The 72,089-nt window shown below is 38.9% G+C and overlaps 3 protein-coding genes across 7 annotated transcripts in view; 1 reads left to right on the forward strand and 2 right to left on the reverse strand.

The window, feature by feature from the left end:
* Positions 1–1,837: 1,837 nt before the first annotated feature.
* Positions 1,838–35,696, forward strand: LOC133999020 (NACHT, LRR and PYD domains-containing protein 14-like). Its single transcript, XM_062438130.1, has 12 exons — positions 1,838–1,994; positions 4,415–4,573; positions 7,746–8,022; positions 9,162–9,239; positions 10,562–12,434; positions 18,562–18,732; positions 19,248–19,421; positions 20,765–20,938; positions 24,320–24,493; positions 30,571–30,744; positions 32,240–32,413; positions 34,552–35,696. Exons 3-12 carry the CDS (start codon positions 7,755–7,757, stop codon positions 34,556–34,558), a joined length of 3,267 nt encoding a protein of 1,088 aa, XP_062294114.1. The 5' UTR covers positions 1,838–1,994; positions 4,415–4,573; positions 7,746–7,754; the 3' UTR covers positions 34,559–35,696.
* Positions 35,697–39,747: 4,051 nt separating this feature from the next.
* casc3 (casc3 exon junction complex subunit) lies at positions 39,748–62,735 on the reverse strand. The gene is given in 16 exon segments (XM_062438134.1): positions 39,748–40,224; positions 40,414–40,617; positions 41,503–41,669; positions 42,583–42,681; positions 43,845–44,018; positions 44,984–45,140; positions 45,185–45,358; positions 45,360–45,503; positions 45,505–45,624; positions 45,627–45,987; positions 47,409–47,588; positions 48,753–48,901; positions 57,751–58,050; positions 58,283–58,338; positions 58,428–58,452; positions 62,550–62,735. Coding segments are annotated over 15 exon segments (2,439 nt in total). The 3' UTR covers positions 39,748–40,224; positions 40,414–40,470.
* Positions 62,736–66,418: 3,683 nt separating this feature from the next.
* Positions 66,419–72,089, reverse strand: part of LOC133999019 (NACHT, LRR and PYD domains-containing protein 3-like) — a 30,841-nt gene continuing 25,170 nt past the window's right edge. For 2 of the 5 annotated variants that reach the window (XM_062438125.1, XM_062438126.1), the window contains 3 exons: positions 70,854–71,027; positions 69,281–69,454; positions 66,419–67,424 (listed from right to left, as the gene is read on the reverse strand). In XM_062438125.1, coding sequence (XP_062294109.1) covers positions 67,418–67,424; positions 69,281–69,454; positions 70,854–71,027 — 355 coding nt within the window. In that variant the 3' untranslated portion in view covers positions 66,419–67,417. The remainder of the gene's footprint in view (positions 67,425–69,280; positions 69,455–70,853; positions 71,028–72,089) is intronic. The other 3 variants (XM_062438128.1, XM_062438127.1, XM_062438129.1) reach the window with 2 other exon arrangements.

The following is a 72,089-nucleotide window of genomic DNA, read 5'->3' on the forward strand; positions in this document are numbered from 1 at the left end:
TGACTTTACTTGACTTATTCACGCTGAGAAGAGATAGATCCCACCGCACATACATTAATATACTATATACAGTGAGACCTACCAGCCAATCAGAGAGTAGTATTTCTTGTTGCTGGGTAAATTAGGAAAATAAATCCGTCAGTTGATGGTTGAGAGTCACCATCACGTCTTAACAGTTAAAGCCAGTTAACTTAATCTTTATTATGTCTATATGGTACACACGGTCCAGCGTGTTGTTTCCCCTGGTTGCTATGGAGACGTGTTGGCTAAATGTCCGTCAGTTTAGCCTGGTTAAAGTCTCCTGCTACCACGAGAAAAGCCTCTAGGTGCTACAATACACACACACACACACACACACACACACACACACACACACACACACACACACACACACACACACACACACACACACACACACACACACACACACACACACACACACACACGTGACTTCCAGTAAAGAAGAAAGGAGGAAGTTAAAATCGAAAGTATTCAGTCAGACACCATTTCACAGTCATCAGAGCAGAAGGAGGAAAACAAGTCTGAGGCAGGTGAGTGTTAATATCAGGACTGTAAATAATGATTACTGTCATTATTGATCAATCCGATGATTATTTTTAAGTTTCATTGTTTAGTTGATTAAACTGTCAGAAAAATATGAAATCACACAGTTTGACGTCTTCAAAAGTAGTTTCCTGTTTTTTCTTTTCCTGGTTTCTGCGTCCTCACAGTGATGTAAAAACTCAGCAAACTCTCATAAAAACTCTTCACCAAATATATCCAGTTTACAGCTGTAGATAACTCAATATTACACCAAACTCCCTTTAAGAAATATGATAAATTAAATTTTCCTTACGTGTTCTCAAACACACAAAACTCTAGAAACACAAGATAAAAGGCTTCATATGTCCAAAGTCTTCTTATCAATTCAGCTTCAATATAATCAATAAATATAAACTGTATCTGCCTCATTATGACCAGACTTTGTTCCCTATGAGGACAACTGGTCCCAACAAGGTTAATTATTATACAAGAAACGGTCCCCATAAAATAATAAATACACATGTGACTTCCAGTAAGGGAGAAAGGAGGAAGTTAAAGTTGAAAGTATTCAGTCAGACGCCATTTCACAGTCAGCAGAGCAGAAGGAAGAAAACAAGTCTGAGGCAGGTGAGTGTTAATATCAGGACTGTAAATAATGATTACTGTTATTATTGATCAATCTGATGATTATTTTTAAGTTTCATTGTTTATTTGATTAAACTGTCAGAAAAATATGAAATCACACAGTTTGACGTCTTCAAAAGTAGTTTCCTGTTGTTCTTTTCCTGGTTTCTGCGTCCTCACAGTGATGTAAAAACTCAACAAACTGTTGGATAAAAACATTGTTAGTGGATTAAAATGAATAATGGATCTTTAGAGTATCATAAAACCAAGGAGTTGAAAAGAGGTCAGATTACTATGAAAAATGAGACTGCATTTAAAATGTTTTCAGTGAATAAGAGCAACTTGTTGACTTGTGTCCCTATAACAGCTCAGTCCTGTGATTTTCAGCCTGATATCTCTAAATGTGTCCACTGCTGCCTCTGCAGTCAGGTCATGGAGTTAAAAATACAAACATCTGATGACTAAACACTTTAAACCAGATTAAAACTAAAACATTAAAGTGTGTCATAAAACTTTGGCTTCAAACTGAATAAAATGTGAATGTGTGACAGAGCTTCAGTCTGACAGAGACACGCTGACGCAGGCGCTGTACAACTATAAATAAACTGTTTAGTAGAGAGGCAGGACTGGGTTTAATATACTGTGTGTGTGTGTGTGTGTGTCTGCAGTGTTACTGGTTTACCTCTCAGACTCCAGAAGATGAAGAAAGAGGAGGAAGAGGAGGACGGAGCAGAGTCTGTAATATCCAGCTGTCTGTCTATGAAGAGTGACTGGTCCAATGATCATCCTCCAGTCTTCAGTAATGAACCTGGACCCTCAGACACAAAGTAAGAGACTGTTTCTACTGTAAACTGACCTGAAGATGATTCAGTGAGACGCTTTCATGAAGGTTGTAGTTTAGATATGAAGGAAAAAAATAATGAAGTAGCTTCCATTCAGCTGTAATCTACAACAGATCTTCATGTTCATGTTAACCAGAGACAGAGACAGGGCTGGTATTGCTGTTTGATTTTAATAAATGTAAAGTAGCAGCAGGTAACCCAGGGTGATATTTACTAACAAGTCAAACTGTGTCTGTCCTTATTTACTAAAGGACTGCAGCAGCAGGTACAATGTTTGGTCTCATGTAATACAGACTGTGTCTTAACGTGTTCCTGTTCAAAGACACTAAATATGGGAGGAGGTCATGTAAATGTATAGAAACAGCCTGCTGCAGCTGATTTATCACTGCAGACTGACCACTGCAGCAGAGGAAACTGAGTCTGATGTTTAACGTTTGGGAAAAGTCAAATGTGTCAAACTGTTGTATCACACTCACACAGAGGGAGAGAGACTATAGCAGAAACAGACAGAGAACCATATTAACCATATTTGACATATTTGACAGCGCCCCCTGTTGTTGACTATATTTCACATGATAGCTTAGGTCCAGAGCTCTCTATAACAGTTGGTCCCATGTCTGTTGCTCTTTTTGTTGCTGAACTATAAGCCTGCAAATATGCACTGATGTCAAGGTGCAAGCTATCATGTGAAATATAGTCAACAATAGGGGCGCTGTCAAATATGGTTAAAATGAGTTTTCACCCATCTAACAATTGCATATTTAAAATCTGAATACATATATGTGTTTATCATCTTCTTAGACTCCCTGTTGTACTCTCCTTTCAGCAATCACAACTTTCAATTTTAAGAAAAACAATAACATTTATTAAAAACTACAATTCCCTAGAGCTGCACCATGCAGCTTGATACAAATCAGAACAGAATTGTAGTTCTTCCTGGTTAGGGTTAGGGTTACAAATTAGGGTTTCTAAAAGCGTACATAAACTGAATATACTGTACAGAATATCTAGTTTAGCTAAACTAATAATCACACTGTATCTAGATGATCTACGTAAATACAAAGTAAAGATGTTGGTTTACTTGTTATATTTTAGCCAAAACAGGAGTTTAACGCGACAACTCCGCCCACAGCTGCTCTTCTGATAACACGTCATTCAACGGCGTGTGTGTGTTCGTATGAGGGGAGGTGGGAGACGGGGTGCGTGAGGTGGGGGTGGGGTTCATGGGTAATGTAGTCGCTCCCGCTATCAAAAACTGACCCCAATAAAAAAAAAAAACACTTTAGGCCTACTTCTCATGATCGAAGGAGGAAGAATTGAAACTGATGGCCTTAACATGAGCCCATCGAATTGTTCACTTATCAAGGACACTTTAGTGTTTTGTGTTGAGAAATGTTGAAGATATTAAAAAGAAAACGTTAACACAGTGAGGAAAATACTTCCTGGTTGGTCCTCCAGTCAGCCAGTCGCAAAGCTGATGTAAACGCTTGTTTCACAGCCATTATTATCCTCATAGTGTGTATCTGAGCTGCAGAGGCTGTAGACAACTATGAGCAGAAGATTTGAGACATGAACGTTTATTTATCTTTTTATTCCTCACAACAAGTTACGTTTGCTGAGGATCCAAAGCGGCAGAAACAAAAAATATTTCTCACAATCGGAGGTGAAATAATTAAAAGTAATGGTCATAACATTCACCCAACATTTCGTTGAGTTATCAGGACACTTTCTTGTTTTTGTGTTAAGAAATGTTGAGGATATAAATAAAATCGTCAGTGAATTATCCGGTCTTTCCGGGACGTATAAAGGCACAAAAGGGGTAAAATCTCCTGGTTAAATGTTTAATAATATAGCGTTTATATTTTTTAAGTAATATATAATATTCGTGGATTTTAATCAATAGATTACATTTCGGGGCTATTTTAAGCACTGCTGTGAGACTTGGTTGCGCAGGCGCACTGATCACTTGTGTCGCTGTATGTATTTATATTCGTATGATATCAAACAAAAAGTAGTGCACAACTTTTCGTGCGATATCATACGAACAGAAGATGAGGATACGTTGGGTGACATTAAGTGTAAAATGTTGATTCAATAAAAAGCTGCAAACACAAAAGTCTTCAGCCTGATATCTCTAAATGTGTCCACTGCTGCCTCTGCAGTCAGGTCATGGAGTTAAAAATACAAACATCTGATGACTAAACACTTTAAACCAGATTAAAACTAAAACATTAAAGTGTGTCATAAAACTTTGGTTTCAAACTGAATAAAATGTTAATGTGTGACAGAGCTTCAGTCTGACAGAGACACGCTGACGCAGCCGCTGTACAACTATAAATAAACTGTTTAGTAGAGAGGCAGGACTGGGTTTATTATACTGTGTATGTGTGTGTGTGTGTCTCCAGTGTTACTGGTTTACCTCTCAGACTCCAGAAGATGAAGAAAGAGGAGGAAGAGGAGGACGGAGCAGAGTCTGTAATATCCAGCTGTGTGTCTATGAAGAGTGACTGGTCCATTGATCATCCTCCAGTCTTCAGTAATGAACCTGGACCCTCAGACACAAAGTAAGAGACTGTTTCTACTGTAAACTGACCTGAAGATGATTCAGTGAGATGCTTTCATGAAGGTTGTAGTTTAGATATGAAGGAAAGAAATAATGAAGTAGCTTCCATTCAGCTGTAATCTACAACAGATCTTCATGTTCATGTTAACCAGAGACAGAGACAGGGCTGGTATTGCTGTTTGATTTTAATAAATGTAAAGTAGCAGCAGGTAACCCAGGGTGATATTTACTAACAAGTCAAACTGTGTCTGTCCTTATTTACTAAAGGACTGCAGCAGCAGGTACAATGTTTGGTCTCATGTAATACAGACTGTGTCTTAACGTGTTCCTGTTCAAAGACACTAAATATGGGAGGAGGTCATGTAAATGTATAGAAACAGCCTGCTGCAGCTGATTTATCACTGCAGACTGACCACTGCAGCAGAGGAAACTGAGTCTGATGTTTAACGTTTGGGAAAAGTCAAATGTGTCAAACTGTTGTATCACACTCACACAGAGGGAGAGAGACTATAGCAGAAACACAGAGAGAGAAACACTAATGAAAAGATGCATTATGAAGATATTTAGCAGAGCTCTCTGTTCAGTAGCACAACACAAAAGAGCAGCAGTGTGTTTGTTTTCACTAGTAGACTTTTCTCTTCAGTTTCCTCCTGCTTATTTATTCCTGACTTTTAATGGTTCAGAGTAGCTTAAAGGAGCCTGTGGAGTTTTCTTGTTAACAGATAAGTCATGTTCACATTGACTTACTTACAAAACACATTGGGCCAGATATATCTTCTTTTTTTTTTTTCTTAAATTTGTCGTACTTTTTTCGTGAGGTGGAATTTACAAGTGTGCCATGTTGGATTCACCAAACACTCGTATCACCAGGAAATAAAATGACATTGTAAACATGATGAATATCACCTGTTTCTAAATGAACGCGTGTTCCAGAGAATACTGAATTAACATGAATGACGCCACAAAATCTAAATGGTTGAAATGCTTGTTACACCTTTTTTAGAAATACATTTATGACCTATTTAATGTGTTTAGAAGAAAATGTCTGAATTCACTTTACACGGTCTTTAACATGAATTAGATGCCAAAAACATCTGGCTATAGGAGTCATCAGCCAGGGAGCTAAACTAAAACTTTGACCAATATTTCAATTAAATAAAGTTATTAATAGTCAGTTTGTGTTGTGGAAAAGTAACTGTGGACGAGTCTCTTTGTAGTTTCAGCTAATATTTATATTGTAAGCTTGCATTATATAGTTTCAATTATCAATTTAAATGACTGATATATCTGCCTAAACTGTTAAATAGCCTACTACTTTATACTAAATAGCCTAATACTACAAACAGAGTAATGTCATCATGATGGATTCAGTAGTGAAATTTAATAAACGGGACATAATCCATTACTCAGGGTGTGAACTAGGGGAGCCAGAGGGAGCTTGGCTCTCAATAAGAGAGGAGGAGGGGTCTAAAATACTGACAATATAATATACGCTCAGTCTGTGAATCCACATTATTCATTACTCTGTTATGTGGTAGTCAACATACAGTGATGTTAAAAAGAAAATCCAAGTCAGTTGACTCTGAAGACCAGAGGCAGCAGCGTCTTCTACCACAAATGTTATGTTAGTGACACCTGCTGCTGGTCTGCTGTCAGCACAGACCTGCTAATGACAACACAGGACAAGTCAGCAGAAGAAGCTGGAGGTGAGGGCAACAGTTCAACAGCTCGACCTCTCTGTGTCTTATTTGAGCTGATAAACTAAACTACATTAGGTTAAATCACTCTGTAGTATAGCTACCGTACTGTGCTTGGCTGTATGGTATCATACAGTGTTGTTTGGTCTTGATACCTGTGTGGAGGTGTTATGTGTTCATTGATTGATTATCATATCTTGCTTATCTATATGTTGTTAGCCCCCCCCGATCCAGAAAATGTTTAGTTCCCCTAAAAGACATGATATTGTTGGCACACTGCCAACAAGTCATATTTTATTGCTTTGGAGAACAACAGGTTGGTTGTGTGTGACAGGTCTGCACCACTCGTACATTTTGTTCGTACCTGAGAGAAAATCCAAAATATGAGAAAATTGGTGAATGCGGCAAATCCTCATAAATCATTCGTACACATGATTTAACAACGAATCTGTGCGTACGAGTGTTTCTTACATCTGGCCCATTGTGTTTCTCCCCGTGGTCTAACTAATGTGTTGAATTAACTTTTCACTTCCTGAAACATTTACATCCTGCATGTTTACTACAGTTTCTTCTTCTTCTCTTCCTTTTCTGTTATCATGTGTCTGTCTAATTACTTTTGAACTCTGGTAATTTATGTATATAGTATTTTATTTGAAATTGAATGTGTTGAATCTCAGAGCCTGAAGAACAACAACAGTCTAAATACTGACAGTCTGGACTGTTTATGTGGGGAAAGAGCTGCATACAGCTTGTGAGCTGTCGGTTGGCCTTCACTAATGTCATGTGACATAAAGAATGTGTTCATGTCCACAGAGAGAGGAAGAGGAGGGCTGTTTCTGTGGAGGAGCAGCTGTCCCGCTGTTCTTTGTGTCAGGACGTCCTGAAGGATCCAGTCTCTACCAGCTGTGGACACTGGTTCTGCAGACAGTGCATCACCTCATACTGGGACCAGTCTGCTCCAACAGGAGACTCCTCCTGTCCCCAGTGTGCAGAGAGATCCAGAACCAGACCTGGACTGCAGACAGACAGTCAGACCAGCACTGTACAAAGTAAGACTGAAGATCTGTCTGCTGATGTCATCATCTCTGAAAACAGGAATCTACCTCCTCTATCCCTCTGAACATTAACAGTCACACTGATTTCTTTCTAATTCTACCTTTTTTCTTCTCTTTCAGCAGACAGACACAACAAACAGGTGAGTTGTGAAAGCAGAAGACTAACTGGACCTTGTGCTGAGATTACTTTGCTAACTGTAGTTTAAGATCAAACTTTTATTTTCAACATTTAAGCAGAACATTTTTTAATTTGAACACATTTCCATGACAACTGAGAAAACTCAATCTGATAGAGAGCTCCAGAACAGCTGCTGAGTAAACTTGTGAAATCAGTCAGATCCAGTAGAAACACAGAATGAGTTTCTACTGACAGACAGACAGAAACACAACTGTTCTCTTATCTCTTCTCTGATTTTACCAGAGAGCCAAGATGACAGAGGCAGACCTCCTTAACCTTCTGGATGATTTAAAAGATGATGAATTTGAGAAGTTCAAGTGGCACCTGAAGAATGAAAAGGTGGATGACATCGAACCCATCCAAGAGAGCCAGCTGGAGAAAGCAAAGAGGCAGGATGTTGTAGATCTGATGGTGCAGAAATATGAATTTTCTGGAGCTGTGGAGGTGATGAAGAGCGTTTTAAAGAAGATCAACAGGAATGATCTGGTGGAGAAGTTAAACATCAGCTCAGGAGCAGAAGGTCAGTCACAGGAAGAGACAAACATGACATCACATCCAGACAGCAGCTCTGTCACAACAACCTGTGTCTTTATTTTATTTAAATCATTTTTTATTAGGATTAAGATTTTTTTTTTATTGGCATTTCTCAGCACACAGAAACAACCTGGGACATTCAGGGTGTGAACCCAGGACTCTCTTGCTGTGAGGCAACAGTGCTTACCACTGAGCCATCATGCTGCCCAGACAGTAGTCTTTGGACAGTTACACATCATTTGAGTTCTTCTCAGCACATTTAGTTTAAAATCAAATAACTGATACTACATTGCAGGGGCTCAACAGTATTGGGACAGAGACACATAAAGACAGACTGAATGATCACAACAACACAGACATGACTACATGAACCGATGCCCACGGTAAATCTGGCAATATCTCCTTCACTGACTGAGACACTGGCAGCTCTGACGCATACAGTACTTAATAGAGGCTGGTTTTACATTGTACTGGTAATCTGGGGGGTCGTCATTGGATTAATGAGATTGGTTGAATGAACTCTTGTCAGGTAGCAGTGACATAATTCTGACAGGTGGTCACGACAAAGGAACTATTATTGGTTCCTGTTATCAGGGTTGTAGATCAGACAAACTTTGACTTTCATTACGAATAAAAAGTGAGGTTCAAACCAGATTTATTGGTATTAGCATTATTTTATAAGTTTTGTTATTTCCACAGGTCGGCTTTTTTCTGGAGAATGCCAGTTTATCTGCTTTATACACAATATGTATTAAATAAAAGACTGTACATAGTAAAAAGTGGAGCAGCTGAATGAAAGGAGAGATCATTACACACAGATTTATTCTTGTATTTAAAGTCCAACTAAAACTTTAACAAACACAAATTATCCTCTAAAAGTCTAAATAAGTTGGTTTCTACCACTTAACACTTTACTGTTTGTTAAATTCAGACACGTTGATGTTGTGAGGTTAAGTTGTGACTCAGACACACACAGAGCAACACAGAACATAAAGTCAGGACTAACACACGTCTTCTGTCACTAATACTGATAAAATAAGAAAGGCATGCTCTGAGAATAAGGTCAGTGTAGAGGAGAAATCTCATCACTTCATTCTAAACCAGTTGTCTCTGCTCCTCGTTCAGGACCAGCAGATGCATGTTCAGGCCCAGCAGCCCCTCTGCCCCCCCCAGATGAACCAGCCCCACCAACTGTAGAAGGAGGTAAGCAGCATTGTGCTGAATGACATCACTGAACATAACTGAAGGGGCTGTGAGAGTTTCCTTTTATTATTATGAAAAAAAAAAATGAATCAATGATTTTAATTATAAAGAATTGGTAGAATACTTCTTTCAAAATTGTGGTGCTGATATTATCATTATAATCATTATATCTTTTTATTAGGGGTGTGACTAGATCTCGTGCCACGAAACATTTCTCGTCGAAGTGAATTTTGTCTTGCGAAGTTAAAATTAAGGGGCGCACCAAAAAAAAAAAGACGTTCGGTTTTCTATCGATCATTCGCACGTCATGTCTTCTTTTTATATGTCACGTGTGGATCATTAACCTTGTTGAAGCTTCTACCTGCTGAGAAGATCTCAGTCAGCAGTAGGAGAAGAGGAGAGGAGCAGTGGTAAGTTAATCTCAGGTCTCTACACTGGGAGCCTGAAGTAGGAGGAGCAGGGAATCTAGTGCAGCTATGGAAGCCTAATGATGCAAAAAGTAAAATGAGTCACACTACCAAATAATAACACAATTTATATGTATTTCTACTTGTGTATTTATGTGATACAGGATTTGTGCAATTTACTTTTATTTCAGTTTTTTTATTAGCAATATGTTTTTTTACTTTTTAGTATTTGTGATTGTATCTAACTTTTGTATTTATGGTTGTTATTTCCATAAATACCAAAATTGTCCATCTATAAAATATCTATATGGGGAAACCTTTTACAGTGCTGCATACTGCATATGATAATTATATATTTAGAAAGTAGAAAAAAGTGATTCATTACAAGATGATTAGTTCAAACATTTCAATTCAATTTCCATTTTGTGAATTTTAAATAAAAGAACAGTCATGTATTTCCTCATTGAAGTTTTCTTAAAAATATAGTTCAAATCGTATCGTCTCGTCTCGTGAGCTGAGTGTATCCTCTACTTTTTATAGATTATAAGGTTAATTTTAACTGAAGGGATTATTGTATATTTAAGTTATAGTCATTTTGTGTTATTCATTAACCTTAAGATAATTTCCATTTAAGAATTTTACCATTAGATTGTAAAAGACAGTCTAAGCACATTAATTATAGACGCCATGAGTCTTGCAATAAATAGTGAATTCCACTGCATGCAGAAATGTTGCATGTGTGTCTGCACAGTGTTATATTATCACAGCTCAGTAAATACAGGTTGGCATGGCCTGTGCCTAGTGTTGGGCCCCATATGATATCTTTTCATGAGGCCCAAAACCCCTGGCAGCACCCCTGCATATGTGCATGTAAACACTGATAGTTGTTTAGATCTATATGTTTCTTCTCTTTAGGTCTATGTAAGATCACTGTGAGGAGGAGATGTCAAAATGTGACTGAAACAAGTGATGAACCAGGAGGTGAAACCTACTTCAATGATAGGTTCACTGATGTCTACATCACAGAGGGAAGGAGTAACGAGCTTAATACCCAACATGAGGTGTGGCAGCTTGAGACAGCTTCCAAGATGAAGACCCTCCATGAAACTCCAATCAAGTGCCACGACATCTTTAAAGCCTTACCCAAGCAAAGAAAATACATCAAAGTGGTTCTGATGAACGGCGTCGCTGGTATTGGAAAAACCTTCTCAGTGCAGAAGTTCGCTCTGGACTGGGCAGATGGCTCAGAAAACCAACATATCAGTCTGCTGATTCTGTTTCCGTTCAGGGAGCTGAACTTGATCAAACATAAGAAGTACAGTCTGATCATGCTGATCTATGAATTCTATCCAACATTACAAAAAAAGCTCACAGCAGAGAAGCTCGATGTCTGTAAAGTTCTGTTCATCTTTGACGGCCTGGATGAAAGCAGACTCTCACTGGATTTCAACACCAGAGAAGTCGTGACTGATGTCACACAGAAGACATCAGTCAGCGTGCTGTTGACAAGCCTCATCAAGGGGAAGCTTCTACCTCTGGCTTTCATCTGGATAACATCCCGACCTGCAGCAGCCAATCAGATCCCTCCTTCATGTGTGGACAGGGTAACAGAAGTACGAGGCTTCACTGACGCCCAGAAGGAGGAGTACTTCAGGAAGAGATTCAGTGATGAAGAGCAGTCCAGCACAATCATCTCACACATCAAGACATCCAGGAGCCTCCACATCATGTGTCACATCCCAGTCTTCTGCTGGATCACTGCTACAGTTCTGGAGGAAATGTTGACTACAGACCAGAGAGGAGAGCTGCCCAAGACCCTGACTGACATGTACTCACACTTCCTGGTGGTTCAGATAAAGAGGAAGAAGAGCAAGTACGATGAAGAACATGAGACGAGTCCAGAGGAGCTGATGGAGGCTGACAGGAAACTTCTTCTGAAGCTGGGGAGGCTGGCGTTTGAACAACTGATGAAAGGAAACATCATGTTCTACCAAAAAGACCTGAAGCAGTGTGGTCTTGATGTCACAGAGGCTGCAGTGTTATCAGGATTTTGTACACAGATCTTCAAAACAGAGAAACTCCAGAAGAAAACAGTCTACAGCTTTGTTCATCTGAGCGTTCAGGAGTTTCTGGCTGCAGTCTACATGTACCACTGTTACACCAGCAGGAAGACAAAGGTACTGCAGGACTTCATACAAGATCTGGAAGAAAAAGAAGAAGAAGAAGAAGAAGAAGAAGAAGAAGAAGAAGAAGAAGAAGAAGAAGAAGAAGAAGAAGAAGAAGAAGAAAACAGAGATGATAACCCCCACCCATCTCTGGATGTGTTCCTGAACAGAGCCATGGAGAAATCCCTCAGGAGTGAAAATGGCCACCTGGACCTGTTTGTCCGCTTCCTTCATGGCCTCTCTCTGGAGTCCAACCAGAGTGTCTTAGGAGACCTGCTGGGTCAGACAGAGAACAGTCCAGAAACCATCCAGAGAATCACCAACAACCTGAAGGAGATGAACTCTCTTGAGATCTCTGTGAATAGCTCTCCTGACAGAAGCATCAACATCTTCCACTGTCTGATGGAGATGAACGACCGCTCAGTACATCAGGAGATCCAAGAGTTCCTGAAGTCAGAGAACAGATCAGAGAAGGAACTCTCTGATATCCACTGCTCAGCTCTGGCCTACATGCTGCAGATGTCAGAGGAGGTTCTGGATGAGTTGGACCTGGAGAAGTACAACACATCATGGGAGGGACGACAGAGACTGATCCCAGCTGTGAGGAACTGCAGAAAGGCTCGGTAAGTCCAGATGTGATTAACATTATAAATCAGTGTAGATTAGTAGTTTAGTTCTTTAAGTATAAATAATATATTTAGAATGTTGAGTTTCTTTTGTTGTGATTTGGTGCTGTGTATATATATATACGTAAATAACACTGAACATTTTTATTAATGTTAAAATAGTGCTCTACGTGTTTATAGCTGAAATAACATCAGTTATATGTGTGTGTGTGTGTGTGTGTGTGTGTGTGTGTGTGTGTGTGTGTCTGTGTCCAAAAGAGCAACTTTAAGCTATTTTAACTATTTTTGGTAACACTTTATAACACTTAGTTAATAATGAACTAATTATGAGCAAAACATTTAGGTTTATAAATGATTAGGAAATGCTATGTTAAGATTAGTTAAGTCAGTTGTGCATCATTTGTAAACATGATTAAATGATGAAATTATTATTTAAAAACAACTAGTAATTAATTAGTAGATAATATGCAGCTAATTAATTATGAACTAAACATTTAGGTTTATAAATGATTAGGAAATGCTATGTTAAGAGTTGTTAACTTAGCCGTGCATCATTTGTTGTTACCACTAATAAGCGGTAACACAGAGCTAATAGGACGCTTTGCTCTCACATGCGCTGCATTCATAGTCACACACACACACGCGCAGTCACTCTCTAGTTCCGGATCCACAAGACTCTCTTCTGGGTGGGTGCACGCTATTACATAATGCGGAAGGGGAAAACAGGCAGGTCGTTCGGCCAATCATATCAATCAGTCCGAATGATATGATTGGTCAGAGTTTTCACACAATATTATGAGAATGGAATAATGATGAGTTTCTATGCCTGGGGCCCGTTTCAGAAAGCAGGTTTAATGAAAACTCTGAGTTAGTTAACCCTAAGATGAGGGAAACTCTGGTTTTTTCGGTTTCACAAAGCCATTTCAGCTTAACTCTGAGTCAGTTACCATGGCAACATACTCCGTGAACCTAACCTGCTCGCTGGCAGGTTTTCTTCAACTAACCCTGAGTTTCTCCTCCTTTTTAACTGAAGCCTGCAGACTGAAGGAGCTGTCAGAGTCAGTTAATATTGAAGCACAAATACGAAGCAGAAATCTCCGTCAGAGGGTGATCAGACCCCGCTGGGATGTTTTATCTCTGATGATGTTCTGTTTGAGTGTTTCCGTTTTTCTGTACAATCGATCATTTATCTGAACAATATTCTCAGCCCTCGTATCGTCTGTACGACACATCGTGGACATGCTCTCAGTTCAGAAGTTCTTTGTGTTGCACTTTGTTTTTTTCTTTGCCAATGGCAGTTTTATATGTAACATCTGTGATGCTGAGCATGTTACCAAGGCAACCGTCTGTCAGGCTGTCAGACACGTAATATTTTAAAGTTATTGATAGCCAAGTGGTTACTGCGCATGCCTCATAATGACAGTGTCCCTGGTTCGATTCCTGCGATTCCTGCAGGTCTTTCCCCTCCTTTTCTCTCTCCTTGTTTCCTGTCAACCTTTATACCAGCTAATGTTAAATTAAGGTGAAAGTACCCAAACATAAATCTTTAAAAAAAAAAAGAAAAAAAAGAAATGTGACTCTTGCACTGAAACGTTTACACTTTGGTAGTGTTGTATGTATAAAGGAATTTAGGTGTTGCTTTCAAATATACAATATTAAATAGATACTGGTAGTGTTGGGATGGCTGAAAAATTGACTTAGAAGATTTCACTAACTACTGAAATATATCACATGTTGAATGTAGCCACTGAATGCTGTTTAATGAGGGCAGGCTAAACAACATCACAATTCTTTGTAATGAAAGTATACCTGACTTGTTTGAGCTATATTTTTTTTTATTTTCAGTTGCTGCTACTGTAAGTAGGCCTGCGTTTTGTACCTGTTGGGGTCTGCATGAATATTAAATGTGCACACAAACACACACACACACACACAGAATATAAATGTTGAATAAGTGGAACATTCGAGACAACACTTTTTTTCATTAATACTCACACATTGACTCGGTTGGTAATTTTCTGCCACATCAGCTCATGTTCTTTTGCTGCTGCTAATGTATTGCTTTTTTTCTTAAGTATATACTCATCATCTGCATTCATTAATATTTCTTACTCCACTGGGGAGAAGTAGGAGGACTGAGCCCTTTGTTTCACCTGTTGCCATGGTGACTCATGTTATCTGTGCTCCATTGATGAGGGCTTGGTATCTCCTCATGCACGAGCTTCACTCAGAGTTACTTTGACTCAGAGTTGATTGAACTAAATGTTATCAGCTGTTCTGAAACCGAAAACTCTGAGTTTGACAGCTCAGAGTCGGTCAACCTAGTGTTAAGGTTTTAACTCAGAGTTAGTTAAACCTGCTTCCTGAAACAGGCCCCAGGTGGATCTCTCTAACATTTTAGAGCCATTACCTTATTAACAGCATTTAACCTAAACAAAAAAGGTGTAAAAATGTAACAAAGGTAAGAGTAGCTTTAAGTAGAAAGGTTGCAGAGTATTTACTTGTGTATTTACATTGTGTGTTTGTTTTTTGTTTATTTTCTTTTTTGGGTCGTGAAGCCCTCCTGATTTAAAGGGGTGTAAAACATTTTATATTTTAAATATATCGCAAGGATGAGGACGTGTGAAACGTGAACATCCCTCCTGCAGTATGCACGGAGGTTACCTAGCAACGTAAACAAAGCTGAAGGAGAAATGGGAAGCGTCAGGGAGAACATATGCAGACCTGAGCAGCAGAGAGAAGAGATGCAGACCTGAGCAGTAGAGCAGCAGAGAGAAGAGATGCAGACCTGAGCAGTAGAGCAGCAGAGAGAAGAGACGTAGACCTGAGCAGTAGAGCAGCAGAGAGAAGAGATGCAGACCTGAGCAGCAGAGAGAAGAGATGCAGACCTGAGCAGTAGAGCAGCAGAGAGAAGAGATGCAGACCTGAGCAGTAGAGCAGCAGAGAGAAGAGATGCAGACCTGAGCAGTAGAGCAGCAGAGAGACAAACAGCGGTGGAGATTTGACACAACAAGTAAACTCATTACGTTGCTGTAAGTGTAATAAAAGCTTTATGAGTTAAAAACCAAGAAGAGTCATTTATTAATTCATCAGTGCAATCTGAGCAAAATATGTGCAGACTCATAATGATGAAATGATTGCAGTAAAGAATGATGTGAGAATGATCTGATCTCAGAGCTGCTGTTGAAACACAAGAAAACTGTCACTCCTAAGTTCAGTAACTATCAAAAGGCTTCCTCCCTCTTATAATGCTGTTCCTTTGATCTTCTGTCACAGATAGAACATAATATTTAGCTTCTCAACTCAACTAAATGTATTTATAAACTACATTTAAAATGGAATAACATCTGCTATCACTCTGCTGTTCATAGCAAACAAAAACATATTTAATGTCTCCAAGCATTTCATTAACATAGAAGCTGAGAAAATGATCATGTCAATCCTTTCCAGCATCATAGAACACACACACACACACACACACACACACACACGCACACACACGCACACGCACACACACACACACACGGAAATAAAAAGGAAATCATAAAACAGAAACAGTGTTAATATTAATATTAAGATTATAATCTGTTCTGAAGTTTATATATCACTAATGTTATACAGGTATCCTGCAGGTATTACGAGGTTAGGTTCACTACTTCATTGTTCCATGCTGCTGCTGCTGCTGCTGCTGCTGCTGCTGCTGCTGCTGGGGGGGGGGGGGGGGGACCAGAGAGTCTTGTGCAGAGAGTTGTTCTCCATTAGGAGGAGTCAGAGGGTTTCAGCTGTTGCTGCAGTGTTTTCCTGAAGGAGAAAGGACATTTCCTCCACAGTGACGAGGGTCTGCCAGTGGAGGGAGCAAGAGGCTTTGACCTGCCGGTTTGGTGGATCCTGAGTCTGCAACCTGCTAGCTTTCAGCTCGGCTGCTTTGCTTCTTCTTCTTCCCGCCATCACACAGACACTGTGACTTGAACTCTGCTACAAACTGAATATTCACCGTTATGTTCTGCTCGGTTAGAGTGAAGCAGCTTCCTGTTTGGGCCTCCACGATCCTGAATTGATCCAGGCCTGCAGCGTGGGGTTATTTTCTTTAACTGACAGTTTTGCCGGCTTGTGTGAGTGTGTGGCCCATTAGGTTATCATATGTTATTTTACTGCTGAACTATTTGATTTGATTCATTTGTGTTTTATTATTTTGAGATGACAACAAAGAAAATCATTAGTGATATTATGATAAAGGAAACTATCTAATCTGTCCACCTCAGGTTATTATAGTTCACTAAAACTAAAACTAGCAGTGAAAAAATAATTCAGTTAACTGAAATAAAAATGATAGTTTAAAAAATACAAATAAAAAAAACTACGATGAACAAAGTAAAACTAAACTAAAACTAACTGAAATAAAAACTAATGAAAAACTAAATAAGAATAAAAACTGGTCCACATACAGTACCATACTAGCTACTAGCTGCACTAGACTCTCTGGTCCACATACAGTACCATACTAGCTACTAGCTGCACTAGACTCTCTGGTCCACATACAGTACCATACTAGCTACTAGCTGCACTAGACTCTCTGGTCCACATACAGTACCATACTAGCACTAGCTGCACTAGACTCTCTGGTCCACATACAGTACTGTCTCTCAGTCTGAGGCTCTATCTTCTACAGACTAAACCAATAACACAACTCCAAACTAGTGAACGTCTCTTAAAACAAATCAATTACAAATCATGTGTAAAAGGCATTAGATAGTGTGGGGAACCATTTGTGTTTGATGAATAGTTTCCACTTTAGATTATTGATCCATTTATTTATAAATGATTTATAACAGGTGAGGCCAGTGAAGCACTTTCTGGGACTATGGGAAAGCTAAACTGTAGAGCACCTCTGGCTGCACTGGATCTAAATATTAAGTGTTAAGTTACATATTAACAGGTGATTTATAAATATTTAAATTAATGTTTCTTCATCCTTTAAATCACACTGAATGATGCTTTCAATCAAATCATGTGTAGCTGCATATTATCTACTAATTATTTACTAGTTGTTTTTAATTTAATTTCATCATTTAATAATGTTTAGAAATGATGAACTTATTTGGTTTGATTTTACAAACATATATAAATGTAATTGTTTACTTAGTATTTTTCTAATGAGTATGTCATTATTAACTAATGGTTTTCAATCATTTACAAATATCAACATTAACATTTCCTAATAATTTATAAATCTATGTAAATGTTCATAATTAGTTCATTATTAAGTGTTATAATGTGTTATTACCATTCGTTGTTCTAAAGTGTTTCCCTGTTGTCTAACATGTATAATGTGATAAAAAGAAATCTCTGATTTTACTTTACAAATGTTTTAAAGAGATTTTTGACACATTAAAGCTCAGTGTTATATTTTTAATGCTGATACCCTGATAACATCTTTCTGATGACATCATACTGAAAATAATTCAAAGAAAGTTGACAACTAAACATCATGCAGTAACCTGTCATATACATCTAAATATTAAATTACATGGATGTGAACCTGACAGCAGCAGGTAGCAAAGAGAGATGATCTTTATCAACTGGAACTGTTCACTGAGCTGAACTGAGTCTAAATATCCTGCAGTCACATTAAAAATAGTGGACAGTAAAAGTGGTTTTCTAGTGAAGATGTCCTCATGTTAACTTTGTGGAGACAGACATGGGATCAGATCACACAGACACACTGTGCACATTATGGAAGCCTCAATGTAACTCCATGTTCTCTCCTTCATCTGCAAGATTAAAGCAAAACAAAGATTAAAAGTCTGCAGGTCTGAGAGAGAGTGATGAGAATGATTGTTTCATTTAAACACACTGAGATACAATTAGCTGAACTGGGAGTGTTCTGGTAGCTTACTGGTTAAGACACATATCTTATAACTACAATGTCAGTGGTTCAGTTCCAGCAGTGGAGCTTGGCTGCATGTTATTCTCTGTCTCTCTCTTCTTGTTTCCTGTTTATCTCTCAGCTGCTTTTCATTAAAGGATTTATTAACTTCAAACTGTTTCATCATCAAATGCATGAAGTAAATATAAAGTGTCGTCTTTCATGATAACATATGTTGTAATATATGTGTCATTACAGACTTTCTCGCTGTTATCTCTCAGTCACTGAGTGTGAAGTTGTGGCCTCAGCTCTGAAGACCAACCCTCATCTGACAGATCTGGACCTGAGCCACAACGTCCTGTATTATTCAATAGTGAAGCTTCTGTGTGCTGGACTGGAGAGTCCAAACTGTAAACTGGAGACTCTGAGGTCAGTTCACTGACTGAAGCTTTGATAGATTTGTTTCTATATATTTAATTAAAATCCGGTTTCAGATGTTTGCTTCATAGATGTTCAGGATTTGCTTTTAGTTCAAATCTGAAGAATTAAATGTTTTCAGGAATTTAAAATGACTTCCAGAGTTTAAACTAATATGAGGCTTCAGCAGTCTGAGTTCCACATATCAAGTATGTTTGTGTTTCTTCAGTGTTTCCTTGCTGAGCTGCAGTGGAGGGATCCAAACTCAAAGAGGGAATTTTTTACTAAATATTTGAAACTTTGAGTCAAATAAATCAAGTGTGAGTCTACTAGACTGTCAAAGCTTCATATTAGCTTCTGTTCCAATAACATGTTTTAATTACACACACCTACTAAACTACCAAAAACAGGAAGAAGCTGATTTAATAGATTCATACATAGTGATGTTGAACTACACATTTAAAACCTGAACACATCTGTTTAGATTATAAATTGATTTTAATCTACATCATTTGTTCTTTATTCAGATTGTGTGGCTGCAGTTTAACAAAGGAGGACTGTGCTCCTCTGGTCTCAGCTCTGAAGTCCAACCCCTCCCATCTGAGAGTGCTGGATCTGAGCTACAACGAGCTGCAGGATTCAGACGTGAAGCTGCTGTCTGATCTTAAGGAGAGTCCAGACTGTAAACTGGAGACTCTGCTGTAAGTTCACTGACTGTCTGTTACTGTTGTTGATCTAAATGTTTAACAACTGAACCTAATTTATGTACTAGGGGTGGGACGGTTCACGAAATCCACAATTCAGTTTATGTTCTTTTCTGGGGTTTTTTACACTTCATTTCTCATATTTTTAGACCGGATGTCGTCATCAAGACGTGAGCGCAATAAAGATCAATAACAAAATATCCTCAGTAGTTTATCACTAACTAACAGTCATATGTATCAAAGAGAATGGCTGCAGGTAAACAGACAAAATAAAACACACTGCCTCACCCAACACATCTCCACTGACTCACTACAGCAGAATAAACAGCTGAGATAAACAAAATAAAAAGCTTCCTGGATGCACTAATCTTACCTGTGGGATTAAAACACACTCAGACTAGAATTAATGAAAATAACAGTAAAGTAAACGTACTGTACAGAGGGCTGTTGCACTAAACCTAGATGATTTTTCTGGTTATCCTGGCTGAATTTAGCCGGGACTCGGTTGCACGAAAACAGAGGAGTGTACGTTACCATGGAGATTTATTGTGTGCAGCTAGCTTGCTCCAGACCAGGCTAACAGCCAGGCTAAATAAATCCTGGTGTTTATTTATTCAGTCAGCTGTCACTCCGGTCAGAAATAAATGTGTTTTAAAGTTAATTCATGGTCTTCTTGTATGTATCCTGCCTCATTTTTATTAGCCTGCATTAAAATACCACAGATACATTATCATTTATAGAGAGAGAGAGAGAGAGAGAGAGAGAGAGAGAGAGAGAGAGAGAGAGAGAGAGAGAGAGAGAGAGAGAGAGAGAGAGAGAGAGAGAGAGAGAGAGAGAGAGAGACTGCATTGGAAGCTGTTGCTTACTCTGTAAGACTTTGTCGAGCCCCAAATGTAAAATGTTTAAATCCAGGTTAAACACCTTTTTTCTTTTCACATGTTTATGATTGAGCTCTTTTAAAGCAAAGTTACATTTTAATATTGCATTTACTCTGTATGCACTCTCATATTCTCTATACATACATATACTCTTCTATATTTTGTACTTTTATGTTTGTTATAATTTGGTTCTTTTTTATTTAATGTTTTAATGTTTCCATTTTTTTAACTATGATTGGGTTTTATTCATTTATCTTTTTAATTATATGTTTTTATGTTTCCAATTCAAATGTTTGTTTTATGTAAAGCACATTGAGTTGCTGGGTATGAAATGTGTTATATAAATAAAGCTGCCTTGCCTAAAGAGTCACATCTGTAATGTTGAACTACACATTTAAAACCTGAACACATCTGATTGGATTATAAATGGATTTTAATCTACATCATTTATTCTTTATTCAGATTGGAGGACTGCAGTTCATCAGAGACCAGCTGTGCTCCTCTGGCTTCAGCTCTGAAGTCAAACATCTCCCATCTGAGATATCTGGATCTGAGTAACAACAAGCTGCAGGATTCAGACGTGAAGCTGCTGTCTGATCTTCTGAAGAATCCAGACTGTAAACTGGAGTTTCTGGGGTGAGTTCACTGACTGTCTGTTACTATTGTTGATCTTAATATTTAACACATGAACTTAGTTTATATACATATGTGGCCTGATCATAAAGGATGGGACCAAACTCAACTTATGATGATCACAGTAAAATAACAAACACATTATTGTCCCTCTCACTTTGTGCTCCTGGATCTTAACTGTCTACTACAGAGCTCCAAACACTGGTGCTGATGGGCCAGTCAGTAACATTTACTGTAGACTCTAGCCTGCTCTCCCTCACAGCTAACTTCATCTTATGAACTTTAACTTTTAGTATCAACAGACAACAGTAGTGTCTGCTTTCCTACATAAAAAGAAACTAAAACACAAATAAATACATTTCTCCAGCCACATAACTTGTACAGATATTTCACATTAAATTACAGCAGTTCACTGAAAGAACTATACATTTATAAACAAAATATATTCTGCACAAATCCTCTTAAATGAACTCAGAATACATTTTTAAAAGTAAATCATGAACTCACTTGCCGTCCAGTGTGCAGCCTGCACGCTAAGACGCACACCAGGACACATCAGTCTGTCTCCGCTCTGCAGCTGGCACAAGCATACTAATCAACAGTTAGGGAAAATAATCAATACCTGATGCTGTAATGGTGACAATCAGTGTATTTATCATTTAATTATTGTCACTTACACTCATAGCTGCCAACACTCCCGTTTTTCAATATGTTGCACAATAACAAAGGTTTTACTTTGAAAGCTCAGACAGGAAGCTGCTGCAGCTCCATTAGCTTAGTTTTACAGACTAATTATTATAAACCAGGATGTGTTGTTTGAACTATCGTCATCTTAACTCGCTCAGCACTAATATCTCTGCACATGTTCTGCTGTGTGTTGCGTTAAGCAGCAGATAAAAAGCTGCTCAGAGAAAAAATAAATGAAGCCCAATTCAAAAGATTAAAAGTGACAAAAGTTTTTTACATGTGTTTGTACCACAGTGTTAAACTGCAGTGTTTCTGTGATGTTCATGTTTTATTGTAATAAAAATAGAAACATGAATAAATAAATCAATACTACGTTAAAGATAAACATTAATAAATATAATAAATACCAAGTAAGCCATACTCATGCTGACAGTATACACACAAACTGTACTTACATCATACAACAAACACAGTCATAGATAGTTATTAATGTTGTGTTAATGCAACGATCAAATGTAAATGTGTTGTTACATGTGTTTGTACCACAGTGTTAAACTGCAGCGTTACTGTAATGCTAATATTACATAATAAATATTTCTATACTTATTTGCACTAACACCCCTCAAAAAACAGCATTAGCCGCCTCCACCATACAAGGTCCCCCCAAAACCGCCCGGCAGTGTTTCAGACACTAGTTCAGGACAGCAGCTGATGTTGAAGCGTGATGTGCAGAATCACACAGATGAGCAGCTTTTATTGTACACTGGCAGAGACAGCACAGATCTGAAGCCTAAACAGAGGATGATGATGTTTGACTCTGACTGACACAGAGTCTGAGGACAGTGAGCTTGGTGAGCCTTACAGCACAGCGACAGCTCTGATGAAGAGTGTTTGGGACTCAGTGAGCACACAGCTGCACACTCTATTAAATATGGAAAGTTACTGTGTATTTAAAAAAGGTTTAATTAAAACTCAGCCTAACTGAACCCAGTCAGAGTTAATATACTGGTCCAGTTCAGTTCAGTAAATCATTACTGGACCTTTAACCTTTAACCTTTAACCTTTAACCTCACACACTGGTTCAGGTGTAATATTTGTGTTTTATTGTTTTTTCAGATTAAAAGTACATTGAAAAAGTTTTGTAATAATTTGTATAAACATATGTGTTTATAAATGAATACAGTGCTTCCCCTAGGTTTACTGCTTGGGGGGGGGGGGCATCTGCACCCAAACAAACAGTTAAAGGAATCATATTTATAAGTCTGAACATGTTTTATTCAAAAACAATAATTAGAACAAAACACTTTTTTTCAACAGAACAATTATGATAAAAACTGTTTTATCTAAAAAGTGTTTATTTATTTATTTAATTATTTATTTATTTAAGGACTGTCAAACGATTCATTTTTCTTCAATAACGATTGATTGATGAATTTCAATAGTTAATGGTAATTAGTCACATTATTTATCGTATGTTTAAAATGTTATTATTTAGTATTTCACAACAGTTTTTAGTCCATATTAACAATATAAAGCTTTTCTTACCAGTGTATCTTTAATGGGAATCAAATGAATGTAAAGAAAGTTACTTTATGAACATTTGGATTTATTTCCAATAAAACAAACTTATAAATTGTGTTTTATTAGTGTGACTCATTTTAATTGTTTGCATCATTAGGCTTCCATAGCCGCTCCTCCTACCTCAGGCTTTCAGTGTAGAGACCTGAGGTCAACCTGCCGCTGCCCCTCTCCCTATCTCCTACTTCTGCTAGTTCACTAACTAGAACAACAAGGTTAATGATCCACACGCTGACATTATAAAACAACACATGACGCACAAATGAGCGATAGAAAACCAATCTTATTCTTTGTTGTGGTGCGTGAGCCCCGTGCCGCCTGATCGGCTGCCCATGTCGCCCCATCAAAATCTGTTACTGGAAGGAAAGTCCAACAGTGTGTGCAGACAGTGCAGGAATATGACAACAGCAGTAAGACTCCTATCATATGAACACCTACGCCTCTACCCCAGCAGAGCTCCTACTAATCTCACCACTGCTCCCAGTTTGTAGTTGATTGTTTATAAACAGATATTTTCTGTTGGTGATGATGCAACATATTCTCCTCTGCTCTCTCTCACTCTGTGTGTGTGTGTGTGTGTGTGTGTGTGGAGGAGAATTGTAAATGCGTGACGATGTAGAGTGAAATGAAATGTAAATAAATTAAAGCCTATTTAGTTTATTTATCAGAAGAACACGGTCTAGACCTGTTCTATAGGAAAAGTGACCTTAAATGACTTCTGTTGGGATTTGGCGCTATATATAAAATACAGTTAAATTAAACTAACTTCACTTTCAGGAGAGGCGGGGGTCCCGTTGGGGGTGTGGGCCCCCCCCCCCCCCCCCCAATATAATGGTAGGGGAATCACTGGAATAGCTACTGGTGCATTCATATGAACTAGTCTTAGAAAAGTGTTTTCCAGCATGAGAACCCCCAAAAAATAGACTTACACACACACACACACACACACACACACACACACACACACACACACACACACACACACACACACACACACACACACACACAGAAAAGCTCATTGATGAGGACATAGTAATGTTGAACTACACATTTAGAACCTGAACACATCTGATTGGATTATAAATGGATTTTAATCTACATCATTTATTCTTTATTCAGATTGGATGACTGCAATTCTTCAGAGACCAGCTGTGCTTCTCTGGTCTCAGCTCTGAAGTCCAACCCCTCCCATCTGAGATGGCTGGATCTGAGTAACAACAAGCTGCAGGATTCAGACGTGGAGCTGCTGTCTGATCTTCTGAAGAATCCAGACTGTAAACTGAAGAATCTGCTGTAAGTTCACTGACTGTCTGTTACTATTGTTGATATTAATGTTTAACAACTGAACCTAATTTATGTTCATACATAACTTACATCTATGAAGTTAATGTTTTCTATATTTTCAGTAATTTACAGTTTAATGTGTTTTTATAAAAGATGACTGATTCTTAAATAAACTGTAGAAAATGTTCACTGTTAGTTGTTAAAGTAAATGAATGTTTATAATTGTTGGTAAAGAGTCACATCTGTATACAGAAGATCCTCTCAACTCACATCTGTTTGAAACTGATCATGTTTACTTGATGAAGGAGAAATATTTCTTTATTATATTCTTTAATGTGTTTTAATGAATAATGTCTGATCATTGATATTGATCCTTCAGAGCACACACACACACACACACACACACACACACACACACACACACACACACACACACAGTGACATTCTTTATATATCTTTTTTTAATAGGATGCCAGTCAGGAGTTTACCAGACAAAGTTACTGTTATAGTCACATAAAGGATGTAAGCCTGAATGTAAACACAATAGTTCATACTATTAATAATAATTAGGGCCGGGACTCGATTAAAAAAAATTAATCTAATTAATTAGAGGCTTTATAATTAATTAATCGAAATTAAGCGTTTTTTAACCGCATATAAATATTTGACCTGAGAACAGTGAGAAGTAATTTTTTTAACATGGATTTTTAGTATCATTGAATAATGACTGAATACATAAGCTTAAGCAACACAAATATTGTTTATTTTTGTTCAAGTCCAACAGACCAGTGCAATTTTTGCCATTAAGTGTAGCAATAGCATATTTAGAAATGTAGTACATTTCAGAAATTAGCTAGCTACCACACTAGCTTCCATGCTAGCTGCTATATGTTTTGCATTGAGGTGATACTTGAGGCTCGATGTGCTGCGGTGATATGTGAATTCCTTGTTGCATAGCTTGCACACAACCATGCTCTTATCCACACTCCCATCCACGGGGCAACCAAAGCAGTCTCATCAGCTACTTTCATGTTCACTGTGGTTTGTTGTTGTCTGAACTACGCTTGTTAGAAAGCCCACATTGTTTTGAGTGATATTTACCTGTTTATAGTCTGTTTGCATTGTAGGTTTCATTTGTCCTACGTTATTGAATGCAGCTGAGTTTGACCGACGTTCTTGAACGCACCACACCTGTGCAATTCTCCTTCTCCATGCGCTAGAGAGCTGACGTTTTTTCCCTTGCCTTTTTGCATCTTGCATCCTTATTGCCCTGATTTCCTGCTGTGTGTGAATGTATAAGGACCACAGCTGTAATAAAGCAGATAACTCCGTACATCTGTATCCGTGTTCTTTAATCGGGACACACTAATCATACCTTGCCACTCTAAACCAGTTAACTTCCTGGAGACCCCCACTATCTCCTTTTTAACGCTAGTAGGTGCTCCAGTATAATCGGTCCGCCTGAAACTCATCCAGTGAGAAACGTTCATAAACTAACCAATCAAACCAACGATGGCAGCGAGTATTACCCAATCAGGGCAGAGTAGGGCGGGTCTTCACAGAATGCGGGTGGGATGATGCTGTGTAGCTGAGTCAATATGTATTACTTTATTTTGTTTATTTTTATTTTTATGCTTGTGAACTTCATCAAAACCTGAGTGTGTTGTTCCATTATTGTAGAGTTTGAATTTGTGTGCATTGTTTTATATTAGTTGTGAGTTGTTGAGAGTTTTTAAAGTTCCGGTTCACCTGTTGTAGCAAGGGGGAGCTTAATTAGTGAAACACACAAAGAATGCATGAGTGACGTCAGTCCAAAATCCCGGCAAAACCACTACAGCTGTTGTGCTGGTAAGACGTGTGTTGTGATGCTCTCTGTTAAGCTAGCACTTTAAGAGTCAGGTATCCTGGCCGAAACTGCTTGTAACATAACAAATAAGTGTGATTAAAATGCGTCCATTTTTTTAACGCAGTAATTATTGTGTAATTAATTCATCTTAATTAACGCGTTAAAGTCCTGGCCCTAATAATAATAGTTCATTTCATCAGATGAGACGACAAATATTCATCAACGACCGTTTATTCCATAACTGAGACGAGACGATGACGAGACGGCACCAATGTCCTTAAACACTGACTGTGACTAAATTAACACGCAGACTAAATCTACTTCATTACATAAAAACTTAAATAAACATATTAAATAGTTTCTCTCCTTCTAAATTACAATCCAAACAGTGCATTCATTGGATGTGTGTTAGTTTAGCTTCCTGTGCTCGTGCATGGTGACGTGTGACTCTGTGAGGAACAGCGTTACCCGGGCAACGCTCCATCCTCTGCCCGGTGTCCTCCTACCCCACCGGGAGCGTTACAGCAGTGGAGGTAGTCAGGGCAACAACCCGCCTTTTAAATTAAGTTGCTCTGTTAATACAGTAATTACAGCAGCCCAATCAAATCTGAACGAGTGTCTTTAGGTTACCGTAATTACTGTAGTAGCAGCGCAACTAAACAGTCCCATTTTGTTAACTTGCTCAAATTTAGTTGATTTGGTCTTTTTCTCAGATTTTTGTGTTTCTATTGTGGGTCAGTAGCTACGTAGATAAATGCTGTCCAGTGTTTCTCACAGACCAGGTAGCAATGTGTGGTGCAGGGTCTTACGGAGACCTTTTGAGGGGCAGGGGCTGTGTGTTGGTAACCTAGCAACACTAGGGGGGTCCGGAAGAAAATTTTGAAAAATGATAGGGCTGCAACTAACGATTATTTTGATATAAGATTAATCAGTCGATAATTTTTTAGATTAATCGATGAATCGGATAAAAAAATAAATTAAATTTCCACCTTTTCATTCAAAAACAAAATGTTATTTCAAATTGACATTGCAAAAAAGTGTTCAAACAACATGTTGCTGCTTGGACGTCCCTGAGCTGTTAAAGTTATATTAAATTATAAATAATAATTTAAACAAAACAACTAAATGTTAATGTCTGATAGCTTTAACAAAATAACATGTATGCTACACAAAAAGAGGTATTCTCTGTTGGAACAATCTCCTGCTGCTGACTGTGAGATCTGAGCAGGTAGAAGCTGATAGTTCACTAACTATAATGAGGGAGCAACAAGGTTAATGATCCACACAGTGACATTATATCATTGATATGACGCTCAAAAGCGACGAAAACCGATCGTTTTTTTGTGCTCGTGCATACGTGCGCATGCGCGCTTCGTGCCGCCCTCAGCAGGATGCAGCACACACTTTCTAGTTTAATGTAGTGTGAACTGCTCCTACACTTTAGAAGACTTTGGTGCGATTGGTCTAATAAGCAGCAACACAGATCTATCAGGACGCTGCATTAATAGTCACACACACACACGTGCGCGCAGCGCGCTCTTGCTTGCTCGCTCCAGATTGTGTGTGTGTGTGTACGAGAATAACAGGAGAAAGAGTGCTATGCGGAGATGAATGAACGGAACGATATTTATATTTCAAAATCGCGTTTAACAAAAAAAAAAACAGAATCAGTTTGTCGCGCTCGGTGTTGATTTTGTGGCGCATTGGTCTATGTATGGGAAACACTGCTGTCTTTATCTGTTTTATTCCTGTTTGTTGCTGAAATACGATCGGGAGGCTGCGCAGGTTGTTTTATTTTGACAGTTGACAGGAAGTTTTATGCTGATTCTGTGTCTGACTTCCTGTCTGGTGCGATCTGCTCTGTTGAGCTTGACGTTTTCTCTGATGACAGCAACAGTAGGAAGAAAAAGACGACTGGATATTTGGTCCCATTTTCTAAATATGCAAATCAGAAGATGTTTAATATCTGGATGTATTTCTGTGACTAACAGACCAGACGCCTTTAATCATTCAACATGTGAAGCTACTTCATCAGGTAATGAGAACATACATCTGGTGAGATGAGTGAGAAAACTAGATTGACTGAAATGTTAATTAACATTAATCTGCTTTCAAAGACCGTTTAGAATCAATACGGGACGGAGTTAGTCCCATATTTCTGAGTTGACCTGAATGCAGCTGTAAGATGGTTGCTCACAGGCCGAAGAACAGCAATCACACCAGGAGTCAGGATCAGCACACACACACACACACACACACACACACACACACACACACACAAACACACACACACACACACACACACACACACACACACACACACACACACACACACACACACACACACACACACACACACACACACACACACACACACACACACACACACACACGGTGCAGGTGTGTCTGTGGAGCACAATATCTGTAGTGTTTTTTTTTGTTGTTGTGTGTATTAAAATAATTTTGCAAAAATTAACAAAATACTAAAGTACATAAAATAAAATGTATGCCTCCACAATTAACTCGAAATAAATAATCACAGGAAAAATAAAATAAATTAATTATAAATAAATTAATCAATTTGATTTACAAACATAAACATCCCTTCACAAGAAAAATAAAAAGGTAAACCAAAGATAGACCAAAACATTTTGCTTATTTCCTGCCATTAAACTACTCATTTAATTTAACCCCTTTATAAAAGTGCATAAAACATTACAGAAAAACACTTTAATATCAAAACACACCTATAGGAACAGCACAGGGCACAGTCACACACACACACACACACACACACACACACACACACACACACACACACACACACACACACACACACAAACACACACACACACACACACACACACACACACACACACGCTGCAGCAGGTCTGTCTCTGTCTCCTGCAGCGAGTCACACAATATGCAATGAGAAAGACCGTCGTTAAATTTAAATAGTTACAGCTGTTTTTGGCTTTAAAATACAAAGACAAAAATCCTTAATATGTAAATAAAGGTCTACTGTTATGTTACAAGCAGTTTCGGCCAGGATACCTGGCTCTTAAAGTGCTAGCTTAACAGAGAGCATCACAACACACGTCTTACCAGCACAACAGCTGTAGTGGTTTTGCGGGATTTTGGACTGACGTCACTCATGCATTCTTTGTGTGTTTCACTAATTAAGCCCCCCCTTGCTACAACAGGTGAACCGGAACTTTAAAAACTCTCAACAACTCACAACTAATATAAAACAATGCACACAAATTCAAACTCTACAATAATGGAACAACACACTCAGGTTTCGACGAAGTTCACAAGCATAAAAAATAAAAATAAACAAAATAAAGTAATACATATTGACTCAGCTACACAGCATCATCCCACCCGCATTCTGTGAAGACCCGCCCTACTCTGCCCTGATTGGGTAATACTCGCTGCCATCGTTGGTTTGATTGGTTAGTTTAAGACAGTCAGGATCAGAGCCAATCAGAGGAGGGCAGGAGTGTGCTAACAGTTCAGAGGTATTAAAGGATGTTTAACTGGTTATTAATGTGGAGTTTATTGTGATGTGTCATCTCAGCTAACATTAGCCACTGAACATTAAACTAAACAGGCTATCCTAAATGGAAGCTAGTTTGTTATTACTGATGTTTTTTAGATTGTCATATTTAAGATGTATAACGCTGTCTGTCTTATAGCAACGTTTTAACAACCAAATTAATATTTAATGCAGAAAGTAAACTCACCTGGTTTATACTGTTTAAGCCAAATGTCAAAGGAATATGTTGCTTTAGATTTTAGTTTCACTCCTTATTTTAGTGTAATGTGTGTTTAGTTACAGTGAGCTGTAGTCTGTATTGTGTATTAAACTTAGAGCTCAGTAACATTACTCTTTATTACTGAGCTTAAAAGGGGCTCAGATGGTTGTAACTGTGCTAGTTAGCCTGTGGGAGCTAGCTGCTGTTTATCTGATATTCTCCTGTTAGCTTTGAGGAAGACTTCAGATGAAGAGTAACTGCTTGTTCCCTCTGGTTACTGGAGAGGAAGTGACGGCTGCTCATATACAACCTCCTGGACAACTTTCAGCATGTCATTTCCTAATTAAACATCACTAAAGGAACTCTTGGACTCCTACTAAAAGAGACACTTTTTAAATATTAAGGTCTTTGAGTTTTACTCCATGGAACATCTGATTGGATTATAAATGGATTTTAATCTACATCATTTATTCTTTATTCAGGTTGAGGGGCTGCAGTTTGTCAGAGACCAGCTGTGCTTCTCTGGTCTCAGCTCTGAAGTCCAACCCCTCCCATCTGAGAGGTCTGGGTCTGAGTAACAACAAGCTGCAGGATTCAGACATGGAGCTGCTGTCTGATCTTCTGAAGAGTCCAGACTGCAGACTGGAGGCTCTGAGGTCAGACACCATTTTTTACTTCTGTGTTGACATTAATATGATGTGACAGTTGTGGTGACACTAACCTGCAGACATAAAGCTGATATTATGCTGATCAACACTGAATATCTTAATGGGAAAGTCTACTTTCTTCTTCAGTGGTTTAGTCCATTGATAAAATCCTACACTGGATAATTCACTCTGAACCTCTCAAACTGTTTTTTTGTATTTTATATTTGACAGTTTTTAAGCTGCATCCTGTTGGGTTCAGGTCTTTGGAGTTTCCATCTTCTAAACTTCAGGGCTGGACAAAAAAATCGATTTCCAGATTAACTGTGATTCTTATTTGAATGATCAGTGATCAGTTCTTGAGATCCAGAGATGGATCTTTGCATTGTGCCTTTACTCAGTAAACTAGTGTACATGTGCACTGTGTTGTGTGTCTGCAGTGTTTCAGTTAGAGCAGCATTGTAGTGGAGATTTGTCCTTAACTTGAAATAAATAAATAAACTGAAGATCAAACGGCCACTGAGGCACCTCAGGAATGAATCTTACTCAGGAGGAAAAAGTGCAATGTCCAGGCAAGCATGAAGTTTCTTTTGATTTGAACATTTTGCAAACAGACAAAGAAGAATGTCGTCTGCTGCCTCTGTTGCCCTGGTATAAAACCATATGTCCTTCCTGGTGCCTGCTGGTCCTCTACCTGTCTATCTATAGAAATACATTCAGCTCTGTGCCCCAAGCTGCCCAATACCTTCAAAACAAAAGCATCAACCAGAACTCAAATTAACCAAAATGATAATTATATTATAATCTTATTATATATGTGTAAAATGTTGAGTTATTATAATGTGCACTAAAATCTTATTTTAAAGCTACCCTTACCTTTGTTACATTTTTACAATATTAATAAAGTAATGAAATCATTATTCCATTCTCATAATATTCTGTGAAAACTCTGACCAATCATATCATTCGGTCTGTTCAAGTTTTTTCAAAGTGCTGTGTGCAAGAAAGGTAAGAGTCGCTTTAAAATATATATAGTATATAAATATACTTGAGTAAAGAGAAAAAGTACAGTTTAATAAAGGAAGATGAAAAGTACTCATTACTTGTAACTCGTTACTGTCCACCACTGTAAGTGATGTTGGTCTTTTATTATTCTTGCTCATCTGTTTTACTTGTAGGTCTAAAAATATACATGTGTCATATTCTTTAGTATTATTGTGTTTTTACTTGTTTTGGCTGCACAACATGAGTTAGTATAGATGGAGTCAGTGGAGCTGCAGAGTTTAAGAGGTGAAGTCACTACGTCTTTATTGAAGTAGCAGCATGATGTCATTCATATTAATGAGAGCTCCTTTTCACTGTTTGTATCTGACAGTTTTTAACCTGCATCCTGTTGATGGAGTTTCTATTTTCTAAACTTCTTCAGCTCTGAACAGATTATGAAACACTGAATGATTTCAATCATGAACTTTGTCTTTTAAAGTGACGTCTTTTATTCTTTATTCAGATTGGAGGGCTGCAGTTTGTCAAAGATCAGCTGTGATTATCTGGCTGCAGCTCTGAAGTCCAACCCCTCCTATCTGAGATATCTGTTTCTGGATAAAAACAACCTGAAGGATTCAGACGTGAAGCTGCTGTCTGATCTTAAGAAGAATCTACGCTGCAGACTGAAGACTCTGAGGTCAGTAGAGAGTTGGAGCAGATTATTAAGAGCTGTGAGTTATATTAGATTAACACTGTCATCAAGTTTCATCAAGGAGGAGAGGAGAGAGGAGGGGAGGAGGGGAGGAGGGGAGGAGAGGAGGAGGAGAGGGAGAGGAGAGGAGAGGAAGAGAGGAGGAGAGGAGGGGAGGAGAGGAGAGGAAGAGAGGAGAGAGGAGGAGAGGAGGGGAGGACAGGAGAGGAAGAGAGGAGAGAGGAGGAGACAGAGTAGGAGAGAGGAGGAGAGAAGAGAGGAGGAGAGGATAGGAGAGAGGAAGAGGAGAGGAGGAGAGGAAGAGAGGAAGAGAGGAGGAGAGGAGGGAGAGGAGAGGAGGACAGGAGAGGAGGGGAGGAGAGGAGGAGGAGAGAGGAGAGGAGGAGGAGGAGAGAGGATGAGGAGAGAGGAGGAGGAGAGAGGAGAAGAGGAGGAGGAGAGAGGAGAGGAGGAGGAGAGAGGGAGAGGAGAGGAGAGGAAGAGAGGAGGAGAGGATGAGAGGAAGAGAGGAGAAGAGAGGAGGAGAGGAGAGAGGAGAGGAAGAGGAGGACAGGAGAGGAGAGAGGAGGAGAGAGGAGGAGAGGAGGAGGAGAGAGGAGGAGGAGAGAGGAGGAGGATGAGGAGGAGGAGAGACGAAGAGGAGGAGGAGGAGAGACGAAGAGAGGAGAAAGAGGATGAGAGTAGGAGAGGAAGAGGAGAGGAGAGGAAGAGAGGAGGAGAGGATGAGGAGGAGAGAGGAGAGAGGAGAGGAAGAGGAGGACAGGAGAGGAGGAGGAGAGAGGAGGAGGAGGATGAGGAGGAGGAGAGACGAAGAGAGGAGAGGAGAGAGGAAGAGGAGAGGAGAGGAAGAGAGGAGGAGAGGAAGAGAGGAGGAGAGAGGAGAGGAAGAGGAGGACAGGAGAGGAGGAGGAGGAGGAGGAGGAGGAGGAGGAGAGACGAAGAGAGGAGAGGAGAGAGAGGATGAGAGGAGGAGAGGAAGAGGAGGAGGAGGAGGAGAGAGGAGTAAGTGCAGGAGCAGGTAGTTTAACGTTAGCTCCTAACAGGAGAACATCAGTGTCTCTTTGACGTTTCTCAGAGCAGGTTTCACTCGCTATCTGAGGACGTTTAATGTTAGTCTGCTGGTGGGAGAAAACTGTAGACTCAGCATTTGGTTTTAGTCTTCTTCTAACCAGCAGCAGCCGTTAGCTCTTTAACCGCTGTGCTCACTAAATGCATCAAACACATCAGGACTGAAGTGGTGAGAACACAGCAGCGGCTCTTTAGGAAGTTGTATTCGTCCACTTGTTTCTCTTCTTATCACTGGAAAGCTGTGAAGACTTACATCACTTCCCTTGTTTCATTTCCACTGGAAATTACAACCAAGAGCAGCACAGTCGCCTCTCTGCAGCCGTTTAACGTCATCAACCCAGAGTTCATCCTGCACGTAGTGTAATGGCGCCCTCTGTATGTCAGAATACGTATTAAACGTTGAGGAGTTTTAAATCATGAAAATATTTCATGTGTTTCTAACCACGTAGTTCAGTAGGAGAGGGTAATTATAGCGTATTAAAGCAGACAAGTCTTAATAGTCGGGGTTCCTTTTTACAAATGTTGATATGATTCATATTGTTGAAACGTAGAGATTCAACATGTTCTTGGTTTGTAGAAACAAACAATTGTGGCGACCAGGCTGCATGTGATGATTTAACAGCAGGAAACATCTTCATATCCCACAGAGACTCTGTAGCTTTAAGCTTTGATAAGAGTTGACATGTATCAGCAGTAAATCCATCAGTAAACTGATGAGTGAATGTCTCTGTTTCTGCAGTAATGATGTGTTCATGACTCTCAGCACTTTATTTCCTCTGTGTACTTGAGTGAAATCTGCAGAGGAAACACACTTGATAGTAAAAGTGTGTGCAGGTGTGTGAGCTTGGAGCTCAGTGTGTTCACTCTAACACGTTAACATGAGAGCTGAAAGGAAGCAAGCTACGCTGCACAGCTGTTCCACTTCTGGTCTGAACAGGACTGAAGTCCCTGCTGCTCTTTATACTGGATGTGCTGCATCACTGACTGACAGCTGATGAAGTGAGTCTCACTAAACACTCATTTATCTCCTCTGTTCTTTCTTCTTCTCTCATCAGCTGGTGATGATCTCTGTCAGAGTGAGAGTGAACATCCAGGAGTGTTGAGAGAGGATCAGCTGGATCCTGATGATCCATCTGGAGTCTGGATCTGTATTTAGTCGTCTTCACTTAAGTCTCTTAACTGACTACAAACTGAACAGTTATCTCTGGATTTAGCTGAAGTCAGCACTTTACAGATTTGTTCTACATGAGCTGTTTGATGTAAATAAAGATAAAAACAGGTGTTATAAGTCAGACTGTGAGCCTGGGCTCATATTTATCAAGCGTCTCAGAATCACACTGAGAGTTAACGAGGACTAAAACTAATGAATGAAGCAGAAGAGAATTGATACTGAGTGAGAAAAAACAATCTACAAAAACAGTCAAAACTATTAAAAATAAGAAAATAAATGAAAATGTATAAATTGTAAAGTTAAAATGATAAATTAGGGGAATGGATTGGAATCATAAAAGAAATCTATAACATGGTAAAGTGAACTTTCTCCCTGAATCTATGTTTGGACAAATGTTCCAGTTACTGAAGGAAATGGACTCATTTAGATTCAGCGGCTCCTCAACATGACAATGTGTAATTAATAGAAATGTATGTATGTGTATATATGTGTGTACGTAAGAAGGTGCAGATTAATGTGTATGTAAACATGTATGTGCCTATGCAAATATATCTGTATATTCATATATGTTTATGTACATTTATACATAAGAGCAAATGTTTGTAAGTCTTATGTTGTAGGAATACAACAGCGCCCTCTGGTGAGCACCGGGAGCATCATCACACAGACTGTGGATTTCTGTTTGGATTTGTAATAATGCATTCTCAGTGCTCACTGATCACACAAGAGGAAGTATCTCTGAAATATAAAGACACAAACTGATCTAACAGGACAAGTTAGAACTGGACTCAATAACTCCTGAATTTGACTCTTTCTCTATAATTGTACAAACGGTGCCAACGTGACTCATTTTAATATTTTTATGACTTTTTTTTCTTCTATTTTCTGTATCTTTTATTATCATAATTAAATAAAAATTAAGATTTAAACAATTTAAATACATTGGTCTTCAATTGAAAGTGAAGTTTATTACATTCATTATCTTCAGTATAGAGAATGAAATATGACACAAATGTAAATAAATACTGAAATAGCCTTATTATGCTTTACACTGTAAAATATATTATTGTAGTTTAACAATAAATTTCTGCTAATATTTGCAGTAAATTCACTGTTTTCACATGAACTGCAAAAACACTTAATTACTCCAAAACTGCAATATTACAGTTAAATTACAGTAAAACTATATTTTAGTTAAATGATGACACTGAGGTCATTGAGCTGTTTTTGGTCTTAAATACAAAAATGCTCAAAATTAGTAGATTAAGTCAAATAGTCGTAATTTCTATGAAGGTCAAACCATTAAAAAGATGGAAGGAAGGAAAAGAAGGAGGGAAGGAAGGAAGGAAGGGAGGAAGGAAAAGGAGGGAAGGAAGGAAGGAAGGGAGGAAGGAAAAGAAGGAGGGAAGGAAGGAAAAGAAGGAGGGAAGGGAGGAAAAGAAGGAGGGAAGGGAGGAAAAGAAGGAGGGAAGGAAGGAAGGAAAAGGAGGGAAGGAAGGAAGGAAGAGAGGAAAAGGAAGGAAGGAAAAGAAGGAGGGAAGGAAGGAAGGAAGGAAGGAAGGAAGGAAGGAAGGGAAGATTGGAGGAAGGGAGGAAGGAAGGGAAGATTGGAGGAAGGGAGGAGTCCTAAAACTAATATAATATATAATGATAAAATAAATAATAATAAAATAACAGAACTATAATCAGCCTGAATCTAAAGGTAATCTGTCGCCATTTGTCACATAAAAATAAAAACACAATTACTTTTTTTTTTTTTGATGACTTCATTTTAAAAGTGGAAAAAAGTTTTTATTAAATACAAATTGTGATTTATTTATTTTCTTGTTAAATTAATAGTGAGTATTTTTCCCGTCTTACTTTTGGCAGGATTGGTCTTCCGTACCTGTAGCCGCTCTTTGCATTTAAAAGTTATAAAACATGTTTAATCATCCAGATTTAACTTTTAATGACAGAAATAAGATTTTTATTATTTTTTAAATGTTTTTTTTAATCAGAGTTCAAAGAAAGACAGAAAAAAAGGTGAAGAATTTGTTGTTTGACATCAAAAACAAACTTCTGAAAGAGGAATGTTGAGTAACAGATAATCTGCTTCTTCTTACCTTCAACTGTGAAAGTATGTTTGTTATTTTTTAAGCAGGATAAACAAAAAAAAACTAAAGTTAAACAGTTAATATTTCAGCTTCATATAAAGTGTTTTTTCTTTCTCTCGTCCGATGTTATAACACAAATAAAACATGAGCAGCGAGTCGTCATTTCACTCCTGCATTTACTAAGAATACAAAAATAACAGTATTAAAATGAAAAAAAGAGGAAAAACAACAACAAACAAACCAAAAAGCTAAAGCCACAAAGCTTCTTCTTCTTCTTCTCTAAATTAAATTCATCCATCGTTAACATTCGAGGTCCCTGCCGATGATGCGTTTCCTCCTGTTCTGTTAGAATATGTTTACTGCTCTATTTTCTGTTTAAGCTTCTATATACACATGTTAGGAAGGAAGGAAAGGAGGAAGGAAGGAAGGGAGGAAAAGAAGGAAGGAAGGAAGGAAGGGAGGAAGGGAAGGAGGAAGGAAGGGAGGAAAAAAGGAAGGGAGGAAGGTAGGAAGGATGGGAGGAAGGGAGGAAGGAAAGAAGGAAGGAAGGGAGGGAGGAAGGATGGGAGGAAGGAAGGGAGGAAGGAAGGAAGGATGGGAGGAAGGGAAGGAGGAAGAAAGGGAGGAAAGAAGGAAGGAAGGGAGGAAGGGAAGGAGGAAGGATGGGAGGAAGGGAAGGAGGAAGGAAGGGAGGAAAAAAGGAAGGGAGGAAAAGAAGGAAGGAAGGAAGGATGGGAGGAAGGAAGGGAGGGATAATGGGAGGAAGGGAGGAAAGAAAAGAAGGAGGGAAGGAAGGAAAGGAGGAAAAGAAGGAAGGAAGGAAGGATGGGAGGAAGGAAAGGAGGAAGGAAGGGAGGAAAGAAGGAAGGAAGGATGGGAGGAAGGATAGGAGGAATGAAGGGAGGAAAGAAGGAAGGGAGGAAAAGAAGGAAGGGAGGAAGGAAGAAAAATAAAGGAGGAAGGAAGGGAGGAAGGAAAAGAAGGAAGGGAAGAAGAAAGGAAGGAAGGATGGATGGGAGGAAGGGAGGAAGAAAGGAAAAGAAGGAAGGAAGGATGGGAGGATGGATGGAAGGAAAAGAAGGAAGGAAGGATGGGAGGAAGGGAGGAAGGAAGGAAAAGGTCCCTGCCGATGATGCGTTTCCTGTTTTATTAGGATATGTTTACTGTTTCAGCTTCTATATACATGTTTAGATTGGTTCATTTTTCTATATACATGTTTAGATTGGTTCATTTTTCTATATACATGTTTAGATTGGTTCATTTTTCTATATATATGTTTAGATTGGTTCATTTTTCTATATACATGTTTAGATTGGTTCATTTTTCTACATACATGTTCAGCAAACAGCAGCAGCAGCAGCTCCTCTCACACTTTCTCTCTTTGTGTCGTTTCATTTTAAGAATAAGTGTTAAAACATACTGTAAATAAAAAAAGAATTAACCGTCAAGACTACGTTTCCCATCAGCCCCGTCACCACCTCGTCTTCTTCTTCTTCAGCGTGTTGGAAGTTGGAATGATTTTTGCCGTCAGTTTTTAAAAAAGGAGCAAAAAAAAAAAAAAAACCTGCTTGTGTTAAATGTTTTTTTTTGGGGGGAAAGTTTCATAATAATATAATATTCTGTAATTACACTTATTAAACATGTATGGGTTTATTTTAAGGCTGTTAAATAATCTGTTAAATTTCACCAGACTCAGAATCTCTCCATTAACTCACCAGAAAGAAAAATTAAGATGTAAAATTTCTGTCAATTATCAGGCAAAAAAAACCCAAAACAACTCAGATTAGCTTTTTATATAGAAACATTTATATATTTAATGTTTTTCTTTTTGCTCGACTTTAGAGCTGCAACGTTGGCTTTTATCTGATGGACAGAAGATTCATTGGGAGAGTTTTTAATAATCAAATCGATCGAAAAGTCCAAATTCTGACTCCAGCTTGAACATTTTCATTATTTTCCACAGAAACTAATTATTGTTTAATGTCGTTTAAGAAGCTTTTTCCTCTTTTAACCCTTTACTTTCTGTTCAGGCTCCTGTAAAAACCCTTCATGTGACCCACAGTTCACAAAAAAGGAAATAAAATGCATCATTTTTTTATATTTTTGTGCAGCTGATGTAGAAATTTGACCTGTTTTTATCAAAAGAAAATGTTTAATTCATCATATTCTATCAAATATTCTCCTGGAGCATTAAAATAGTGATTGTGAAAGTCTTTTAAACCATAAGATTAATCAAGCAGGAGGATTTATGACTAGTTTGTAATTATAAATCAGAATATGAACAGCATTTAAAGGGTTAACAGGGGAAAAAAAGACTAAACTATTAATTATTAAAAGAGTTGCAGCTCCAGTTGAGACAAAACACATTTCTCATAAAGAACTAATTAATTACTGATGAATAAAGTTTAGTTTATAGTCGATGGGAGAGACGCAGACCACACTTTATTACCGTATATCACCGAGTAAACGTGCAAGCACATCAGACTACCGTATGTGACAGATGACGGTTAAACTTTAACTGTTTTCTTTTTGTTTTTTATAGATGAAAACAAATGAATTGATTCATATAAAATAAAAAGGAGACAGCCATGAGTTGCAGCCCTTGGTGCAATGTATGATCATGAGTCCAGAACATGCAGCAATATATTATTCTGGAGTCACACAAAAAAAAAGATTAAAAAAAGAAGAAAAGAAAAGCAGAACGCGCCGCATCGACCACGAATTTAAAAAGAAAAGAAAGAAAAAAGGGAAACATACTCTAAATATATATATACACACAACCGCTTCTTACAAACATCCAACCGCAGACACGTTGCTTTTATTCTGTTTTAACTTTTAACAGTAAAACGAGGATGGATGCTGGAAATGAAAAAAAAAAAGGGAATAAAAAAAATTAAAACAAAAAAGTTTCCTATTAAGAAATAACAGTTTAGATGTGAACGGATAATAAAATAGAGAGAGAGAGAGAGAGAGAGAGAAGAGAGAGAGAGAGAGAGACAGAGAGAGAGACACAGAGAAAGAGAGAGAGAGACACAGAGACAGAGAGAGAGAGAATCTGTTGACTGAAACGAGTCAAACTTCATGAAAAACAAACAGAAACAACTTTACTCAGACTTTGTTTTCAGCTCAGTAGGAAACATCCGACTCTCGTGACGTTAAATGCTTCAAAGTGGCTCTAAAGGGTTTGAACTCGTCAGTCCGAGCAGGCAGGCAGGCGAAGGGAGGAGGAAGAGGAGGAGGAAGAGGAGGGTCAGTGTGAAACAGCTGACGCTCCAAAAAAACTGCTACAGGGTCGAGAGAAAAGAAAAAAGAAAAAGAAGAGTGGTTCCAGCAGCGATGGCCGACCTGCCTCCTCCAGGCCGCTAATCTGTCCATCTTTCCCTCCGTCCACTCGTCCTTTACTCCCTCGTTTAACGTGGCTGTTGGGGGGCCGCAGCTCCTCACCGACCCTCCCACCCCCGATCCTAAAAACACACAAAGAAAGATTTAAAAATTATAATTAAACTTTCTCAGAGCTGAAGACGATGATTCTGAAGGAAAGAAAGAAAGGAAGAAAGAAAAGAGGAAAGAAAAGAAGGAAAGAAAAGATGAGGAAAGAAAAAGAAAAGATGAGGAAAGAAAGAAAGAAAGGGCTGATTAAAGCAGAGGCTCACCTGTAATTTTGGGTTCAGAGTGAGGCTGAGACTGGGTGGCAGAGAGGGGGGGGGGGGTCACTCTGAGGCGAAGGGAACCTCCGGAGGGGGGGGCTTAACGGTGACAGGCTGGGATGTGCGGCGGGGGGGTGATGGTTTGGGCTGAGCCTGCTGCTGCATGGTGTCATAGTAGGTAACACCTCCGTACGTCACCTGGGCCTGAGCCTGAAACACGGGGGGGGGGGGGGGGGGGTCAAAGGTTAACGAAGCCGTCACAGAGGAAACACACAGGTGGGGAGTTCTGGTCCTCTGCAATGAGGCCAACGCTGAAGTAACTTAAAACTGCATTCTATCAAAAGGCCACCAGGGGGCGACCTCATGGTGTCAAAAGGACTTCCGTCTCTATACAAGTCAATGGAGAATTCACCAACTTCTCACTTGATTTCTAACCTCAGTAAACGTTTTCAAAATGTGTTTATGGTCTCAATCGCTAGTTTAAAGCCTTCTTCAATGCAGTATGATGTTCATTTGGGACATTTTGGCCTCCCTGATTTTATATGTGACGATAAAGCAGGGTATGCATTAGGGCGTGGCTACGGCGTGACGTCACTCATTGGTTTATGGACTGCTGCTCGGAGGCCAATAGTATCGGATCTGAGCAGCGCCATCTTGAAAATTTCAGGTGCATGCTGGGAAAAATAAAAACAGGGATTCTACTTATATGGGCATCAGGAGGAGCATGAGGCGCCCTCCTGAACCTGTGAACCAATCAACCTGTCAATCACCACGTAGCCACGCCCTAATGCATACCCTGCTTTATCGTCACATATAAAATCAGGGAGGCCAAAATGTCCCAAATGAACATCATACTGCATTGAAGAAGGCTTTAAACTAGCGATTGAGACCATAAACACATTTTGAAAACGTTTACTGAGGTTAGAAATCAAGTGAGAAGTTGGTGAATTCTCCATTGACTTGTATAGAGACGGAAGTCCTTTTGACACCATGAGGTCGCCCCCTGGTGGCCTTTTGATAGTTAAGTGTTAAAAATAAAAACATATGGATTAAACAACAGATTCTTAGTCGTCGTTAACATAAAAGCTGTTGAACCTGAGGCGTTGGGTACATGGTGGGGTAAGGGAACGTCATGACGCCCGGCGGAGGGTAGAAAGGTGGAGGCAGCAGCTGCTGTGGTTGCCCTGGCGACAGAGACACCGGCGGGCCTCCATAGATGGCGGGGTTGGCGATGGGGCCGCCTGATTGGTGGGGATGGAGGCCTGAACGGGAGGAAACAGACATTTAACGTCACACGTGAGCTTTTATCGCATTGTAAAAATATCCAACATAGTTTATGGCTGGGCAATTAATGGTGGTGTTCACTGTTGCCATGACAGCAAAGGTTGCATATCTTTAATGATCTTTACATTAACCACAGCGTCACACCTTAAAACAGGAAGTCAAACTCATCTTCATTCAAAGGCCACAAACAGAACAATATGATCTGATGAGGGCCTTTAAAAAGAGGGAAGGAAGGAAGGAAAGATGGAAGGAATGAAGGAAGGAAAGACAGATGGAAGGAAGGAAGGAAAGATGGAAGGAATGAAGGAAGGAAAGACAGATGGAAGGAAGGAAGGAAGAAAGGATGGATGGAAGGAAGAAAGGGAGGAAGGAAGGAAGGAAGGAAAGAAAGACCGATGGAATGAAGGAAAGATGGAATGAAGGAAGGAAGGAAAGAAAGACAGATGAAGGAAGGAAGGAATGAAAGGCAGATGGAAGGAAGGAAGGAAGGACAGATGGAAGGAAGGAAGGAAGGACAGATGGAAGGAAGGAAGGAAGGACAGATGGAAGGAAGGAAGGAAGGACAGATAGATGGAAGGAAGTAAGGAAGGGAAGACAGGAAAGAAAGGAAGGAAGGAAGGGCAGATGGAAGGAAGGAAGGAAGGAAGGAAAGTGGGCCGGATTGGACTTCTCGGGAGGCCGGTTCTGGCCCACGGGCCTCATGTTTGACCCCCCTGCCTTTAAAACATCATTATTTTCCCTCCCTAAAGATCCTCATGTGTGAGGGCAGCAGCGTAAAATACTAAACTAAAGAAACTGAAAACACATAATCATTCATGAAGGGAGATAATCGTTCATTCATCGTAATCCAGGTTAAAAGTTCAATTAATCGTGATTCTGAAGTCCACCGACCGGGATGCGGGAGGTGCATCTCTGGCTGGACCAGCATGCCCTGCGGCGGGATGGGGGCGGGGCCGTCCCCGTGGCCGTAGATTGGTCCCTGGTACGACACTGAGACAGAGACAGACCCATCAATCAAAGAGATCAGCACGGATTTATCAAACACCTAAAATAGTGCTAACTGTATATAAAGTAAACTAGCTAACTGTATATAAAGTAAACTAGCTAACTGTATATAAAGTAAACTAGCTAACTGTATATAAAGTAAACCAGCTAACTGTATATAAAGTAAACCAGCTAACTGTATATAAAGTAAACCAGCTAACTGTATATAAAGTAGTGTAAACTAGCTAACTGTATATAAAGTAGTGTAAACTAGCTCCACCTCCAGCAGCTACAACAGTAACATGCTGCTCTAACACTGATGCTTCACTATTAATAATCTAATGATGTCATAATAATAATATATCAGTCAGAGGACCAAACCACTACTTTTACTGTAATACTGCATACTACATCACTATAATACTGCAGTACTTTACTGTAATACTGCATACTACATCACTATAATACTGCAGTACTTTTACTGTAATACTGCATACTACATCACTATAATACTGCAGTACTTTTACTGTAATAGAGTATTTTTATTGCTTTTTATTATAAGTAGTATCTTATATTCCTTTTATGAGACTATTTTAACCTTTGTGTCGTCCTCCCGGGTCAAATTGACCCCTGTCTGTTTTGATTGTTCCTTCTTTCCTCTTTTTCTTTCTCACTCCCTCCTTCCTTCCTCCATCTCTTCTTTCCTTCCCTCCTTCCTTCCTCTTTTCCTTTCTCACTCCCTCCTTCCTTCTTCCTCCCTCCTTCTTTCCTTCCATCCTTCCTCCCTCCTTTCCTTCTTCCTCCCTCCTTTCCTTTCCTTCCATTCATCCTTCCTTCCTCCCTCCTTTCCTCCCGTCTTTCCTTCCTTTTTCCTCCCTCCTTTCCTCCCGTCCTTCCTTCCTTCCTCCCTTCCTTGACTCGAGGACAACAAGAGACTTAATGTTCATTTCAGCTCTAAACACTCTAAAGACACTTTTCTGACCTCTGCTGGTAAACAGAGGAAGTGCAACGCTGACAGACATTTATTTATTTATCTACATAAAAAAAATCACCTTTAAAAAAAAGACTAAAACCTCAGCTGAGCCTCAGATGACACATCATCATCAACATGTGTCACTGAGCCTCTCTGAGTCTCTCTCTCTTTTATATTTGACTGTTTGATGTCTTACTGGGCTCGTAGTAGTGTCCCTCCATCACTCCCAGGTGCATGGGCGGCGCCGGCTCAGGGACGGCTCTCTGGCGTTGGGACGAGTAGCGTTTGGCCCGGTTGGATCCGACGCCCATCTCCTCCATGCTGGAGAACGGAGGCGGGCCGCCGGGGATGTGCATGGGGTTGGGGAGGCCTGCAGGTAGAAACACGGTTCAGCTTTTATTATTACGCAACATTAACCTGGACAATGTTGGGGTTGGGTTTTAAACTTGCACTTTATTAATTCATGCCACACACAGCCCAATCTGATCTCATGTGGGCCGGACCAATACAAAGATGGAGGGAAGAAAGGGAGGAAGGAAACGGATGGAAAGAAGGGAAAGGTGATAGGACAGAAAGAAAGGAGGGAAGGAAAGATGAAAGGAAGAAAGGGAGGAGGGACGGAAGGAAAAGGGATTAGGATGGAAGGGAAAGTAGAAAGGAAGAAAGGGAAAGAACACAGGAAGGAAGGAAGAAAGGGAGGAAGGAAACGAATGGAAAGAAGGGAAAGGTGATAGGAAGGAAAGGAAATACGAAAGGAAGAAAGGTAGGAGGGACGGAAGGAAAAGGGATTAGGAAGGAAGGGAAAGAAGACAAGGAAGGGAAAGATGGAAGAAGGGAAGGAAAGAAGGAGGGATGTAAAGACGAAAAGAAGAAAGCAAGGAAGGAAGGAAGGAAGGAAGAAAGGGAGGAAGGAAACGGATGGAAAGAAGGGAAAGGTGATAGGAAAGAAAGAAAGGGGGAAGGAAAGACGAAAGGAAGAAAGGGAGGAGGGACGGAAGGAAAAGAAAGGAAAGGGTAAAGGAAGAGGAAAGAAAGAAGGAGGGATGTAAAGACGAAAAGAAGAAAGGGAGGAAGGAAGGGAACAGGACAATGTCTAGTTTACTTGATCAGAACTATGTAAAGATCATGTTTGGGTTCAAATGATCATTAAAGATATGAAACCTTTGCTGTCATGGCAACAGTGAACACCACCATTAATTAACATGAGCCAGATTAAGTCCATTAGTTTCTAAATGTCGGTTTCGGTTATTTTTCCATTAATTGCTCAGCACTAGATGGAAACACACAAAAAAGAGAAACTGTGCTGCAGCTCTGACAGCAGGTGTGTGCGCTCACCTCTCATCTCAGAGCGGATGTACGAGGTCGGACTCTGACTCCAGCTCTGCCCGGCCAGACTGAAGCCGAGCAACGTCCTGGTCGAATCTCCGCCCAGCCCCCCCGCTCCCTCCTCCTCCACCACCACCTCCTCCACCACCTCCTCCTCCACCACCACCTCCTCCACCAACCTCCTCCTCCTCCACCTCCTCCTCCTCCCACCTCCTCCCGCCTGGCTCGGCCCGTTGCCCTCCTCCCGACCAGCTCTTCCCCCCCCGTGCTGCCGGGGGAGGAGGCGGCGTTCCCTCCGGCTGCAGACTCCTCCACGGACGGCTGCTTGCTGCCCAGGTCCGCGGGCCGAGAGCGAGTCCTGCGAGCCAGCGAGTACGATTTACGCCTCCACCGGCCGCTCGGCGGGAGGAGAAACTTCCCGATTGGTCGTTGCGGCCGCTGACGACTGCAGGGCGGGGTCAGAGGTGGAGGCGGCTCTGTCGGCGCTGCCTCGTTGATCCTGCTGCTGTCGCCTCGGCAACGCAGACTGGATAACCGCTCGAATGCGACGATGAGGATGGCGTCCCGGCCGTTAAGCCGCGCTCCTCTTCCCCGACGCCGCCTTGACTGACTGTAATGTCCTCGATGACCACGGAGGAACCTCCCCTCCCCCCGTCTGCCTCGCCCCCCCCTGCTGACTCCTCTGTCTCCCAAAGGCTTCCGACTGAGCTTTCGAGCCCTGTCTGTCTCTTTGATGCATCTGGGGTGCGTTTGATTCATTATTCCTGTACTGGGGCTGAGGCGGGAGGTGCGTTTGATTGGGTCTGCTGCGGGAGGGAGGCGGTCTGGAGTAGTTGCTGCTACGTTGAGCGGAGGAGAGAGGGACAGAGGAGGGGGAGGAGGAGGAGGAAGGGTGGATGGATGAAGGTGGAGCTCCTCCTCGGTTCGGACCTCCGCTGTTCTGCCAGGAACGAACCGCTCGCTCTCCTCCTCCCTCTCGCCAGCGTTTGTCTCTGCTGGGCGACAGGCTCTGTCTGCAGGGACATTAAACACACTTCATTTAATTCATCATGTCTCATTGATTATTTTACTCCATATTTTCTCATATCTTGGTTCTTGTCTTCTGATTGGTTGGTTTTTCTTTGCTTCTTGTCAATTATTTAATTCTTAATTATGTTGGTTTAATTTATATTTTACCTCCTTTAGTCTCGTTCGCACAAAATCAATAAAATAAAATAATAAACATCTGTCAACAGCGTCTCTTAATACTGAATTAAAGGATGCATCTTTGATTGACATGCTTGAAGACGGAGAGAAAACACTCGACTCAATGATGAAATTAAGTTTGGAAATAAAGTATAAAGTGGAAGATTATAAATATATTAGGGGTGTCACGATCTCGACCTTCGAAATCAACGGAGGAATCGAGGATGTAGCCCCGCCCCCAACGTTACGTCCTGCAGGCGAGTCAGCATTACCTCCTCTAACCTGAACCTGCAGCCGGTAAAAAGACACCATGGCAACCGCTGATAGAGGACACACATCAACCAAACTGGAACTGGTTGTCTGTCCGGTGGGGGCGGGAGGGGTTGGCCTAATAAGCAGCAACACAGAGCTATAAGGACGCTGCGCTCTCACACACGCGCTGCATTGATAGTCACAGACGCAGATACTCTCTAGCGTGCTCTTGCTCGCTCGCTGCAGATTGCGGGAGATTGTGTATAATTTGCAGGCGTCAGGGAGCCGCCATCAATATGCAGGAGAGTTGGGATGTCTGCACTAAAGCAATAACTAGCGCTATGGGGGTATTAGTAGCACCAGAGATGCTTCTGCTAGGACTCTGCTAGGACTCTGCTACGACTCTGCTAACACACTTAATTGTTCAGGCATGTTTATGGACATTAGGCTGTTTTAATTGAGTTTTTGTTTTGTTGTGAACTTGAATATCATCTAATATGAAGAGTGCACACTGCAGTAACTAAAGGGTCACTACATGATTCCGTTGTTTACAGTAAGTTTCCAATTGACTGCTGAAACAAGTTATTGTTACATTATATTGCTAATAAATTATTTAATGCTGACAGTAGGGTCTTAGTGTGGTACATTACAAACAACTGATGGAGATTATATCACTCATGATTAGTCTAAAAATGGCAGAATCGAGGATTTGGAGAATCGTGACACCCCTAAAATATACGGCAGATTTTACAGGTTTGAAAAAGGAAAAAAAACTGGAACAATTCAATCTTAAATTGACACTGAATCTGTGTTAACCTGTTAAACTGAACTGCTGACGATGCAAAAGGTATAAACTCAGTCCTACTCTTAGTTATTCAGGTAAGTGTGATGTGATATATTTTAGTGTTCCAGCTGCAGACAGTTTGCTTCTCCCTGCCTTCACACATCTTTGTTCCTAAAGTATTAACTAACAGATAAAGGAGTGAAGGAGGCTCACCGAGGCCGCCGCTGTCTGTACGGTCGATCTCCGGAGCCGCTGCCGCCGCCGTTGCGGATGTCGTAACCGTAGATGGCGATGAGCTCCTCGCGGCTCTTCGGCGCCTGCTCCTCCTCCCTGAACCTGTCGTGCTCCCAGCGACCCTCGTCCTTCCACAGCTTCCTGTTCCTGCCTTTAGGCCTGAGAGGAGACGAGGCGGTTTAGATGGGCTGCAGATAACGAGACTTTACCTCCGTTCTGCACGTTTGCTGACTGAAACAATTACTAGTAAATATAGTTTAATAATCTACTTTGACCTGAGTAACAATGAATCTAACAGTTGGGCAATGCAGCAGTAGGTGATGTTGCATCATTATTATTATAGATTAAACATGTGACTTTAAGGATTTGCCTCTCCTGCCTCCCGTCGGCTTTTCACTGTCTCTTTAGTCGCTAATCTCTGAGTTACTACGTTAACGTACGTTACTCATGTTTTCATCTCTTTTTGGTGGTTAAATGTTATTTAATGTAAAGGTAAAATGAGCAGAGCTTTATGGATCTGTGGGGTTTATTAGAGCCATCAGTCTACACTCATAACTACTATCTTATTAATACTATTAACTATTCATTTCACTTAAACACATGGCAATAGATACGGAGATAATCTGACCCAGTACAACATTTTAAAATATTTTCATTTTTGTGGATTTTAGGTCACTTTAGATCATCAAATTTAAGGGTAAAGAACATTTAGGATGTTTTTACAGCTCTAAAAAGAAAAAAAATGGGTTAAATTAGACCCTGGACATTATATACAGGTTAAAAATATTTTCATTTTTGTGCGTTTTGGGCGACTTTAGATCACTAAGTCATCAAATTCCAGGGTAAAATAACATTTGGGGTGATTTTACAGCTGTTTAATGTAAAAAAAAAATTGGTTAAATCTGACTCCAAATCATATATTAGGGTTCAAATATCCTACATTTTGTGCAAATCCTCATAACTACTATCTTATTAAAACTATTAACTATTCATTTCACTAAAACACATGTTAATAGATACGGAGAGAATCTGACCCAGAACTATATTGGAGGAAGAAGGTTGTTTTATTTACTAAAAATTATTCATTTATGTCGTGACTTCAGTTGCAGGTTTAGCCTCAGTTAAAGATCTGCACTTATTTTAAACACATATTTACTAATATTCCATCATGTTCTTTATATTTAGAATAAATAAAAGACTGTTCAATGGAAACGTTATATCTGTTTTTGTTTCTTATTGTAATGTTGTCTCTCCGTTATCTCTCCGTTCCGACTCTAACATCGTGACATTGCTACAGATTTGCTCCCCGGGCAGGTTCGGTACCTCTCCTCCTCCTGAGCGTGTCCTCTGACGTCGTGCTCGAAGAACAAACCCTTTCTGGGGATGTAAGCCGGGTTCTTTCGGTCCTCGTCGTCGTCCAGCTTCTGGCCGGGTTTTCCTCCCGCCTTCGTCTCAGGATCGTCCGTCGACTCCTGCAGGTTTTATATTTTCATCAGTTGGAGGTTGAACAAAAAAAAACGCTTCTTTGTAATGTTTCACCGTCTGAAGTGAGACAATTAACCCTTTAAACACTGTTCATATTCTATCATCATACTGTTCATATTCTATCATCTCATACTGTTCATATTCTATCATCATACTGTTCATATTCTATCATCATACTGTTCATATTCTATCATCATACTGTTCATATTCTATCATCATACTGTTCATATTCTATCATCATACTGTTCATATTCTATCATCTCATACTGTTCATATTCTATCATCACATACTGTTCATATTCTATCATCATACTGTTCATATTCTATCATCATACTGTTCATATTCTATCATCATACTGTTCATATTCTATCATCATACTGTTCATATTCTATCATCACATACTGTTCATATTCTATCATCACATACTGTTCATATTCTATCATCATACTGTTCATATTCTATCATCATACTGTTCATATTCTATCATCATACTGTTCATATTCTATCATCATACTGTTCATATTCTATCATCATACTGTTCATATTCTATCATCACATACTGTTCATATTCTATCATCACATACTGTTCATATTCTATCATCATACTGTTCATATTCTATCATCATACTGTTCATATTCTATCATCATACTGTTCATATTCTATCATCATACTGTTCATATTCTATCATCACATACTGTTCATATTCTATCATCACATACTGTTCATATTCTATCATCACATACTGTTCATATTCTACCATCATACTGTTCATATTCTATCATCATACTGTTCATATTCTATCATCACATACTGTTCATATTCTATCATCATACTGTTCATATTCTATCACATACTGTTCATATTCTATCATCATACTGTTCATATTCTATCATCACATACTGTTCATATTCTATCATCTCATACTGTTCATATTCTATCATCATACTGTTCATATTCTATCATCATACTGTTCATATTCTATCATCATACTGTTCATATTCTATCATCACATACTGTTCATATTCTATCATCATACTGTTCATATTCTATCATCATACTGTTCATATTCTATCATCATACTGTTCATATTCTATCATCATACTGTTCATATTCTATCATCATACTGTTCATATTCTACCATCATACTGTTCATATTCTATCATCATACTGTTCATATTCTATCATCACATACTGTTCATATTCTATCATCACATACTGTTCATATTCTATCATCATACTGTTCATATTCTATCATCATACTGTTCATATTCTATCATCATACTGTTCATATTCTATCATCATACTGTTCATATTCTATCATCATACTGTTCATATTCTATCATCACATACTGTTCATATTCTATCATCATACTGTTCATATTCTATCATCATACTGTTCATATTCTATCATCATACTGTTCATATTCTATCATCATACTGTTCATATTCTATCATCATACTGTTCATATTCTATCATCATACTGTTTATATTCTATCATCATACTGTTCATATTCTATCATCATACTGTTCATATTCTATCATCATACTGTTCATATTCTATCATCACATACTGTTCATATTCTATCATCATACTGTTCATATTCTATCATCACATACTGTTCATATTCTATCATCATACTGTTCATATTCTATCATCATACTGTTTATATTCTATCATCATACTGTTCATATTCTATCATCATACTGTTCATATTCTATCATCATACTGTTCATATTCTATCATCATACTGTTCATATTCTATCATCACATACTGTTCATATTCTATCATCATACTGTTCATATTCTATCATCACATACTGTTCATATTCTATCATCATACTGTTCATATTCTATCATCATACTGTTCATATTCTATCATCATACTGTTCATATTCTATCATCACATACTGTTCATATTCTATCATCATACTGTTCATATTCTATCATCACATACTGTTCATATTCTATCATCATACTGTTCATATTCTATCATCACATACTGTTCATATTCTATCATCATACTGTTCATATTCTATCATCATACTGTTCATATTCTATCATCATACTGTTCATATTCTATCATCATACTGTTCATATTCTATCATCACATACTGTTCATATTCTATCATCATACTGTTCATATTCTATCATCATACTGTTCATATTCTATCATCATACTGTTCATATTCTATCATCATACTGTTCATATTCTATCATCATACTGTTCATATTCTATCATCACATACTGTTCATATTCTATCATCACACTGTTCATATTCTATCATCATACTGTTCATATTCTATCATCATACTGTTCATATTCTATCATCATCATACTGTTCATATTCTATCATCATACTGTTCATATTCTATCATCATACTGTTCATATTCTATCATCATACTGTTCATATTCTATCATCATACTGTTCATATTCTATCATCACATACTGTTCATATTCTATCATCACATACTGTTCATATTCTATCATCATACTGTTCATATTCTATCATCATACTGTTCATATTCTATCATCACATACTGTTCATATTCTATCATCATACTGTTCATATTCTATCACATACTGTTCATATTCTATCATCATACTGTTCATATTCTATCACATACTGTTCATATTCTATCATCATACTGTTCATATTCTATCATCATACTGTTCATATTCTATTATCACACTGTTCATATTCTATCATCACATACTGTTCATATTCTATCATCATACTGTTCATATTCTATCATCATACTGTTCATATTCTATCATCACATACTGTTCATATTCTATCATCACATACTGTTCATATTCTATCATCATACTGTTCATATTCTATCATCATACTGTTCATATTCTATCATCATACTGTTCATATTCTATCACATACTGTTCATATTCTATCATCATACTGTTCATATTCTATCATCACATACTGTTCATATTCTATCATCACATACTGTTCATATTCTATCATCACATACTGTTCATATTCTATCATCATCATACTGTTCATATTCTATCATCACATACTGTTCATATTCTATCATCATACTGTTCATATTCTATCATCACATACTGTTCATATTCTATCATCACATACTGTTCATATTCTATCATCATACTGTTCATATTCTATCATCATACTGTTCATATTCTATCATCACATACTGTTCATATTCTATCATCACACTGTTCATATTCTATCACATACTGTTCATATTCTATCATCATACTGTTCATATTCTATCATCATACTGTTCATATTCTATCATCATACTGTTCATATTCTATCATCACATACTGTTCATATTCTATCATCATACTGTTCATATTCTACCATCATACTGTTCATATTCTATCATCATACTGTTCATATTCTATCATCATACTGTTCATATTCTATCATCATACTGTTCATATTCTATCACATACTGTTCATATTCTATCATCATACTGTTCATATTCTATCATCACACTGTTCATATTCTATCATCATACTGTTCATATTCTATCATCATACTGTTCATATTCTATCACATACTGTTCATATTCTATCATCATACTGTTCATATTCTATCATCACATACTGTTCATATTCTATCATCATACTGTTCATATTCTATCATCACATACTGTTCATATTCTATCATCATACTGTTCATATTCTATCATCATACTGTTCATATTCTATCATCATACTGTTCATCATATTCTATCATCATACTGTTCATATTCTATCATCATACTGTTCATATTCTATCATCATACTGTTCATATTCTATCATCATACTGTTCATATTCTATCATCATACTGTTCATATTCTATCATCATACTGTTCATATTCTATCATCATACTGTTCATCATATTCTATCATCATACTGTTCATATTCTATCATCATACTGTTCATATTCTATCATCATACTGTTCATATTCTATCATCATACTGTTCATATTCTATCATCATACTGTTCATATTCTATCATCATACTGTTCATATTCTATCATCATACTGTTCATCATATTCTATCATCATACTGTTCATATTCTATCATCATACTGTTCATATTCTATCATCATACTGTTCATATTCTATCATCATACTGTTCATATTCTATCATCATACTGTTCATATTCTATCATCATACTGTTCATATTCTATCATCATACTGTTCATATTCTATCATCATACTGTTCATATTCTATCATCATACTGTTCATATTCTATCATCACATACTGTTCATATTCTATCATCACATACTGTTCATATTCTATCACATACTGTTCATATTCTATCATCATACTGTTTATATTCTATCATCATCATACTGTTCATATTCTATCATCATACTGTTCATATTCTATCATCATACTGTTCATATTCTATCATCATACTGTTCATATTCTATCATCATACTGTTCATATTCTATCATCATACTGTTCATATTCTATCATCATACTGTTCATATTCTATCATCATACTGTTCATATTCTATCATATCATACTGTTCATATTCTATCATCATACTGTTTATATTCTATCATCATCATACTGTTCATATTCTATCATCATACTGTTCATATTCTATCATCATACTGTTCATATTCTATCATCACACTGTTCATATTCTATCATCATACTGTTCATATTCTATCATCATACTGTTCATATTCTATCATCATACTGTTCATATTCTATCATCATACTGTTCATATTCTATCATCACATACTGTTCATATTCTATCATCACATACTGTTCATATTCTATCACATACTGTTCATATTCTATCATCATACTGTTTATATTCTATCATCATCATACTGTTCATATTCTATCATCATACTGTTCATATTCTATCATCATACTGTTCATATTCTATCATCATACTGTTCATATTCTATCATCATACTGTTCATATTCTATCATCATACTGTTCATATTCTATCATCATACTGTTCATATTCTATCATCATACTGTTCATATTCTATCATCATACTGTTCATATTCTATCATCACATACTGTTCATATTCTATCATCATACTGTTCATATTCTATCATCACATACTGTTCATATTCTATCATCATACTGTTCATATTCTATCATCACATACTGTTCATATTCTATCATCATACTGTTCATATTCTATCATCACATACTGTTCATATTCTATCATCACATACTGTTCATATTCTATCATCATACTGTTCATATTCTATCATCATACTGTTCATATTCTATCATCACATACTGTTCATATTCTATCATCATACTGTTCATATTCTATCATCACATACTGTTCATATTCTATCATCACATACTGTTCATATTCTATCATCATACTGTTCATATTCTATCATCATACTGTTCATATTCTATCATCACATACTGTTCATATTCTATCATCACATACTGTTCATATTCTATCATCACATACTGTTCATATTCTATCATCACATACTGTTCATATTCTATCATCACATACTGTTCATATTCTATCATCATACTGTTCATATTCTATCATCACATACTGTTCATATTCTATCATCACATACTGTTCATATTCTATCATCATACTGTTCATATTCTATCATCATACTGTTCATATTCTATCATCACATACTGTTCATATTCTATCATCATACTGTTCATATTCTATCATCATACTGTTCATATTCTATCATCATACTGTTCATATTCTATCATCACATACTGTTCATATTCTATCATCATACTGTTCATATTCTATCATCATACTGTTCATATTCTATCATCATACTGTTTATATTCTATCATCATACTGTTTATATTCTATCATCATACTGTTCATATTCTATCATCATACTGTTCATATTCTATCATCATACTGTTCATATTCTATCATCACATACTGTTCATATTCTACCATCATACTGTTCATATTCTATCATCATACTGTTCATATTCTATCATCACATACTGTTCATATTCTATCATCATACTGTTCATATTCTATCATCATACTGTTCATATTCTATCATCATACTGTTCATATTCTATCATCACATACTGTTCATATTCTATCATCATACTGTTCATATTCTATCATCACATACTGTTCATATTCTATCATCATACTGTTCATATTCTATCATCATACTGTTCATATTCTATCATCATACTGTTCATATTCTATCATCATACTGTTTATATTCTATCATCATACTGTTTATATTCTATCATCATACTGTTCATATTCTATCATCATACTGTTCATATTCTATCATCACATACTGTTCATATTCTATCATCACATACTGTTCATATTCTATCATCACATACTGTTCATATTCTATCATCACACTGTTCATATTCTATCACATACTGTTCATATTCTATCATCATACTGTTCATATTCTATCATCATACTGTTCATATTCTATCATCTCATACTGTTCATATTCTATCATCATACTGTTCATATTCTATCATCATACTGTTCATATTCTATCATCATACTGTTCATATTCTATCATCATACTGTTCATATTCTATCACATACTGTTCATATTCTATCATCTCATACTGTTCATATTCTATCATCATACTGTTCATATTCTATCATCATACTGTTCATATTCTATCATCATACTGTTCATATTCTATCATCATACTGTTCATATTCTATCACATACTGTTCATATTCTATCATCTCATACTGTTCATATTCTATCATCATACTGTTCATATTCTATCATCTCATACTGTTCATATTCTATCATCATACTGTTCATATTCTATCATCATACTGTTCATATTCTATCATCATACTGTTCATATTCTATCATCATACTGTTCATATTCTATCATCACATACTGTTCATATTCTATCATCATACTGTTCATATTCTATCACATACTGTTCATATTCTATCATCATACTGTTCATATTCTATCACATACTGTTCATATTCTATCATCACATACTGTTCATATTCTATCATCATACTGTTCATATTCTATCATCACATACTGTTCATATTCTATCATCATACTGTTCATATTCTATCATCATACTGTTCATATTCTATCATCATACTGTTCATATTCTATCATCACATACTGTTCATATTCTATCATCATACTGTTCATATTCTATCATCATACTGTTCATATTCTATCATCATACTGTTCATATTCTATCATCATACTGTTCATATTCTATCATCATACTGTTCATATTCTATCATCATACTGTTCATATTCTATCACATACTGTTCATATTCTATCATCACATACTGTTCATATTCTATCATCACATACTGTTCATATTCTATCATCATACTGTTCATATTCTATCATCACATACTGTTCATATTCTATCATCATACTGTTCATATTCTATCATCATACTGTTCATATTCTATCATCATACTGTTCATATTCTATCATCACATACTGTTCATATTCTATCATCTCATACTGTTTATATTCTATCATCATACTGTTCATATTCTATCATCATACTGTTCATATTCTATCATCATACTGTTCATATTCTATCATCATACTGTTCATATTCTATCATCACATACTGTTCATATTCTATCATCACATACTGTTCATATTCTATCATCACATACTGTTCATATTCTATCATCACATACTGTTCATATTCTATCATCATACTGTTCATATTCTATCATCACATACTGTTCATATTCTATCATCATACTGTTCATATTCTATCATCACATACTGTTCATATTCTATCATCATACTGTTCATATTCTATCATCATACTGTTCATATTCTATCATCACACACTGTTCATATTCTATCATCATACTGTTCATATTCTATCATCTCATACTGTTCATATTCTATCATCATACTGTTCATATTCTATCATCATACTGTTCATATTCTATCATCATACTGTTCATATTCTATCATCATTAAAAGTGTTTATACCAAACTATGAAGCCCAGATGTGTTTAGAAAGCATCAATAGTCTCACTGACTGATCAATAAATGTGATTAAACCTTGATTCATGTGTCAGAGAGCAGAGAGAGAGACCACTAAACATCTCCTATCACACTATATCATGTCCTATTTTACCTCAGACATGAAAATATAACATAGCAATCATGATGGAAATGTATTTTATTGGTAGTTTTGAGTCTCTTTAGTCACTCCATCTCTCGGTTGCCATGGTAACTAGATGGCAGCTGTCACTCAAACTAACAGTAGGTTCTTTTTAGTCATTTTTATGTCTCTTTTTTGGTAGTTTTTAGGTTTCTTTAGTCAATTTTTGTCTATTTTAGTCATGTTTTCATCTCTTTTTGGTGGTTAAATGTTATTTAATGTAAAGGTAAAATGAGCAGAGCTTTATGGATCTGTGGGGTTTATTAGAGCCATCAGTCTACACTCATAACTACTATCTTATTAAAACTATTAACTATTCATTTCACTAAAACACATGGCAATAGATACGGAGATATGGACAAACATTTGGAGCATCTATACAAAATATAACATTTAATATATTTTCATTTTGGTGCATTTTGGGCCACTTTAGGAAAAGTCATCAAATTTCAAAGTAGAGGACATTTAGGATGATAGTTAGTAACTTTATTGATCATCAGTCTTCACTGCTACCCATGCAGTATGAAAGGGTTAAAGGAATCCTGAATCATATTTAATCTGACTCAATTTTACATAAATAGAAACTAAAGAAAACTCATATTTTTGGGGACTATTTGCTTCGGCGTATTAATCCACGTTTTATGCTCTGATCAGTGATTAAGTTAACAGATGTTTACTGCACATTCTCACCTGTCCATCACCGCTCTGTCTCTCTCCAGCTAGGTCTCCTTTCTCCTCCACTTTGCTCTCCTCTTTACTCACTCCTCCTCCTCCTTCTCCTCCTTCCTTCTCCTCTGCATCTGCATCCTCCTCCTCCTCTTCCTCCTCCTCCCGCCCCTCTTCTTCCTCCTCCCGCTCCTCTTCCTCCCCCTGCGTTTGGACCTCGGTAGCAGAGGGAACAGGCTCTTTGGCTGCTGCTGGAGCTTCTTCCTCACTTAGCACCGCCACCGCCACCGCCGCCGCCGCCTCCTCCTCTTCCTCCTCCACTCCCTGACGGAGAACAAAGCTGTCAGTGAAACTTTCCCTTCAGTAGACCAAGCTGCAACTAACGATTATATTCATTTACTGATTTATCTGTCAATGAATTGATTTCTGGGTCCATAAAATGTACAAGAGGACTCAAAGAAATATTCACATAAATAAGATTAAAAAAAACATTAAGAGATTATCGAACTCGTTGGGAGCTAAACGGACTGATTGTTGCAGGTCCAGCTGTGTTTACCTCTGAGTGGGAGCCGTTTTCTTCTGGATCTGCGCTGTCGTAGTCTGAGAGGACAGCTGGACAAACACAAAGATCATCGCAGAGTCAGAATTAAAAGCTCGAGCAAACGTTGAACAGTACGATGCAGAATGTTTTCATGTCTCACCTTCTCCGACTCCATCTTCACTTTCCTGCAAGACAAACGGAAACAAGAAGTCAGCGTTTGGCTCAGCTGCTTTTAAAAGCGCTGCTAACTTAACTTAAGTTAAACAGTTGAACTTTAACTGTTTTGGTATTGGACTAGAAGTGATTGGAATAAAGATTTCACTGAGGAGAAACACTGTATTTTGTATATTTAATTGTGTTTTTAAGATTAAAAAAAAAACGATTAATGGATTATTGATTGTTAATTTTCCTGATGATCGATCAAGGAAATGTATTGAATCCCTAGTAGAGACAGAAGAGGCTTAATAGAAACCTGGATGTTGTGAGATTTAAGATTCAAAAACAACTTTATTAAATCCTTGAAGGGCAATTCATTTGACAGCTCGCACCACAACACACTCGCACACAAAAATAACAAAATAAAACACAGAAGAAAGAAGAAGAGTTGGCAGCTGAGTGCAAAGTCTGCAGATTCTAGTCCAATAAACAGTTCATAAAGAAGAAGCCTAAACAAGCTCTGAATGATATAAATGCATTACAGTATCCAACTGCACAGTGCAATAACATACAGATACAAATGGACCTCATATAGATTAGTTCAGCAGTCGGACAGCAGAGGAGATAAACGGTTACCTTTACATGTTGGTTGAGAAGCACGTAGTAAGAAAGGTTTTTATATCCACGTATAAATCAAATCACACAGGAGCCGTGATTACCGGGTAACGGAGCGTGTTGTACGGTGTTGACGTGTGCCTAGCTGACACGTTTAACAAACATTAAAACCAAAACAACATCAAACCACTTTCTTAGCCGCGTTCTTCAGCACATTCACACCGCTGTGGACACTGCGTCTGCCCGGCTCTCTGACTCAGTGAGCAGTCAACGGCTTTCAATCTTTACCACAGCCGGGAAGTTTGAGAGGAGAAGCCCCGAGCCGGTGTTACGGACACATCGGTTTCCCGTGCAAACGCATTCCCAACTGGCGCCTTTTTCCATCTCCGTTTCACACATGGTTAATAGACAACCAGTCATGTTGGCACTAGGGCCCGAATTATCTGAACGCAGTGTACGAACATTAATTGATTGTATTTCTATACATGCGGTTATGATTGGGAGCGGGAGGAGTTGGGGCGCTTTTCCACTATACAGTTCTAGCTCTACTCGACTCCACTCGGGTTTTTCTGCATTTCCATCAGGGATAGTACCTGGTACCTGCTCCTCCATCAGGGATAGTACCTGGTACCTGCTCCTCCATCAGGGATAGTACCTGGTACCTGCTGCTCCATCAGGGATAGTACCTGTTACCTGCTGCTCCATCAGGGATAGTACCTGGTACCTGCTCCTCCATCAGGGATAGTACCTGTTACCTGTTGCTCCATCAGGGATAGTACCTGGTACCTGCTCCTCCATCAGGGATAGTACCTGGTACCTGCTGCTCCATCAGGGATAGTACCTGGTACCTGCTGCTCCATCAGGGATAGTACCTGGTACCTGCTGCTCCATCAGGGATAGTACCTGGTACCTGCTCCTCCATCAGGGATAGTACCTGGTACCTGCTGCTCCTCCATCAGGGATAGTACCTGTTACCTGCTGCTCCATCAGGGATAGTACCTGGTACCTGCTCCTCCATCAGGGATAGTACCTGGTACCTGGTGCTTTTTTAGTACCTGCTCTGCCGAGGTTCCAAGCGAGCCGAGCCGATAATAAATGTGACGTCAACAGACTGCCGGCCACTGATTGGTCAGAGAGTCACTGGAAGAGTCATGAGCATGACGTAGTAAGAAGTAAAGATGGAAGAAAGGAAAATAAGACAAGAGGGAAGGAAGGAAGGAAGGGAGGGAAGAGGGAAAGGAAGGAAAGAAGGAAGGAAGGAAAAGAAGACAGGAAGGACAGAGGGAAGGAAAGATGGAAGAAAGGGAAGAAGGAGGGAAGGAAGAAAGGGAAGAAGGAAGGAAGGAAGGAAGGAAGGAAGGAAAAGAAGACAGGAAGGACAGAGGGGAGGAAAGAAGGAAAGATGGAAGAAAAGGAGAAACTGGGCCGACGTCCCTCACAAGAATCAAACCCGTCATTTTTAAATACCAACAACAGCGTTACACAGATTAGTTTCTCTTCTCTTGCTTTGTGTGAGACAGAAAGCCTCATACAGCAGCAAGTACACCATCGCCTCCATGGCCTCCATTGTTTATGTGTTTGTGTCGCGTAGAAAACGAAGTCACGGCAGTTTAATGCAGCGTTGCTATGACGACCCTGCTCACGTTGAGGAGGAACTATAGTAATGGAAAAGGTTCCTGGTACCAAACCGAGCCGAGTCGAGCTAGAACTGCTTGTCTTTTTTTGGACTTGCTCCTTCTGGCAGGGGGACTGTCAATGGCGCATTTCATTCCAACATCAACTGCTTTTTATTTAACTTAACTCTTGCACATTATCCCTTTTAAAAACGTGATTCCTGCTCTGTGGTTTATTGTATTATTGTACTTTTACTCTCTTACTTCAGCCACTGGTTCTTACGGGTGACCTACCCTGTGCACAGTAGTCTCAACCTTTTTTTTTAAAATCCTTGTATAAATCGGTTCCAGTGCAAGACGCTTTTAATCTATGTGCAATATTTCTTATCTGACGGATAATCCAGAACCACAGTAATGTGTAGACTGTCGATGTTCCTGAATTTAATTTATGTCTTGTGTAAATTTAATGTGATCGTAGCCTCTATACACTGTTGTCCAAGACATTTTTTTATATAAATGTTCATTAACGTACACTGTCTCTCTTGAACAAATAAAGACAAACTAAACTAACATAAAGGGGCAAAATCAGGTTAACTAGCGGGGTTACCAGCTTTACATCACACATTTTTCGACGGGGTAACAGAATTCGATGCAACACCCGGCTAACATTGAAACATTAAGTTGTTTACACCGAGACTCAAGCTGCTCTGCAGTTACGTTATTAATCGGTGACCCTCCGGTGATGATGTGGAGCCAAAGAGAGCTCGGACCACTGGTGTAACTGGTGACTCTCACATTACATTACGAGAGGTGAATGAGTCATCTGAACACATTTAACTTGCATACATGATTAGATATTAAACAGATGAATGTGTATTTTTAAAAGGATTAAACATGAATCAAAGTTTTTTAGTAGAGAATCACCAGTTAACACGGTCACCAGTGATACCGTAACACTGGCTGCAGACTGAGTAGCTGCTACTGGTGGTGTTAGGGTTTAACTGGTGACTGTGTTAACTGGTGACTGTGTTAACTGGTGACTGTGTTAACTGGTGACTGTGTTAACTGGTGACTGTGTTAACTGGTGACTTTCACACATTTAATTGTCATTTTAACCTTTTTTCTAAACACATACTTTCAATCTGTGTTTAATATCGAAATTACACTAACTATTTATGGAAGTTAAACTGTGTTCAGATAGCTCTGTCACCTTTCGTAATGTAATGTGAGAGTCACCAGTTAAACCGTAACACCAGCTGCGAACTACTCGGTGAATAGCTGCTACTGGTGGTGTTACGGTTTAACTGGTGCTACAGTTTAACTGGTGTTACAGTTTAACTGGTGTTACAGTTTAACTGGTGTTACAGTTTAACTGGTGACTCTCACATTACGTTACGAGAGGTGAATGAGTCATCTGAAAACGATTTAACTTACATAAGTGATTAGACCTTAAACAGATGAGTGTGTTTTTTTTTTTTTTAAGAATTCAACATAAATCAAAGGTTTTTTAGTAGAGAGCCACCAGTTAACACGGTCACCAGTTAACACGGTCACCAGTTTAACAGTAACACCAGTTAAACGGTCACCAGTTAAACCGTAACACCAGATAAACAGTAACACCAGTTTAACAGTAACACTAGTTAAACCGTCACCAGTTAACACGGGGACCAGTTAAACCGTAACACCAGTTAAACGGTCACCAGATAAACCGTAACACCAGTTAAACGGTCACCAGATAAACCGTAACACCAGATAAACCGTGACACCAGATAAACAGTGACACCAGATAAACCGTAACACCAGTTAAACGGTCACCAGTTAACACGGGGACCAGATAAACCGTAACACCGGCAGCTCGGCGGGCTAACCCGTTAGCTATCCGGCAGTTCGCTACTCACACACTCGGACTCCACGTCCTTCTTCGGCTCCACGCGGCCCGTTACAGCCTCCACTGGGGCCGGTTCTCTCCCCCGGTTCTTGGTCGCCGGGGAACCCGACCTCCCGCTGTCCGAGCCCGAACCGGACTCGTCGTCGTCCTCGCTGTCCTGGGACACGCGCCTCCTCCTTCGCCGCCGGTCCGCCATCTTACGACTGATTGGAAAACGGAAGGAGGCAAAGCATTATGGGTAAACGAGTTCTTCATCACTGCCGCTGTATGGAGGACAAAACATGACTTAAAAACACATATAAATAAATACATTATGTGTATTTATACATATATTTATGTATGTATAACTGGAGCCGTTATTTATTAATTAATAGTTTTATCTTTTGCACTTTTGGTTTTGTTTTGCACAAAAAGATTGCATCTAATTTCGTTGTAGGCTACTTATGCAATAACAATGAAGATTATATTCTATTTTATTTATGTATAAATAAATAAATATGTACAAGTATGTATAAATATGTAGTTAAATATAAAGTATGTAGGGTTGAGCAGTTACTCTGTTTAAAATGTAATAAGTAATGTAACTTATTACATTTGATGACTTTTCTAATTTTCTCACCAATGTTTTCATCTGTTAGGGTAAATGTTCCCTCCTTCCTTCTTTCCTTCCTTCCTTCCTCCCTTCCTTCCTTCCTCCCTTCCTTCCTTCCTTCCTTCCTTCCTTCCTTCCTTCTTCTTTCCTCCCTTCCTTCCTTCCTTCTTCCTTTCCTTCCTTCTTCCCTTCCTTCCTACCTTCTTTCCTTCCTTCCCTCTTTTTTTTCCTTCCTTCCTCCATAAGATCTAAGATCAGCTGTTAGGGTAAATGTTCCCTCCTTCTGTCCTTCCTTCCTTCCTTCCCTCCTTCCTCCCTTCCTTCTTTCCTTCCTTCTTCATTTCCTTCCTTCTTCCATTCCTTCTTCCCTTCTTTCCTTCCTTCCTACCTTCTTTCCTTCTTCCCTTCCTTCCCTCTTTCCTTCCTTCCTCCCTTCCTTCCTCCCTTCCTTCTTTCCTTCCTTCTTTCCTTCCTTCCTTCCTTCCCCCCTTCCTTCCTCCCTTCCTTCCTCCCTTCCTTCTTTCCTTCCTTCTTTCCTTCCTTCCTTCCTTCCCTCTTTTTTTTCCTTCCTTCCTCCATAAGATCTAAGATCAGCTGTTAGGGTAAATGTTCCCTCCTTCTGTCCTTCCTTCCTTCCTTCCTTCCCTCCTTCCTCCCTCCCTTCTTCCTTTCCTTCCTTCCTTCCTTCTTTACTTCCTTCTTCCCTTCCTTCTTTCCTTCCTTCTTCCTTTCCTTCCTTCCTTCTTCCCTTCTTTCCTTCGTTCCTACCTTCTTTCCTTCTTCCCTTCCTCCCCTCTTTCCTTCCTTCCTTCCTTTTCCTTCCTTCTTTCCTTCTTACCTTCTTTCCTTCTTCACTTCCTTCCCTCTTTCCTTCCTTCCTCCCTTCCTTCTTCCCTTCCTTCTTTCCTTCTTTCCTTCCTTCCTTCCTTCCTCCCTTCCTTCCTTCCTTCTTAAGATCTAAGATCAGCTGTTAGGGTAAATGTTCCCTCCTTCTGTCCTTCCTTCCTTCCTTCCCTCCTTCCTCCCTTCCTTCTTTCCTTCCTTCTTCCTTTCCTTCCTTCTTCCCTTCCTTCTTCCCTTCTTTCCTTCCTTCCTACCTTCTTTCCTTCTTCCCTTCCTTCCCTCTTTCCTTCCTCCCTTCCTTCCTCCCTGCCTTCTTTCCTTCCTTCCTTCCTTCCCCCCTTCCTTCCTCCCTTCCTTCCTTCCTCCCTTCCTTCTTTCCCTCCTTCTGTCCTTCCTTCCTTCCTTCCCTCCTTCCTCCCTTCCTTCTTTCCTTCCTTCTTCCTTTCCTTCCTTCTTCCCTTCCTTCTTCCCTTCTTTCCTTCCTTCCTACCTTCTTTCCTTCTTCCCTTCCTTCCCTCTTTCCTTCCTCCCTTCCTTCCTCCCTTCCTTCTTTCCTTCCTTCCTTCCTTCCCCCCTTCCTTCCTCCCTTCCTTCCTTCCTCCCTTCCTTCTTTCCTTCCTTCTTTCCTTCCTTCCTTCCTTCCCTCTTTTTTTTCCTTCCTTCCTCCATAAGATCTAAGATCAGCTGTTAGGGTAAATGTTCCCTCCTTCTGTCCTTCCTTCCTTCCTTCCTTCCCTCCTTCCTCCCTCCCTTCTTCCTTTCCTTCCCTCCTTCCTTCTTTACTTCCTTCTTCCCTTCCTTCTTTCCTTCCTTCTTCCTTTCCTTCTTCCCTTCTTTCCTACCTTCTTTCCTTCTTCCCTTCCTTCCCTCTTTCCTTCCTTCCTTCCTTTTCCTTCCTTCTTTCCTTCTTACCTTCTTTCCTTCTCCCATTCCTTCCCTCTTTCCTTCCTTCCTTCCTTCCTCCCTTCCTTCTTCCCTTCCTTCTTTCCTTCTTTCCTTCCTTCCTTCCTTCCTTCCTTCCTTCCTTCTTTCCTCCCTTCCTTCCTTCCTTCTTAAGATCTAAGATCAGCTGTTAGGGTAAATGTTCCCTCCTTCTGTCCTTCCTTCCTTCCTTCCCTCCTTCCTCCCTTCCTTCTTTCCTTCCTTCTTCCTTTCCTTCCTTCTTCCCTTCTTTCCTTCCTTCATACCTTCTTTCCTTCTTCCCTTCCTTCCCTCTTTCCTTCCTCCCTTCCTTCCTCCCTTCCTTCTTTCCTTCCTTCTTTCCTTCCTTCCTTCCTTCCCCCCTTCCTTCCTTCCTTCCTTCCTTCTTTCCTTCCTTCTTTCCTTCCTTCCTTCCCCCCTTCCTTCCTCCCTTCCTTCTTTCCTTCCTTCTTTCCTTCCTTCCTTCCTCCCTTCCTTTCTTCCTTCCTTCTTTCCTTCCTCCCTTCCTCCCTTCCTTCCTCCCTTCCTTCCTTCCTTCCCCCCTTTCTTCCTCCCTTCCTTCCTCCCTTCCTTCTTTCCTTCCTTCCTTCCTTCCTCCCTTCCTTCTTTCCTTCCTTCTTTCCCCCCTTCCTTCCTTCCCCCCTTCCTCCCTTCCTTCTTCCCTTCCTCCCTTCCTTTTGTCCTTCCTCCCTTCCTCCCTTCCTTCCTCCCTTCCTTCCTTCCTTCCTTCCCCCCTTTCTTCCTCCCTTCCTTCCTCCCTTCCTTCTTTCCTTCCTTCCTTCCTTCCTCCCTTCCTTCTTTCCTTCCTTCTTTCCCCCCTTCCTTCCTTCCCCCCTTCCTTCCTTCCTTCCTTCCTTCCTCCCTTCCTTCCTCCCTTCCTCCCTTCCTTCTGTCCTTCCTTCCTCCCTCCCTTCCTTCCTTCCTAAGACCTAAGTCCAGCTGTGTTTCATGGACACTGACATGATTTATAACATTTATCTCTCATTTAAAATGTTCTCATTGGTTCATGTAGATGTTGGAATATAAAATAAAGATATCTGATGAATAAAGAGGTTTAATTGGTGCTGTGACTAAACACACGTCATGATTTATTTACTAAATGTAAAAAAATAGTTTTCAAAAGGAATATTATATATATAACATAGCTTAAGCTTTTTGTAATCATCAGCATTTTCATCAGTAACTGTAACAGATTACATTTATTTTATAATTAAATGACATAACACTGTTACATGGAGCTCGTTACTCCCCAACACTGAGTATGTACAAGTTATTTTGGAGTTGAATATAAACTTCTGAGTTTATTGAGTTGTGAGTAAAGACTAATATTAAATCAATAATGTTAATGGAAAGTAAACAGTTTAATTAATATCATTAGGCTATTTCAGTATTTATTTACATTTGTGTCATATTTCATTCTCTATACTGAAGATAATGAATGTAATAAACTTCACTTTCAATTGAAGACCAATGTATTTAAATTGTTTAAATCTTAATTTTTATTTAATTATGATAATAAAAGATACAGAAAATAGAAGAAAAAATAGTCATAAAAATATTAAAATGAGTCACGTTGGCACCGTTTGTACAATTATAGAGAAAGAGTCAAATTCAGGAGTTATTGAGTCCAGTTCTAACTTGTCCTGTTAGATCAGTTTGTGTCTTTATATTTCAGAGATACTTCCTCTTGTGTGATCAGTGAGCACTGAGAATGCATTATTACAAATCCAAACAGAAATCCACAGTCTGTGTGATGATGCTCCCGGTGCTCACCAGAGGGCGCTGTTGTATTCCTACAACATAAGACTTACAAACATTTGCTCTTATGTATAAATGTACATAAACATATATGAATATACAGATATATTTGCATAGGCACATACATGTATACATACACATTAATCTGCACCTTCTTACGTACACACATATATACACATACATACATTTCTATTAATTACACATTGTCATGTTGAGGAGCCGCTGAATCTAAATGAGTCCATTTCCTTCAGTAACTGGAACATTTGTCCAAACATAGATTCAGGGAGAAAGTTCACTTTACCATGTTATAGATTTCTTTTATGATTCCAATCCATTCCCCTAATTTATCATTTTAACTTTACAATTTATACATTTTCATTTATTTTCTTATTTTTAATAGTTTTGACTGTTTTTGTAGATTGTTTTTTCTCACTCAGTATCAATTCTCTTCTGCTTCATTCATTAGTTTTAGTCCTCGTTAACTCTCAGTGTGATTCTGAGACGCTTGATAAATATGAGCCCAGGCTCACAGTCTGACTTATAACACCTGTTTTTATCTTTATCTACATCAAACAGCTCATGTAGAACAAATCTGTAAAGTGCTGACTTCAGCTAAATCCAGAGATAACTGTTCAGTTTGTAGTCAGTTAAGAGACTTAAGTGAAGATGATAAAATCCAGATCCAGACTCCAGATGGATCATCAGGATCCAGCTGATCCTCTCTCAACACTCCTGGATGTTCACTCTCACTCTGACAGAGATCATCACCAGCTGATGAGAGAAGAAGAAAGAACAGAGGAGATAAATGAGTGTTTAGTGAGACTCACTTCATCAGCTGTCAGTCAGTGATGCAGCACATCCAGTATAAAGAGCAGCAGGGACTTCAGTCCTGTTCAGACCAGAAGTGGAACAGCTGTGCAGCGTAGCTTGCTTCCTTTCAGCTCTCATGTTAACGTGTTGGAGTGAACACACTGAGCTCCAAGCTCACACACCTGCACACACTTTTACTATCAAGTGTGTTTCCTCTGCAGATTTCACTCAAGTACACAGAGGAAATAAAGTGCTGAGAGTCATGAACACATCATTACTGCAGAAACAGAGACATTCACTCATCAGTTTACTGATGGATTTACTGCTGATACATGTCAACTCTTATCAAAGTTTAAAGCTACAGAGTCTCTGTGGGATATGAAGATGTTTCCTGCTGTTAAATCATCACATGCAGCCTGGTCGCCACAATTGTTTGTTTCTACAAACCAAGAACATGTTGAATCTCTACGTTTCAACAATATGAATCATATCAACATTTGTAAAAAGGAACCCCGACTATTAAGACTTGTCTGCTTTAATACGCTATAATTACCCTCTCCTACTGAACTACGTGGTTAGAAACACATGAAATATTTTCATGATTTAAAACTCCTCAACGTTTAATACGTATTCTGACATACAGAGGGCGCCATTACGCTACGTGCAGGATGAACTCTGGGTTGATGACGTTAAACGGCTGCAGAGAGGCGACTGTGCTGCTCTTGGTTGTAATTTCCAGTGGAAATGAAACAAGGGAAGTGATGTAAGTCTTCACAGCTTTCCAGTGATAAGAAGAGAAACAAGTGGACGAATACAACTTCCTAAAGAGCCGCTGCTGTGTTCTCACCACTTCAGTCCTGATGTGTTTGATGCATTTAGTGAGCACAGCTGTTAAAGAGCTAACGGCTGCTGCTGGTTAGAAGAAGACTAAAACCAAATGCTGAGTCTACAGTTTTCTCCCACCAGCAGACTAACATTAAACGTCCTCAGATAGCGAGTGAAACCTGCTCTGAGAAACGTCAAAGAGACGCTGGATGTTCTCCTGTTAGGAGCTAACGTTAAACTACCTGCTCCTGCACTTACTCCTCCTCTCTTCCTCTCTCCTCCTCTCGTCCTCTTATCCTCTCCTCCTCTCCTCTTCCTCTCCTCTCTCCTCCTCTTCCTCTCTCCTCTCTATACCTCTCTCTCCTCCTCCTCTTCCTCTCCTTTCTCCTCCTCTCCTCTTCTCTCTCGTCTCCTCTCTCCTCCTTTCCTCTCCTCCTCCTCTCTACTTATCCTCTTCCTCTCCTCCTCTCCTCTCTACTCTCCTCTTCCTCTCATCCTCTCCTCTCTTCCTCTCTCCTCCCCTCTCTCCTCCTCTTCCTCTCCTCCTCTCTTCTCCCCTCTTCCTCTCCTCCTCTGCTCTCCTCTCTCCTCCTCTCCTCTCCCTCTCTCCTCTCCTCCTCTCTCCTCCTCTTCCTCTCTTCTCTCCTCCTCTCTCCTCTCTCCTACTCTCTCTCCTCTCCTCTCCTCCTCTTCCTCTCTTCTCTCCTCTCTCCTCCTCCTCTCCTCCTCTGCTCTCCTCTCTCCTCCTCTCCTCTCCCTCTCTCCTCTCCTCCTCTCTCCTCCTCTTCCTCTCTTCTCTCCTCCTCTCTCCTCTCTCCTACTGTCTCTCCTCTCCTCTCCTCCTCTTCCTCTCTTCTCTCCTCTCTCCTCTCCTCTCCTCCTCTTCCTCTCTCTCCTCTCTCCTCCTCCTCTCCTCCTTGATGAAACTTGATGACAGTGTTAATCTAATATAACTCACAGCTCTTAATAATCTGCTCCAACTCTCTACTGACCTCAGATCCTCCAGTCTGCAGCGTCGACTCTTCTTAAGATCAGACAGCAGCTTCACATCTGAATCCTTCAGGTTGTTTTTATCCAGATACAGATATCTCAGATAGGAGGGGTTGGACTTCAGAGCTGCAGCCAGATAATCACAGCTGATCTTTGACAAACTGCAGCCCTCCAAACTGAATAAAGAATAAAAGATGTCACTTTAAAAGACAAAGTTCATGATTGAAATCATTCAGTGTTTCATAATCTGTTCAGAGCTGAAGAAGTTTAGAAAATAGAAACTCCATCAACAGGATGCAGGTTAAAAACTGTCAGATACAAACAGTGAAAAGGAGCTCTCATTAATATTAATGACATCATGCTGCTACTTCAATAAAGACGTAGTGACTTCACCTCTTAAACTCTGCAGCTCCACTGACTCCATCTATACTAACTCATGTTGTGCAGCCAAAACAAGTAAAAACACAATAATACTAAAGAATATGACACATGTATATTTTTAGACCTACAAGTGTAAAACAGATGAGCAAGAATAATAAAAGACCAACATCACTTACAGTGGTGGATAGTATCGAGTTATAAGTAACACACGAGTAAAAAGGAACATATATATATTTAAAAATTTAAACTTTAAATAAGATTTTTGTAAACATTATAGTAACTCAACATTTTACACATCATGCTTGTTGGAGATATTTGTTATTTTTGTTAAATTGATAATTAAATATTAATTTGTGTATTTTTTGTTGCTGTTTGTTTAGAAGAATATAGCCTGGTTAATTAGATTATAATATCAGTATCATTTTGGTTAATTTGAGTTCTGGTTGATGCTTTTGTTTTGAAGGTATTGGGCAGCTTGGGGCACAGAGCTGAATGTATTTCTATAGATAGACAGGTAGAGGACCAGCAGGCACCAGGAAGGACATATGGTTTTATACCAGGGCAACAGAGGCAGCAGACGACATTCTTCTTTGTCTGTTTGCAAAATGTTCAAATCAAAAGAAACTTCATGCTTGCCTGGACATTGCACTTTTTCCTCCTGAGTAAGATTCATTCCTGAGGTGCCTCAGTGGCCGTTTGATCTTCAGTTTATTTATTTATTTCAAGTTAAGGACAAATCTCCACTACAATGCTGCTCTAACTGAAACACTGCAGACACACAACACAGTGCACATGTACACTAGTTTACTGAGTAAAGGCACAATGCAAAGATCCATCTCTGGATCTCCAGAATTAATTACTGATCATTAAAATAAGAATCACAATTAATCTGGAAATCTATTTTTTTGTCCAGCCCTGAAGTTTAGAAGATGGAAACTCCAAAGACCTGAACCCAACAGGATGCAGCTTAAAAACTGTCAAATATAAAATACAAAAAAACGTTGAGATGTTCAGAGTGAATTATCCAGTGTAGGATTTTATCAATGGACTAAACCACTGAAGAAGAAAGTAGACTTTCCCATTAAGATATTCAGTGTTGATCAGCATAATATCAGCTTTATGTCTGCAGGTTAGTGTCACCACAACTGTCACATCATATTAATGTCAACACAGAAGTAAAAAATGGTGTCTGACCCCAGAGCCTCCAGTCTGCAGTCTGGATTCTTCAGAAGTTCAGATAGCAGCTCCACGTCTGAATCCTGCAGCTTGTTGTTATTCAGAACCAGCACTCTCAGATGGGAGGGGTTGGACTTCAGAGCTGAGACCAGAGAAGCAAAGCTGGTCTCTGACAAACTGCAGTCCTGCAACCTGAATAAAGAATAAATGATGTAGATTAAAATCCATTTATAATCCAATCAGATGTTCCATGGAGTAAAACTCAAAGACCTTAATATTTAAAAAGTGTCTCTTTTAGTAGGAGTCCAAGGGTTCCTTTAGTGATCTTTAATTAGGAAATGACATGCTGAAAGTTGTCCAGGAGGTTGTATATGAGCAGCCATCACTTCCTCTCCAGTAACCAGAGGGAACAAGCAGTTACTCTTCATCTGAAGTCTTCCTCAAAGCTAACAGGAGAATATCAGATAAACAGCAGCTAGCTCCCACAGGCTAACTAGCACAGTTACAACCATCTGAGCCCCTTTTAAGCTCAGTAATAAAGAGTAATGTTACTGAGCTCTAAGTTTAATACACAATACAGACTACAGCTCACTGTAACTAAACACACATTACACTAAAATAAGGAGTGAAACTAGGAAATCTAAAGCAACATATTCCTTTGACATTTGGCTTAAACAGTATAAACCAGGTGAGTTTACTTTCTGCATTAAATATTAATTTGGTTGTTAAAACGTTGCTATAAGACAGACAGCGTTATACATCTTAAATATGACAATAAAAAAAAACATCAGTAATAACAAACTAGCTTCCATTTAGGATAGCCTGTTTAGTTTAATGTTCAGTGGCTAATGTTAGCTGAGCTGATACATCACAATAAACTCCACATTAATAACCAGTTAAACATCCTTTAATACCTCTGAACTGTTAGCACACTCCTGCCCTCCTCTGATTGGCTCTGATCCTGACGCTCTTAAACTAACCAATCAAACCAACGATGGCAGCGAGTATTACCCAATCAGGGCAGAGTAGGGCGGGTCTTCACAGAATGCGGGTGGGATGATGCTGTGTAGCTGAGTCAATATGTATTACTTTATTTTGTTTATTTTTATTTTTTATGCTTGTGAACTTCGTCAAAACCTGAGTGTGATGTTCCATTATTGTAGAGTTTGAATTTGTGTGCATTGTTTTATATTAGTTGTGAGTTGTTGAGTTTTTAAAGTTCCGGTTCACCTGTTGTAGCAAGGGGGAGCTTAA

This window comes from Scomber scombrus, chromosome 18 (genome assembly GCF_963691925.1).
Source record: "Scomber scombrus chromosome 18, fScoSco1.1, whole genome shotgun sequence".
Taxonomy (NCBI): domain Eukaryota; kingdom Metazoa; phylum Chordata; class Actinopteri; order Scombriformes; family Scombridae; genus Scomber; species Scomber scombrus.

Coding starts and splice junctions, on each gene's coding strand:
- LOC133999020 (XM_062438130.1), top strand. CDS start 7,755: ATGACAGAGGCAGACCTCCTTAACCTTCTGGATGATTTAAAAGATGAT. Junction 20,939..24,319: donor TGTAAACTGGAGTTTCTGGG/GTGAGTTCACTG, acceptor TTCTTTATTCAG/ATTGGATGACTGCAATTCTT. Junction 30,745..32,239: donor TGCAGACTGGAGGCTCTGAG/GTCAGACACCAT, acceptor TTCTTTATTCAG/ATTGGAGGGCTGCAGTTTGT.